Here is a 60,451-nt window from a genome sequence, read left to right as displayed (position 1 = left end):
AAGGATACAACTTACTAATATTTATGTATAAGAAAAGGAATAAATAATTAATAATTCAAATTAGTTATTTTATGTATGTTTATTTTACATTTTATTTGTATATTTATTGAATTATATGTTTTATAATAGGAGAATTAATTTAACTTTATTTACTTTTTTTTTAATTTTATATTTGATAAATGCAGGTAAATGCATATCTTATATGAATAAGTTCAATATGTTTTTAAGATAGTAGATTGATTGATAAAAAATTAATATTAAAAAAGTACTATAGTAAAATAGGGAAAATGTTATTGTAAAAAAAAATTAGATGAATATAGAAATGTCACTTATTTTTCTTATTGATTAAAGTATATATTTTTGTGATTCTACTACTATTAATAGAATAGTTGAGAAGAATTAAAAATTATTTTGTAAATATCAATATTTAATGGTTAGTGAAACAAAAGGAAAAAAAAATTTTGCATGATAATACATGTAGTACATTATCATTTATTTTTAAACAAAATACTTCAATAAAAAATGTTATATACACTATAATTATATAACATTAATGATATTATTGATTGGAAGAATCATAACCAACTATTAAAGAATACATATTCAAGATAAATGAGTATTATAAGTGATAATATATCTAGAAGAAAGAAAAATGTTAATATATATAGATACCTTCAGTAATGCTATATACTTATGTTTTATGTATTTAATCAAGACCAAATAAAGCATTTCAAGGTTTACAGATAAGGTTAATTCTATGAAATATAGAGTACATATTTGTGTTATATAATTTTTAGTAGTATTTTTGTTGGACGATTTTTAATTTTGCACATTGCTACCTTCTTCAAATGAAAAACAAAATTCTTATATTAGTCCTTTTATTTTTATACATATTTAATGTTTATTTAATTCTATTTTATAAAAATATATTTAAATATTTATGATAAAATATAATTATGACGAAAAAGGATTTCTATTTTTATTCTTGACAAAATTATACGAATATATCAATAAATATTTCTATTGAATATATAAGGAAATAAAGAAAATTTTAATAAAAATATGTATTCTGAAGTATTCTTGAGAGTTTTAATTAATTCAAATAGTATTATTAAATAGGTTTTTTAGGGTTATGTAATTTATTTCATAATAGAACTAATGAACATATTTTTTACGAATTTTCATGTGTTAACGCCGTTTTTATGAGGTAATAATTTAAATCATTAAAATATGTGTATTGAGTCTTACTATGAATAGTATAAAAATAAGCATAAGGATGGATATAACATGATGTATAGGAAACGAAAAGTTTGTAATACTTTTTATTGCAATATTTTTTTCAAAATTTTAGATAAATATATACGGGTACCCTAAAACATTAGACGACTTCAAATTAAAGAGTTAATACCATATATATCTTGTTTTTACAAATGATTTTTTTTTTTTGTTATAATTTTAAATGTTCAAAATAAAAATATATATATATATATTATAACAATAGGATCACATTATACATCTATGCACACGAAAATTGCTTACAAGTAAACATATATTTTAAGAAATTATAGTAATATATAATATAAACAAAAAGAAATATTAGAAAATAAAATAATGAATATAATAATTATCTTATTAAAATTCCAATTTGAACATTTTTAATTTCCCATGCAGTATTGCCCACATATGTTCGTCTCATTTTCTGTAGATCCCATGTATACATTTACAAGGAAAAATATACGAATTCTTTATAAAATTGTTTAAGCAGTACTTTTTGAAATATATGAAATTATTAGAAATAAAAAATATATTAATAATGCACTACAATTTCCATCAGAATCTATGAAAAATCAAATTTATTGAGTAAAAATTAGGTGTAAAATGTTTGAATGTAGAATGTCTTATATTTATTTAGTTAAATATTGTAAAAAAAAAAAAAAGTAGATTAACTTTTTAAATATATATTATTAAAGCATGCTTAAAAAATAAAATTAATGTTGCGCATTTATAAATTATCCATAAAAAATAATTCATTTTTTCATTTTTATTATGTTTTAAAAATAAGATTTATTTTTTAAGAAATTATTAATTGTCAGTATAAACTATACATATATTTATACATCTTCAAAGAGGTATTAATACTCTGTATAATATATATATAGACCTTAGGAAAAATTATAACATATATATAAATATTTGTATACACATATTTATATAATTTTATGAAAAGTTATATGTAATTTCGTTACCTTAAAAAAAAAATTTTATATTTATATATATATAACATGTTACTAGAAGATAACTATTTTGAAAAAACTAAGATAAAAAAGGAAGCATTTTAAATATATTATTTCTTCATATATGATAATATTTAATTCGTTATTTTATACATTTAATGAACTAAAAAAAAAAAAAAATAATATATATATAGTACATTTTTAAAATTTCAGTAGGAAATTAACCGCGTAATTATGAGCACTAATAAAGCATTAAATGGCTTTAATTATTCATTTAGTTCTAAAGACTTTGTAGCCTGTATTTATTAAAAAATTATAAATAATACAAATTTTATAGGGACATTATGTTTTAATATATTTATAAAATATGATATATGATTTTCACAAAAGAGAAATAAGAATATATTATAATGTATGTTACAACATATATAGATTATAATATATTTCTCATAATTATTATTTTATAAAATAAATATTAACAGTTATTTTTTAAGGTAAATAAAATTTGTTTTTATATGTCAAAGAAAAAATATACGTTTACTTTGTTTAATTAAAATCTAAAAAAGTCATATTTATTATCATTTTAAAGATAATTATGAATTTTTACCATAAGTTGAACCAAGAAAATCCTTGCATTCTACAAAAATATAAAAACATGAAGTACCATTTTTAGTTCGAATATAGCTAAGGCATTATTCGTATACATTGATTTGTATTGTCTTTTTATATGTTAATTTTAGTTCACAAAACTATATTTTTTATAAGATCCTATTGAAATAGGAATATTATATATATTAAACCATAATAAGCAATTAAAGTGAAAAAATAATATAAAATAAAATTTTAAAAATATCATAACATTCATATTAACGAAAAAATGATTAATTTAACTTTTTTTTTCTTCTGTGTTAAAAAGAAAAATTATACCTACATATATTTATAAAATTATAATAGTTATAAGTATGTTTTATAAGAATATATTCCGTAAAAATATTATATATATTAGTTAACGTTGGAAACGTCCTTACAGAAAAATGTATATTCTTTATTGTTCATTTTACTCTGCCATCAACTTAAATTTTTTATATTTTTCATTATTTATTAAGAGCTTATATAACGCTATTAGAAGTAAGACAGACAATATAAACATTAATATTCCAAATGATATTAAGAAAAAATATTCTTTCGCTCCATTCAAGACACCTTCTACCGCAGTCCATACTGTTCCCAATGTTAATGCAGTTTTAATTTTATCCCCTGCAGCTTTCAAGTACTTAAAATGTTGTAATATTGGCAATCCAATTGCGAACAAGAAAAAAAGGAAAGTCATAAAAGCTCCATACCTGTATTTTCTGAATTTTATTTTTTTTAAAGCTATATCACAAATTCTTCTTTTTTTTTCAAGTAAATCATCATAGTCTTTTTTCTTAATTAATTTTTTTTCAAAATGGAAGTATTTACCATCAAACATCCCATTATCATAATCTATAACTTCTGTATAGTATTGCGCCTTATTTAATGGACTTCTATTAGACTGTCTGTTTTTTCCTTTGTTCCTATCTCCATTGAATGGTTTATCCTCTTTAAGATCTAAAGTATTTGAATCTTTATTCTTTTTATATTTTGCTAGTAAACGATAACTTCTTGTATTTAATCTTCTACATGGTGTCCATTTCTCAATTAACAATTTGTTATTAGTTCTCTAAAAAAATTATGTTAATATACGTTATTTCATACAATAAATAATATAATAATAATAAAAATTATTAAAAAAAATGAAACACAAAAAATATAAAATTTACAGAAATCCATATATAACATTATCATACTGTATCACAACAAAAATGACATATCCAACTTAAAATCATAAACGCAGAAATTTTGAAAAATAAGGTGGAATTAATTTTTTGTTCCATTGTATAGATTATTAATATACATATATATTCAGCAAGGGAAAAATTAATAACTATTTATTTTACTGCTTATTATGGGGGATGCTATATTTATTTTTAAAACAATTTGTTTTTATTACTTCATAAATATTTAATAAAATATATATAATGATCATGTATTTCACAGGGTATACAAAGAAAAAAACTTTAAAAATATTTTCAAAAATTTTGAATGTTATTGATATAAAAAAAAAAAATAACATTTTTTAAAATAAAACAAAATAATGTGTTTATTTGTAAATATTAAAAAAATATAATATAGTTATTTACTGTAAATTAATGATTAAATCATTTAAGTATTAATTTTTTTCAGAAAAAGAAAAAGAAAAATGATTTATTATTATACAAATATAATTAGTTTATATAGTATGCAGAATGTAGAGAATATATATATTATATAATCCTCTTCATATTAAAAATATAATTGCTCATTTTAAAAAAGTTATCCTTTAAATAATTTTAATTTTATAAAGACATATTTCAATAAGTTATTATTCCTAAAATATATTATTTATTGAAATATAGTAATAGAAAAAGAAAATTTATTTTGTGAAGCCTATTGTGTTACATATAGAAATTGCATTACTTATTGAGTAAACACGGGTATTTTTTTATAAGCTATAATATAATTTTTAAAAATCAAGTTTTTAATATAATATTATATAATCTATGAAAAAATACGTATAATGTAATGATGTATAAAATGTGATTTTTTATTTTATTTCCATAATTTTTAAAAATTTTAATTCTAAATTAAGATTAATTTATAATGTTATATCTATAAAAAAAATATTCATATTCAACTAATTTATTTTTTTTAATTAATAATATATATTTAGAAGATATATGAATAGTAAACATAATTTTAAATGTACTATTAATATTCTAATTAGAAATATTTTTAATTTTTCTATGCTGATATGACCATATGTACCTGCCTCATTTTCTGTATATCATATGTGGAAAGTTGCAAAAGAAAAAAAATGGATACGTTATTTCACCTATTAAATGATTATATTTAGAGAGTATGTAAATGTAATAAATAGAACTTATATTCAAATTATAATTTTTATTTGAATCTATGAAGAATAATATTTAATATTTGAAAACTACTTAATAAAATACTGTGGACAAAAACTTACAAATTATATTTATTTAATTAAGCATTTTAAAAAATATTTACTTTTTAAAAATAGCTTATACTTATCCAAAAGAAAAGAAATGATATGTATTTATGTATTATCTACAAAAAGATCATTCTTTTTCTCACATATTTTATTTTTTTTTTAAATTATTATTAGAATAGAGATAATAATGCTGAATATAAATAACATATATTTTTGTACATCTTTAAAGTGTTAACATATTACACAATATATTTATGAACAAACTAAAATTAGAATATATAAAGAGATAACTATCTGTTTATCATTGTATCATTTCAGAAAAAAATACATTTTTATTAATATGTTAAATAAAAATTTTTATATTTATAGTTACATAATACAACTTCAGAAATATATCATTATGAAAAAAACTAAAACAAAAACAGAAAACAATTTAAACAAATTATTTTTTAATATATAACCGTATTTAATTTGTTAATTTAATCTTTTTATAGAATAAAATGTATATATTTCTTGTATTTATTTATTTATTTACGTTATTATATATATTTAATACGTTTATTCAAAATTTAATTTACACCACAATTAATATGAATAATTAAGTAGTAATTTATTTGAGATTTTAAATGACTGTATTGATATATAGTTCATAATTTATATAAGAATTATAAATAATTAATATTTATTGAGAATAACTTTTTATTATACATTTATATATACTTATATCATGTACAAAAAAAGGAATGACCGTAAAAAAGACGTTTAAATTAATACACTTTATAACATGTTTCACATAGAGTCAACTTATAGTATATTAAATTTCATATATAATTAAAAATTATATATATATATCAATATAACAAAGTATATTCACGTCTTTTTTTGAATACAAAATAAGATGAGTTTATTTTTGATTTAAAACTAGCAATATATTTTTTTAATAGACTAAACAAATTAACATTTTAGACAGTAATAAGACAAAAAAGAAAAGAAACTATTTTTTAGTAGAATATAAATATTTTACTTCAGTAATTATATATGTTGTATGATGTTATATGCTAATTTAGCGCATATATATATATATATATATATATATATATATTAAATTAAAGTATGCTAAAATATATGCGCTTACGTATTATTAGTATTTAGTCCAGTTGAATCAATTCTTTATATTACAAATTAAAGGACATTAAAACGTTCAAATTCACAATAAAACTAAGAATATATTTTTTCACTGCTGTCTGTAAAAAATGCCATATATATATTGGGACATATACAAAATTAAAGATATTATGATTGTGTGTAATAAGATTAAAAATATTATATCAATTAATAGATATTAGGAAATTCTTTATGAATATATAAATATTTTTTACTATGAATTTTATCTTTTGCTGAACTTGATTTTTTTATGTTTTTTAACTTTATTATGGTAATAAAGAACGTTGAATATAAGAGCAATTCCTAACATAATGAATGTTATGAAAAATATTAGTGTTCCAATTTAATGTCTTAGAGCAGAAATTTTTCCTTTAGTGGGATATTCATCTAAAAATCCCAATAAGCATGACAAACTATCTTTTAACTTTTCTGATGGAGTTGACCATATTCATTTATTTTACTTTGCTAATTGAGTATTAATCCTTCATAATTCAGGAACCACATTTTCTTATATACGAAATGCTATGTTAAATGTATTGTGGGTATTATTAATAATAAAAGTAAAATAATTCTTAATCCGTATTTTTCAAGTGTTATTTTTTTGTAAGTCTTATTACTAACAGTCCTTTTTTTCTTTAGAAAATCTATATAATCGAGTTCTTTGAATATTTCTTCCTTCTTGTAGGAATATTTTTATTGTTTCAAAAATATAAGAATTATTTTACTTATCTTGTTTATTATGTTGCGCATCATTTAATGAATCTTCATCTGATACTTTTATTTTTACATTTTTTCTCATTATTAGTTGTATTTTTTTTTTTTTTTTGTTCGGTGTATCTTACTTTTTGTTTTTCACATGAACTGTTGTTGCATAAACATATTAATATAATCATATATAAGCATTGTTTAATATGGAGTAGAAATCGTAATTAATTGTGGGTAATTGTCCTGGAGTATCTTCACACATTCTATATTGTTTTCTTCTCATTCCTTTTTGTATTCCGAAGATGAAGATTCTATTATTGGTATATACTAAATTTTGTGTATTCCCGTTTTTTTTTCCATTCATTGTGTTCCGTATATAATTCTTTATAATTTTTCTTTTAGATTTTGTTTTCATATATATATATTTTTTTTATCAGGAACAATATTTAGTTAACTTAAGTCATTATTTCTATCTATTATTTACTTTTACATAATTTCTTCTAGTAATATCTTTGATATACTTTTATCTTCTTCCTATATCGTATTTTCTTTTAAAATTTTTTATATTAGTAAAATACTTATCCTTAAATTAAATCAGTTCTTCATCAACATCAAAACTATTCGAAAGTCTGCTTATGTATTCAGTGGGTTCTTCAACTTTATATTCCTAAAATTTCTTGTTTTCATTAATTTTAATATGACTCTTTTATTTTCTCCATATTATATGAAGTATAAGAATTTTTATCGGAATAATTTATTCTCTTTATATTTCTTATAGACAAACCAAAAAAGCTTCTTTAACGCGTGCTTTATTATTCATATATTTATTACTATAAAACCTTCATACATATCAATGGCTATGATTTTTCTATAAGTTTTATTCTTTATTGCTTATAATATTCTTAGAAAGATTTTATATCTACTTAGTGCTCCATAGTTGTTTTTACCATAATGCTGTATCTTCATTAATATGCGTATATATATCACGTTTTTTATTTAGTTCTTTGAAGTATTCTTTTTAAATATATTGTTGTATCTTGAACATGTACTTCACTGGTCAATGTTTTAAAGTACTTTTCTCCATTCCTATTATATGATTTATTACAGTATAAATTACTGTATAAAATTTTGTTTTATCTTTTATCATATCTATATAATGTATTATTTCATTTATCCACTTATATTTTAATCTATGAAAAGATGCCTATTTTTCCTCTTATCTAATATTCGAGTATAATTTTTTAAATAGTTTGCTCCATAAATAATTTTGTCTACTTAATATATTATTATCATATGTTTAATTTTCCATATATTTTCTGAATCAATTACCCCCTATTATTAATTGTTTTTTATTTCCTTTTTTATAAATATTATTTTGAATAATAAGAAATATGCCTTATACAGTTCCCATTTTTCATTGTTGCATTGATCTAATACATATGGGTATATATTAATAGTACTATTGTTAACCCTTTTTTTAATAGTTTTCTATAATTCATTCCTATATATGTGTTTGTATCAACTTTTTTTGATTTCATTTCTTTTCTAGGGAACCTATTTATAGCGTGCATTTTCATAAATTTTAGTTATTTCAAAATGGTAATATGCAACTATTATTAATAGTTAACCAATTTTTTTTTTTTTTTTTTTATTTCTACCTCAACATCCTAAACCTATTTCAAATTGTGCATAGTACAATGACATAGTAATACTAGTAATATATATATTATAGTTTTATTTTAAATTTTAAATATAATAAATATAAAATTTCAAGACACATGTAGAAATATTATATTTTTAAAATGGCCCTTCTGTGTTACATTGTGAAAAAATATTGACAGTGTAATAACAACTACAAATATTAGGATGAACATATCATTTGTATCATTTTATTTTATTTTACGTTAACAATGTTTTGTAAAGTATATAAAATAATAGTTCATCTTAATATATTATATCAATACAGAAAGTTATTATAATATATATATATATATATAATTATTGTGGGGGATAATTTTTTGTAGGCTTTTATTGATAAATAGAACAATCAAATTAAAATGTACAAAAACGCAGAATAATGAAAAAGGAAACTTGTCTTTTTATATATTTTTTCAAAGAACCATTGAAAATTGTATTTATTAGTAAATTATATCTATGAATAAAATTTCTGTGTCCACATATATTTATACAATAAAATAGGAGAAAAACAAAAAATGCATGGCAGGAATATTTTTAATATTTATATATTACATTTTAGAGACACCTCTATATATTATTTGTACTAAGTAATAATCCTCAGGATTTAAGAATGTATTTTAAAGATTTATCTATTTTCCACATATAAATTCGTATTCTTATTTTAACGGAATATAAAATTCAGTTTATATTTTCTAAATAAAATATAATACCACAGATATAAAAATATAGCTTCTTACGTATTATCATTTTCGTACGCCATTCTTTTTTTTACATATAATTTATTAGAACAAATGTATATTATTTTATGTATACTGAAGAATAAGAGAGTATATATACCAAAATGTGAATAGTTATCATTTTCTGGCTTATTATTTTTATTTTTAAATTAACATTTAATACCATTCTAAAAAAATAAAAAAAAAATTTTAGAAATTCTATTTCTTATGATATATTCATAAATAAAAAACACTTTTCCCATGTGTTCTTAAAATAACTAAATATATAAAATAATGTTTGTTTTATATAAAAAAATATAATAATAAAAATGAATACAGGCATATTTTAATGTGTTCTTTTTTATTTTAAATTTGTTAGTATTCACAAAAAACAAAAAGAATATTTAACATTTTATTGCACATTATTTCATTATTTTTATTAATACTTTTTAATAACAAAATTATTTAATCAAAAAAATTAAAATACTAAAAGAACATAAATAATGTTTCTTTTAGATAAACCGAATCATGTTGAAATAAGAACGTTTATATGAATTTATTATAGTAATCTTAAAAAATTTGTTTTTTCAAATAAAATAAAGATTAGAGAGAAAATGACAGAGAACACTGTGCTATGAAAATTAAAAGAATATAAAATTTTTTAAATAAAAATGAATAAGATTTAAAGGGGAACAAATATTATCCATTTTAAATATTAAATTTTTTTTTTTTAACGTTTTATAATTCTAGTAAATAATTATAATCATTTAAGTTTATGATTAAGAAGAGTTTAGGTTTTATATGCGAATTATTAGTTATAAATATTATTTCCTTATTCAATTTTTATGTTACTATATTTAAAATGTGTACATATAGAAATCATAATATTAAAAAAAAAAATAAATAACAGCAATATAAGAACGAGTAGTTCTAAATGTATTACTAATAGAATTTAACTTACATTAAAATATTTAGATGCTAAAAATGGAATGATATTATATATTGTAAAGCTTCGTGTTTTGTATATATGTGTAGTTTTACATTACTCTCATAAAATTATTTTTTAAAATTAACAGTTCTTAAAGAAAAAAGGGGTTAGATAAATATTAATAGTATTGTAAGGGGAAAATACATAATAAAATATATAATTAAACCTAACTATATATGAGTTTTTGTAAAGAGATCATTTAATATTTTTATAAATTCAGGTCTTAAAAAGTAAATTATAATTTCTAAATTTATTGACCTTTTTTTTTTTAATTTTTAACTTTTTATTTTCATATTTTTATCTAAATAACTATTTGAATATTTTTTAACTATTTAAATTTATCCCGTTATTGTTTTATAGTACATTATTTTATAGTATATACTTTTATAATATAATATATTTTTTTGAAATTTAAAAAATATAAAACTATATATTATTAAAGATGAAAAAAAAATTACTGTTCGCATTGGCATCTTTTATTATACTTAATTTTTCTACTTAGAATTTAATTAATGAGAGATCTAAAGGTATAGGATAAAATATATCTTATAAATTTATTTAAAATTTTTAATACTAAGTGAAAGTTAAATTAACTTAAAATATAAATTTCCCATTTAATATTTTATTTAGTTTACTATTATGGATATAAATATAACGAATTGTACGTTTTATGACATTTGAGGGTATATAACAAAGAAGCATTTAAGGAAAAAAATTTATGAAAAAAATAAATCAAAAAATTCTCATAATTTGGATTCAAAAAAGCGTTTTTTGGAAGCGAACGGTGAAATGTTAATATATTATGGAAAGAAAAAAAATGTTCATCTTGAAAGAGATTTTTCGAGACGGACTAATCATTTGAGAAACTTAAAAAGAGGTATTGCATGTAAATCTAATATGATCTTAAATTATAAAAATCCTTTTCTCGATGTACTATCTAACCTCATTTGTTTCATAATTTTGTATTTATTTGAATTCTTAAATGTAATTTGATGTTATGACACATGGTTTTATGTAAAATTTTGAGCTTATTTACATGTAAAATATATGTATATTCTACAAAATACTTATAAAAGTGTATACATGATATTTTTTTGTTAAATTAGTATAAAATAGATGTATTTAACTGTAACAAGTGAAGTAATTTTGTATACTTTTATTTTACCTTTTTTGAATTCTAAAGTATTATCGCGTGACCTAAATAAAAAAATGTATTATTAGTTTTGACGTATAAGTAAATGTCTATTAATCTATATAATATGACGAAAAGAGTGTTTTGTTTTTGTTTATTATTATTGAAAGTAAATTTAATTAATATTTATTATAACTGGATTATAATATTTATATAATGCAAAAGTCATTTTATTATATTTTTAAAAATTTGAATAGTTTTTATATGAAATTATAAATATGTAGTATAATAATATATTTTATAAATGAATTTACATAAATAATTATTAATTTTGGGGATTATAAATTGCTGTAACTAAAAAATAGATGAATAGACTTAATAATTTTTTTATTTAAAATATGCTGTCAATTCAATATGTAATATTTAATTTAATATTTATTATAAAAAAATGTTATACATACAAAATCTACTTCTATTTTTACTTTTTTATTTTTAGAGCAAGTGAGCGTTCTAACATATTAATATTAATAGATTATTTATGTTTACACTGCACAGAAATTTCTTATTATTTTGTAGTAATAGTAATTGTCTAAATACAAAATATATAAATGTAAATGTTTAGTTACTATAATAGAAACAAAAATAAATTCATATGTTTAATCTAGTGGAACAAATTTTAATAAATAATTATTTTTATGTTTGTGTTGTTATGTATATTTGTATATATATGTTATAAAATTATAGTTAATATGGTCTTAGTGTTATTTTAAATTATTCATAATTAAGGTTAAGTAATGTCAATATTTTGATGCTAATGATATATATTTTTATAAAATTATTATGAGTAATAGTATAAGTTGACATAAATGGTACTTCATTTGCAAACATATCATCTTTTATTTTATTAATTAGATAGCTATAAAAAGATTGAACAAATGTCTAATTGTGCATCTATATAATATTTAATTGAAAAAAAAGGAAATATACCATTTTGTATTCAGCATTTATATAAATAATTAATATTGTTACATTTAATATAAAAAATTTGAATTTACTTAAATTGAAATAGAGATTAAATTTTTATTTGACGTGTGCTTTACTTACTGGAGTTATATGAAGTGACGATATTGTTTTTTTGCATTTATATGTACAAATTTTTTTTAATCATTTACGTACATGTTTATGGGCTACACTAAGTGACGCCAACAAATGGAAAATTCTTCATTGAAAAATTTATAATCATGATAATGAATATTTAAATAAAATACATAAATTATTCATATATACTTTTTTGTTAAACGTATATATTACAACATGTTATTACAAATATTAATTTTACGTATATAATATATATGTATTTTATACTACAGAAATTTTTTAAATGAAAATTATATTTCGTAACAGAAACAATATTTTATATAGCACATTTTTAACAAGAAATAACATAGATGTTTAGTGTCTCTATATATAATCATTTTTAATAGGACACAATGTACATCATAATAGAAAATATATTATATGTTTTTCTTTATATAAGTTTTACTTTATTTCTTATATTTACTTATATGTTGAAATTTATAAAATAATATGTGTATTTGCAAAAGATATATGTCTTTTAAATTTCATTTAAACTATAAATTTTTGTAAAGTTTTTTTTAACGTATCTTAGAACATTTTAAAAGTCCATCTTAAAAAATATTTACACTTGGTAACAACTTATTTGCTGAATGTTAGCTTTATATCAGTTTTTTCAGTAACATATCTATGTATAAGTGAACATTATATTATAAAGAAGTGGCATTTAAGGAACATTTTTAGTTATTTTGTAGAATTATTAACAATAAATAGAGATTACATTTAGGATGAAAATTCTGCAACTGCAAATTTATATATAATGCAAACTTATTTTCTTTTTTTTTTAAAGTGTATTAGCAGAAAAAAATAATGAATAAATGATTTATCAAGTTCATTAAAACATTTCATAAATCTTAATAATATAGTAAGTAATATAATGTTACTTATGATGATAATCATTAGGCATGAATTATTATGTAATACTATAGGAAATAAAATTTTTTCTTTTTATTCTATTAAGAAATTAATGAATATAATTAATGCACAAAATGAACTTTCTTTTTGTAGTCTGTGGTGCATTAAAATTATGCATAAATATTATATAATAATGTGAAACGTTTTTCATTTTAGAATAGTATTATATTTTATATTTTAAAAAAAATGTATTTATTCGAATATTAATAAATAAAAAAAATAAAAAAGTATTTCGACTTGAAAATAAATATATCATTAAAATTTACTTGTAAAATTAATGAAGAGAAATATAGTAGAATATATAGTATAATGAAATATAAATATATCACCTTTTAGATAATTTTTTATAATTTTGTATATTTTAAAAATATGGTTAATTTAAATATTTTTCTTGTTAAAAATATCTTGTAACTTTTAATATGTAGAAGCTCATTAATTATAATGAGAATAGGTAAATATATTAATGTATTAGATGAAGTATAAAAAGCATATATAGATATTTAGGAAAAGTGTACAAAATAAAATAATATAGTTATTCATGGCTATGTTTTACGTGTAAAAATATCGTTTACTCGGAAAATATTATTATTAATTATATAAGAATTTTTACAAAGTAACACATTTTAAGAATTATAAAATTTTATGCTATAAATATAATAGTGCGTACGCTATTAGATACAATAGTAATTTTATAAAATATTAAAATAGACGGAAATAGACGGAAATAGACAGAAATAGACAAAAATAGACAAAAATATACGGAAGTAAACGAAAATAATATAAACGTATTAAATTTAAAGTTGTATTAAAATTAATATATAAATTGTACATATAAACAAAGTATCAATATATTTATCATTATGAATGTGTAACAAAAATCTATTATTATTCTTGTGTTATAAAATTAATTAAAATTCTATATTTGATAGAATATATATAATAAAATTTCATAATAGTTTTGGACTTGTATTTTTTCAATCAATATACTGATAAATAGAACGATAAGCATGTGATTTACTTCATTTAATGTTATAATGAATATTTATAAATAGAAAATGTTAACGAAATGAAAGATAAAAATTTTAAGTTATTTAAAACTGTGCAAAAATAGAAGACGCATTCAGTAAGTAAAATGAAAAGCTAAAAAATATGAATTTATCTTAACGATCTTTTAATACAATATTTTATATCATCTTATAATGTATAATAATAAAATTTGTGAATAGGGGAATCTAAGTCCACATAAGTAAGATATGATAATATATTGTTTATCCGGTAAGACAAATAACATAATAAAAGAAAAGAAGAAGAAAAAAAAATTCTACAATTTGTAGAGTAAGTAAGAACCGTTAGTTAATAATTATATTATGTTTATCAAATTTACGCATGAATATATATAGTAAAAATATATTCTTGATAATTAAAAATCAAAGTAACCATGCATATTTTCAAATAATAATAAATGAGTTAATGTAATTTTATGTTACCTTTTTATATTTTTTAAATTCATAATGTTAAAGTTTATTATACAAATTTACTTAAATATATATATATTATTCGCTAGAAAATAAAATTTTTTATAAATTTTGAAACTTCAATAATTTAAAATAAAAATACCAATACAAATAATTTCTTATATAACAATACATATAAAATTATACAAAGACAATTCTTTAAGGTAATATATGAATAAATAAATAACTCAAATATTATATAATTCTATTTGTAATATAGTTTTATCTATAAATGAATATATAACGTTTTATGAATTTCCAAATTAATATAACAAATTTATAAAATTAACTTTTTACAGTGAATACTTTTTTCTTATTTTTTACTACGCCTAGATTAATTTAGACTCTAGTTTTATGTATATTAATGTAAAATAAATTGTGTTATCCAAAGAATTAGAATATAATATTAAAAAAATTTTACTAGGAACGACAATAAATAGTGGATTACAATATAAAATAGTAATAGACATAATTGCTACGGTAATCATTAAACAAGTTTTGTAGCTACTAATGTAATTAAGGCACAGAATATCAGAATTATTAAATGAATTAGGAAGAACAAAATTATAGAATTTATTAATTGTTTTTTATTGTAATTTATATTAGCTTCACGTACACCTTCTGAATTCATAGAATTATATGTATTATTTGGTCTAAAATGGTGTAAATTTGAGTCATATTTTGAGTGTAATTTTTTTAAAGATTTGGGTTGGTAATTGTACTGAATATTATCAAAATGTTCTAATGTGGGTGATTTTTGTTTTAAATTAGGTTCAAAGTCGAATTCTCCAAGTTCATCAAATTCTGAGTTTTTCATTAAATAATTAAATTCATCGTAAGAAGAAGAATCACTATATGGTGATTTCTTATCTTCATGAAAATGTTTATTATTCTGTAATACATATGTTTTTTTTTTAAATACTTCAGCGCTTTCTCCTTCTAAATTAATTATTTTTTTTTTTAAAAGTTTAAATTTATCTCTCACCGATTCTACTGTTTCACTACTTAATAATCTTCTAAATTTAACATTTAATACGTTATTTCTGTTCAATTCCTTGTTCCATGATTTATCGCAGATAGTTTTCTAGAAGTGAAGATTCATATTAAACATTTAAAAATGTATTTTTATATTATATAAATAAAATTCTTTTATCATATAAGAACATAAAATTAAAAATAAAAATAAAATAATTCAAGTATAATTACTATGATACCTCATAAAAATATTTTAACGTCCATATTAAACAAGAAAAAATAAAAACTTTAGTAAAAAGGTGCACATTTGTGTATTTCACTTTCATATTAAATTTTTTTTAAAGTTAAAATTTATGTAATAAATAAGGCATTAGATATATATGGCATTTTCGACAATAATAAGTTAATAGTTAATTTAGAATGTGTCTTGATTAATTTCTATTATAACAATATAAAAAGTCTTCAAATTTTTTTTTATTTTTAGATAAATATATCCGTAGTACGCATTACGTTACAAGAAAAAAACAGATTTAAAAAAAAGTTATAATTAAAAAAAATACATTCCAGTAATAGTTATATTTAGAAATATTATTATTTCACATTTTTAAAATAAAACTAAAAAAGAATTTAATAAATATTTAAAGGAAAAATTTAAAGAAATATAATTGTTCAAAATACATATATTTTGCTTCAAATATATAAATATATATTGGTACAATATAAATTGATAAAATATTGATTTAATAATCATATATTATTGCATTAGATTCTAATAATAAAATATGCATTAGGACACATTCTAAAACTATTTTTAGAGCTTTTATGATAAAATATATTAGAAAATATATAATAAGAATTTTTTAGAATCAATCTACTAATTATTCATATATACTGTTTTTGAGAATTATTTTTAATAAAAATTATTAAATAAAATGTAGAGAGAATAAATATATAGTAACAAAATTATAATATACTACATACATTTATAATATATATAGAGTGAGTTTTAAATATAATTTGATCTAAAATAATTATTAAATTATTTGTTGAAAAAAAATAAGTATTTAACATATATATATCTTTATTTTTATGTTATAATATATAAAATATTTATTTTGTATAATAATTTAACCTTTAGCTCTGTTGATTCTTTTCATACCATATATATTTTTATATGAAGCCAATGATACCATTAATATTGCAATAAAATGAATACTAAAACCATAAAATTTGAACTGTTGTTGTACTCTATTTTATAAATGTTTAAGAAATACAAACAGGATATGATATAACGTGAGAAAAATTAATTAAATTAAACGTTATAATTTAAAGATAAAAAAAAAATTTCTTTAATATTTCACTTTTATTATTTGTGTACACTATTTTTTTAATTTCAAGTTTTTTTTTTTTTTTTTTTTATTTAAAAAGATTATTTGTTACTTATTAAAAATTTTATGTTTATTTTATAAATTTTTAGATCGTTAGAAAAAAAATTTATAAAAGTGAAATATATTTTATATATGTTCAACAAAGATTTCAGAGAATGGTTTTTTATTTTATAAGATAAAAATTATAAGAAAAAAAAAATAAATAATTTTAGAATGACGAAAATTTATCATGAATTTATATGAAATATTTTATTCATTTATTTATTTATATGTTATTATTTTTCTTTTCTTGTACAGTTATTTTTATTACAGAAAATAAAAAATTTTATTAATAATTTACAGAAGTTTTATATTTAAAAAACCATTTTACAAAATTAGAGCTAAAGGGTATTAAATATAAAAAGGAATGAAAAATTTTAGCGTGTATTACTATTATTTTTAATAAGATGATGCAAACATGTAAATGAAAAAAGAAGAAAAGAAAAAAAATAAGCAGTTTCCCCTTTTATTTTATATGCGTAATTATATATGGACTTATAAGTAAAACAATGAAGAGAATAAAAAAGAAATATTTGTTATTATTAATAACAAATAATCGTTTATTCATTTTAAAAAGAAAAATTTATCATGTAAATACTCATACGTGAATATAAGTAAATAAAAGGAAAAAATATAATAAGCTTTATGGTTAATCTTTTAATTTAATTTGTATTTTAGTTCATAAGTTGCATGGATTTGTTAATTATATAATAATAAATTGTGTATTAAAAAATTAAAATTACAGAGTTTTGTGAATATATATACATTTTTTATTTACTAGTACAAAAATTATAATAAAATAAAAAAGTACATATTTAATTGGTTTAAAACATTATTGATTTCTAAAGTCAGTATCTAAAATGAAAACAGTAATTCTGGCCATATATTTAAAATGTATATAATAAAAAATATAGATATCTCTTAAAAAATTAAATTTAATTTAGAATTTCTATATTTTATAAAAATTTGAGTAATCCATGTAAATTTTAAATTAGAAATAAGCAGAAAATTTTGATTTAATATATTATTTTGATACATTAGTTATTTTATGTACAGCGGAATCATTGAGTTATACCATAGTTATATAAAGTAGCAGTAAAAATAGTGATATTTTTGTATTTTTATAAATCATAGTTTCTATCAAGAAACAAAATAAGAAGTTAAAAAAGTATCGAAAAGAAGTATATACAAATATTTTTTTTTTAATTTTAATAAAATATTTTTTTTTTTTTTGTTGTTGTCGTTTATTTCATTTTTGTAAATAAAATTTTCTTATTAAGTGGTAAACCACTTTCTAAAATAGTAAAAAATATTTTTAAGTCTTATTTTTAGTTCCTGATTAGTAAAACTATAAACTACAGGAAAAAAAGGGATTCTCGTTTGCATTACAAATGTGTTATATTATTAGAACAATACATAAAATAAATTTTTAAAAAAAAAATATAATTTTGAAAAAAAAGACGTTATCAAATGGTGAATAAGAAGATAATGCTAAGGAAAGAAAAAAAAATATAAACATCACTTAGAATATATTAGAGAAAATAATAATTTACTGAAAATACAAGGACTAATTATATTAAAAGATATAAGAAATAACTCCAAACAAAATAATAACAATTAAAACATAGATTAATGGATATAAATGAGAATAAGCTTATTACCAAAAAGATAAGTCCTACATTAAAATGCATCAAATAATACAGAATATGTATTTTGAAAAATGAGTATTGTATATAGTGTGCTATACAGATGGAAATAAAAAAGACAGAAACTTAATTAAAATATTTAAAATGAAATACATTTACGTAATTTAAATATATTACTTGTCTCCTCACATTTGAAATTATTAGTCTTAATTCTCTATTTCAAAAAATTACTGTATAAAGTTTTAACTTTTGCTAGTATATGTAAAGTAATATTAATCTAACATTTCTAGATACTCTAAAATATAATTTATCATCAAAAAGAATAGTTAGCACCATTATTAAGCATAACTTTTTTCTGCAAAAGAGTATTTATTTCAGAGTTTAAAAAAATATATTGTATTCTTAATGATATTACGTACTGGAATAATATTATTGAAATATGTAATATATATGAAATCACTAACATATACTTAAATATTTTGATATGAAATATGAAAATTAATATATATTCTTAAATTTTAATAAAATTAGGATATATTTCTTCCAATTTTTATTATATAATGATTTTTTAATATGTCTAACTATGTTTATTTAATATGTATATATGCATTTAATAATACTAATTATTTATGATATATATATTTACATAGAAACAAGTTAAATATTACGAGAATAAATGTAAATTATTTATATATAATACTTTTATTTGGATGAATATGTATAATTAATTTAAAATACCACGAACATTTTTATTAAATATAAAATTATGTAACCCCATATTAGGATTTCCCTTTTTAAAATATACAAATTTTATTGGTATTTTCAACTAAATACAAAATTTAGTATAATATTAAATAAATTTTTCTAATAAATTAAATATATTTTATGTCTAGATTATAATGTGTGGAACAAAATTTTTTTTTATCTTATTTTTTTTTATTTTTTCATATCCTATAATTAGTATTAAATTTCATATAATAGTTTAAGTTATACAATTAAAAAATAATGCTTAAAAATTATAATAAGTACACAGAGGTTTTTTTTCTGATAGGAAAATAGGAAAAAACTTAATAGTTATATAAATAATGTATATGTCAATGTGAATATCCACGGTATATATATATTTTTTATTTTAAATATAAAACCAAATAATTAAATATTAAAAGATAAATTTTATTTTATTGATAAAGGGTATAAATAACAAAACTTTTAATTGTTTTTTAAGGATATATATATACATACCTTTAAAACATTTATTAATAATATTTAATACGCTGAAACTAATTGTATAAAATGTTACTTTTTCTACAACTATTATTAATGCAAATATTTATTAAAATGTTTTTAAAATTATTTTTTCTTTTTTAAAGTTTACATCTGTACTTTATTTATGAAGATTAATACATTTTTAAAAAGGATAATAAATTTATAATTTAAATGACAATATAGTATTATTAGTGTCCTATGAAAATTGAATGATTTTTTTACCAGCATAAATACAACGTAAAATTAAAAAATTGCTACATTAAGGGAAAAAAGAATATTCTCATTTTAGTTAAAACTACTATATTTCTTCGATTTAATTGGTCATTTTCTAATTATTATAATGTGGTATAATAATGTTATCCAATAAAATTTATTTAATATACTTTGGTACGTCATATTATGTATATATTAATAATATTAACTTAATGCGTAAATAAGTATATTGCATCGTAAATAACTAAAATATTTTATTTAAATTTTAATGCGCTTTGATAAATATTTAGATAATTTGGACAGTTCCCATAGAACATTTTATTCGTAAACGAATATTCTGTTTTCAGAATATGAAAAGTAGAGCGAAATTGTAGTATTAAAAAGAACGTTATTTAGAAATGTATATTATGATGCAAAAAATGAGGACGATAAAGGTAAGTTAAAATTTTGTGGGAAATAATAATTTGTAAATGAAGTTATTATGGGAGCTTAATCCAAAAGTTTAAGTAATAAATTCATATCAATTATTTGTAAACCATTTTAAGAGATATATAATTTCTTTGAAAAACTATTTTATACAGTGTTTATTCATATATATAAATATAGTTGATATACGAATTACGCTCAGAAAAAAGATTTAAAGCGTTCATCGCATATTAGTATAGCCTTGATATTTGTCCTACTTGTAATAATTTTTTTAATAGGATTTCCATTATTTGTATTATTAAATTATTCTGGAAAAATTATTTAATGAAGTGACAATACTAGACTTATAGTTGAAAGTAAATTATTGTTATCTGTATATAATAATAGAGATATAGTTCGATTATCGTTATCTATTATAACTATTTCTATGGTTATTTATATGCTAGTAATATAACTCATATATCTAATTGATATTCGAGAAAATGAATAGAGATTATAAATGTAATGTATACCTCGGTTACAATAAAAAGATTTTGCATATAACAAATAAAGACCTACTTTATACTGAATCATATTATCTTCGCAAAATAGTTTCTTATTTTTTATGAATATAAATTTTATTATACTTCATAGATAATCTACACATATATATTTATGCACAAATTTAAAAAAGTACAGATTAAATATTTATTACTATTCTTATGGTTTTATTCTTGTTTTACTAATATACTGAATTATAATGAGGTAATTTATTATGCTCACTTGTTATACTTATATATATGTGTATAGATATTTTGCTTAATTGTGATATTAAATACATATATCTAAATATTCATAACAAAAGTAAGAGCTTTTTATGAGAAAATTTTTATCATAAAATATATGATCTTATTTAATTTGATATACAAAATCGCAATTAATACAAATGCCCATAATCAATGAGGTAATGTAGATTTTTAACAGTCTTATCTTTTTTTGGCTTTTTTACGGTTATAATTGATTATTTGTATAGTTTCCTAAACAATGTAATTATATGATTATTTAAACATATATTGTTGTTCCTTATTTAAAATAAACTAAAAATATATGATTTATTTTTTGTTAAAATGTATATTTTATAGAAATGATAACTAATATTCTTGAGATGTAAATTCTTATGAGGTATGTATATTTCATAGCTAATTTTATATAAAAATAATTTTAACGGATTTTTCAATTTTATAAACGCTATAGTATGAAATTTTAAATATAAGGTAATATCATTTTGCTTTTAAGAATTAATTCGTACTAGCGGATTGCCAATTTTAGAATCCCTTAAACCTTATAAATATATCATTGTCCTGATATACATCTATTATTGTATGATTTACATAATGCTTAGATATAAAACTATTTAATAAGAGAAATCTAGTTATCCATAATAAAAGTATATTTATTAATTAAAATTTATTATATATTTTTTTTTGCTAGCATTAAGGGAAATTTTTTCTGAACTAATATTAATCTGTTACTATTGCATTTCATAGAACATTTACGCATTATGTTCCATTTTAAACATTAAGTACTTTATAAAATTAAATAATATAGTTATGATAAAAATTAATTAAATAATACGAATATAAATTTTAAGATGAGTAATTTTTTTTTTAACATCATGATAGATACATAATCATTTATACAATTGTGGTTCTTTGCATTTTGTTTCTGTACATTTGTTTACAGAAAAAACATAGGTTCTTATTTATGCACTAAGAGACAAGAATTTTACACTAATGACTATGAATTTTATGCTATGTGTTTAATGTTTTTTTAGTAATATACTCTTAAGTAAAAGAATACCCAAGTTATACATATATTCGTGCTAAGAAATATGTTATTATGTATTTATTAAAACTATGAGCTCCAATATATTATAATCATAATATTAAGCTGTATTTTGAGAAAAAGACATATATATATAAGGACAATATATATTGTTTTTGATTAAATTAATATACGAGTTTATTGTATCATATTACCCTTATCTTCTTAAAAATTCTATATTGTATATTTATATTTGAGAAAAACAATTAAAATGAGTGTATGTATAAATTTAAGTAAAAAAGTTCACTACCTTGAAAAAGAAAATTTAAATATATTTCTCAATACTTTTTTGTTTTTCGTTAGTATTGAATGTTGTAATACGGTACATGATTATATTATTTTCCTTAAAAAGTACACATATGTCTATAAAAGAATTTTAGTTTTTGTTTCCGAATACTCGTAAGAAATATAATATATATTAGCATAATCATAATTTTTGGTAATAATTTATGTAAGAGATCATTAATTTTGAATAATAAATATATGAGAAATAAATTAAATTATTTCTGTATTAATGATAATATACGTGAAATAACGTAATTTTTGGTTTTATTTTGTTTTATAAAAATTATTTGAATATATATGAATAAATAAATTGGGAAAAAAAAGATATTTATGTTTATTCATGAGAGAGTTGAAAAAATGTATTAATAAACCAATATTTTTCTGATTTTAACATATTTTATAGAAGAATTACTAATTTTTTTTTAAATACAATTCTTCTTAATATATGTGTTTAATTAAAAAACATAATAATTAGATAATTTTAAAGTATGTCATTTACAAATAATAATAAAAAAAATTAACTTAATTAAAAATAATAATCTTCAAAAAATTAATTTGCACTAATAAAAAAAAAGTTATTATTTTCCTTTACAAAATATATATTTTCATAAATTTGATAACATATAATATATTTGATTTTTTAAATATACTTTAGTCCATAAAAAAAAGCAAGTGTTACAATTATTAAAATACTAATATTTTCACAAAACATATTTTTTTAACGTATTAATAATTTTTTTGCATTGTTGTAATAACTAATATTTATAATCAATTATAACTAGATTTTCCGAAATATAATATATATAAAATTAGAATAATCAGGAAGAAAACTTAAAAATAGTAATTAATCTAGAAATACCTAGAATAACAACATATATCTATATTTTATACATTATATATTGTAAATAAATTCAAAATTTCCAATTAAAAAAATATTTGTTTAATTACTCAAATATGTAATTAAATTATATGTTGTGGATATATATGAATGAAAATAAATTGTGTAATTTTATCCGAAGCTAATTTTTTATAAATAATATTAATTATAAAATTTTGTAGGGTCATTTTTTTAGGTTTTTTTTTTTTTTTTTTTTTGATTATGAAGTAAAATATGCTATATATGTTAACTTTTTAAGAAAATATATTAAAAAAAATAAAAGGGTTATTTTTTTATTGCTGGAAATATACAACTTAGTGTTAATTTTTTTATATTATATATATTAAAATATTAAAGACTGTAACATGGAAAAAAGTATTAAGGTTATCTTTTTTACAAAACTTTTTATGTTTATCCTTTCAAATTATATATGTTATTTTTACAATGACATGGTATGATAAAATTTATCGAGCGCATTTGTGTTATTCATAATTTAATCGTTTATTTTAATTAATTTTTTTTTATAATGGGAATATTTATCTATTTATATAAGATAATTTTACATTTTATTTTATTTAGGGCAGTTTTAACAAAATTTTGTATGAGAAGCATGGTTTTGGTAGAGAGTTAGATATACGAATTTATAGATTATTAGGAATTTATATAGGCGATATTTATCCATATGTTGCAGATTTAGAATTAAAGATACCATATTATAAAAAAAAAGAGCACGAAAAATTAATTACAACTGATAATAAAAAATGGGACAAAGAAAAAAAAGAAAAATTATATAGAAGTAAATTAATTAAGGAAAAACTGATTAAGCAACTTATGAAAAATAAATGTACTATATTTCATAGTTCATATAACCACTATGAAAAAAAAATAATGAAAGGACTTGATGACAAAGAATTTTTTAAGAAAATGATGCTGATTAATGATAAGGATTATAAAAAATTAAAACGTAAAAATTACAGATTAAGACTTAGCTTTCTTTTATTATTGTTCTTACTGGTATTAATATTACCTATATTAGATTTGTCATTAGGGAAATTTGAATCTACGGGTAAATTATTACATGTATTATGTGGTATATTTGGATATAATGAACAAACAACCTCAGGTGGTCAAGCTCCCACGGGTATTTTGGATACATTCTTATCATCTACATGTAAAGCAAACAATTATGTAGGATTTAAAATATTTAGTATTTTAATATATTGCTTACCTATTATAATATTGGGAATTATGATTATACGAGGAATTTTTTATTATTATAAAAATGTTATAAAACAAAAAAAAATTAAGTTCTTGGAAGCGTTTAATGAATGGTAAGGAATATATTTATTTTCTTAAACTTATAAATGTTTTGTACTACCTATAATATCTTTATTGACATATTAAAAATAATAATAATTTCTTAGATTTTATGCATGAACCTAAATATACATAATCATACTTATATGTAAATGTAAGAAATATATGTTTTTATTTTTTTTGTGAATTTGAATGTTTGAAAGTTGGTTAATTTGTAATTTAATATATTCTTTCTTGTGAAATAACGATTATGGCTTAATATATATATTTCTGCTTATAAAGAAATTCAAATTAAAAATGTGTTGTACGTTAAAATTAATATATAGTAGAACATTTAATAATATTTTAATGAAATCTTTTGTTAATATACATTTAATTATAATATTGCTGCTTTATATTTTCTATAATTCTCTAGTATAAAATTATTATTTTTTCTGGTTATTATTAAAACGAATTATTACTTGTAGATTAACATTTAACTTTCCTTGCTTTGTATATATTGAAAGAATATGTTTATGTTTATCCTATATAAATCTTTTTTTTTTTTCTTAACTACAATATAGCATTTTAAATTTTATTTTTTTTTCATTGTTGTTAATTTCTTAACTTATTCGCCGGAAAAATAATATATTTTTAAAAATAAATTAAAATAAAATTTAGGATTTTTACAGTAAATTTTTGACAATTTTATAATTGTTATTATTTGATTTACACCACATATGTAACTGAAATAATTGAACATACTATATTTTTTGCTATAAGTATTATTTAAAACTTTTTTTTTCATTTATTTGCATTTATTGTTTAATCTAAATCCGTAAAATTATTTATCTGACAGAATATTTTTGTAAAAGTATGAAAAGAAACTAATATATTATCTCTAAAATTTTCAGTGAAATAGTTATTACATAATATATTTTGGTAAATCATATTGTTACACTTCCATATTGTTAACTTAAATATAATGACCTATATATTAACCTCATGAGTAAATTTATATTCGGAATATTTTTAAATTAAGGTAATTGCATCAAACATTCAATTAGTAATTTTATTGTGTGTATTTTTTATATTTTTGCATTATATTAATATTGGTTCAAATATATATATGTAGGTAAAATATAAAAACTATAAGAGCACTGATTTTTAAAATTTTTATTTAGAAATAATGGCATTAATTAAATTTAATTAAAAATTATGTATTTTAAAAATGAGAAATTAAAACAAAAAGTAAGTCCTCATTTACTTTTTAAATGTATATTTTTATTTACAATTTGTATCATACATTATAAATTGAACTTTTTAAATACATTATAACCATAACCTAATATATCTGTGCATGTTGAAACTAAAAAATGTGTTATATTTCACAAAACAAAGAAATTTGTACAATTTATTGACTACTTCATTATTTATTACAATTGTTTTATAGTTATTATAAATAATATTTTATAAAATAAATAACACGTTTTTTCAAAGTGTAATATCTTAGAAATTAGAATTAATAATGAGAAAACATCATTAAAATTAGAAATTACTATCCTAATCTATGAAATATAGCAATAGATCTATATTCTATACTTGTTATTCTGTAAATTAAATGATTATTTCTTAATATATCATATATTTTTATGTTACTTTGAATATTTTCTATAAAGGAAAATTGTGATTAATTGACCACATTAAATAATTATCATATATATATTGAATATTTATGAATGAATTAAAATTATAGTATTTTATTTAACGTTATTTTTTTATTCATAGATTAAATATTAAAAATTTGTTATGCATTTTTAAAGGTGTTTTATTTAGTTTTGCGACGTAAAGTGCACTTTATGTATATATATATTATTATATATCTATGAAATAATAATAAACAAAAATTAAAAAAATACATGTAGTACGATTTGTCATTGAATGTATAATATATTTTAATAAAAATCATTCTTTTTGATTATACTGCAGTTTTAGAAAGCTATATGATGGAACAAAAAATAATGTTCTTATTTATTAAAACCTCACTGTTTATACTTTTACCTTGGGTACGTTATATTTACAAGGATTTGTTATGATAGTATTATTGAAAGGCATTTTCATTATTTATATTTTATGTGTTCATTTTTATTAATGCTTTTCTTTATGATGAGATTATTTTACCATTTAATTAAGAAATATTTACATTTTTAATTTTTTTTTAGAGTTCTTTAAATAAAAACTTGGTTGAAAAATGCAATCATTGTAGAAAAATAAATTCTAGAAATTATCGACTTTTAGAAAAATATAAACAGTATAAGGATTCAAGTGTAATTGATTTTAGAGCAGAAATGCCAAATAATATAGTGAAAAAAAAAAAGTATATATATAATAATAATAGTAATAAAGGAACAAAAAGAAAGCACAAACACTCATGTAAAAGTTCAATAAGTACTGAGGAATACGGTAAAAATGTTAAGAAAAATAAATGTGGTAAACCTAAAACAAAAGAATATTTCGATTTTGAAGAAAAAATATTTAAAAAACTTGATTATGAAGATTACCTTAAAAATATCAAGACTATCGAATATAAGGAATATAAAAAACTATCATGTAAAAAGCGAAGAGTACGAATTTCCCTACTTTTGTTAGTTATCCTGGTATTAATACTACCCATATTAGATCTTTCATTAGAAAAATTTATAGATGGTGGTTTGTTGGGTTTATTAGAGTTGTTATCGCCAGTTGAAGCTAAAGGAGGTGGTGTTGCGTCTGGGGTAGAGGGAGCTTTGAACACTTTGTTAAGTAAAAGCAGTTGGGGTATGTTAGAGAAAATATCTGCGTCAACTATTTTCTTTTACTGTGTACCTTTCCTTATATTTGTTGTCATATTTATATTTGGAATGATTTATTACTATAGAAAAGTTCTAAAATATGAAAATATTAAGTTCAGAAAAAGATCAAATAAGAAGTAATATGTGGTTCCCTGTAAGTATTAATTTAACATTTATAGTTATATCTTTAGTGTTATACATTCCAACGATAATTATTTTTATATTATAAACACTATACATATTTATTGGTGTTTTTATTGGGAGACAGTAAAAAAGTATGTTCTTAGTTCTTTTGTTAATCTGTATTTTTGACTGTTTATATAATATTCAATTTGTATTGTATGGAATGACCTTATCTTAATTAAATATATAGTCTCCTTATATATATCGGTATATTAAAATAAATTTCATGAATAATATATATATGTAAACTCAAATTAATACGTAATGGAATAAATCATATAATTATATTATGGTGTGTTATTTTCTGCTTAACTACAGTTTTTTACCTGGACTTTGTAAAAAATGATTATTCGTTTAGGTTATTTAAGAAAATTTATTATTATTCTTATGTTAATGGAAAATACGTCTTTTTTTGCATTTGATGTATGGATATGAAAAATTTTTGATGTATTGATACGTATATATTTTTTTTTTCCACAAAAAAAAAATCTTAATATTTATTTTATAAAATTGTGTTATGTGAAATATTTTATAAAAGGTACTAATGGTAAATATCTTTTTCACAGATTTAATTTTTTGCGTAGTTTAAATGTGAAATTATGAATATATCATAAAATAATATACTTTTTAATTATTGATAATTTATAACTGATTACAAAGATGGAGATTCTAAATCATTATAAATAAGTGAATTTTTTAAGCTAATCATTATATGATATTTCCATATAATTATAGTGTTTACTTAATGTATAATAAATTATTTGAATATTCATTATAATGAAAGTTTATATTTAAATAAACTATATATTTTATTTAATCTTTATATCATTAAAATATTAAATTATTGGACAAAAATTAAGAAAATATTAATACATAATTTGTTTGATTTCTATCTAATTTGTTTGGGATTAAATAATGGAAAGGTCATATTTTATTTCTTAATATATTATGTGCTATTATTTAGGCGTAGTACTAATAATTATATTACATTTAACGAATTAGCTTAATATTATATAAAATATTAGGGATATATAATAATGTAAGATATTTTAGGTTACTTAAACAAATTAATATTAAATTCTCAGTAGATTATTATCATTTATATTGTATACCATAATTATATTATAATTTTTATTTATATTCAAAGTAGATTAAAAAAGCACAAATATACATATATAATATATATATATTATAGCAAGAAGGTATATAAATTCATTTTAATAATCAATGTTAAAAATTAAGTTGAATCAATATTTAGAATTAACGGGAAAATATTTATGTATTACGAAAATTTTCATTATAATTGTACGAATTTTAAAGTAAATATATAAAAATTATGTGATGTATATCAATGGAATTATAAAAGATATACATATTAATGTTAATTTTATAATAAATTCCGTTTTTTAATATAGTAAAACCTTCTTAATAATATGATTTTACAATAAATAAAAAATAAAACAATATACCGGTTATATTAATTGTTACGTAACACTATAAAAATATATATATTAATATAAAAAAGTATTTAATAAAGAATATTTTTAAAGAAATGCTAATATATACATAAAGAAAATTTGATATTAAATTAATATGTATATATTAATTAATATGCTTCATATATTAAATACATTTTTACTCTTATAATTAACGAAAATATTATATATGGAACATTTTAATGTTCTTAGAATAAACACATCTGTAAATTAATTTTTGTTTTTTTTTAAAAAATTACATATAATGAAAAATATGATCAAAAAAATTGAATTTTTTAAAAAAGATAATGTAATTATATTTGGGGATTAACAGATTATTTCAGTCATATTCTAATAATGCACTGTTATGTATATACATAATTAAAATGGTATATAAATATGAATTACTTATATCCTTATTTTACTATTTAAACAAAATTATTATAACAACATAGAAAGTAAATGATAGAAAAAAGATTATCATCGTTATAAAATGTAAATGAAAATAAACATATATTTATTTTAAATATATGTAATTTCAATATAAAAAATATGAATATTTATAGATACATATCTTTAAAATATATTATATTTTTCTTAATTTAGTTGTAATAATTCTAAATTTTATTTTAGAAGATAAATTGATCACGTTCATAAAAAGGTAATTAAGTAAAAAAAAAAAAAAAAAAAATGTAACTGATAAAATTTTTTAAAAAAATATGCTTTTTAAATATAATTTGTAAAAATTACGTTTTATATATTAGTTTATTTACTACTAAAATAGGAAGTCACTATAATTTCTTTGTTTTTAATATTTTTTGTTATTCATTATATATATGCAATTAAGTAAAAATATATGTAATATTATAGTAGTATATATAATAATACTTTATATAAGTAAATGTTGTCAAGATATTTAATTTTATTTTTGATAGAAACAATATATACATATAAATTAAATTGAGAGTTCATTGGAGACATAAAGAAATCATATGAAAATAATATTTTATATATTAATTAACGTTGTATATTAATATATCATATATATCCTATTTTGAAAAAGGAAAAAAATATCCTTTTATACATATAATGCTTTTTTGTTTACTAATATTTTACGAAATATAACATGAGATTGCGTTATATTCATTAACTTTTTAATATAAAGTGGAAAATCTAGATATTCAATATGTGTAACCTTTCGTTGGTTAAATACATATAATGTTATTAATTTTATCTTAATGTATTTTATGTTTGATTTATTATAAAAATCTGTAACGATAATAAGAAGAGGGAGAAAATTTTCACTTATTTCTGATTTTTATGGAATATAATAAACTTTATTTTTTTTTCTGTTTTTTACAACTTTAAAGTTATTTTTATTCTAAGATTATATAATTAATCCGAAACAATATTTTCATTTGTTTTTCTGAAATTTTTACTAAAAAATCTTTTATATTATTATATTAATCTCTAAATATATGAGCGAATGTTATATGCATATATAATAAACTAAATAAATTTAAATGGTAAAATAATCCGGTAATAGCTTTTATAGCTAAAATATACGCACAATAGATATGTAGAAAAGTTTGGACAAATATTCTTTTTGAGTTATACATAATTATGGATAAAAATATATATAGAATTATTCAATCATTATTTTATATTAAATATTTTTCACTATATGTAGATTTATGTAATATATATGTAATTGCTTTTTGTTACTTCCTAGTTATGCCATAATGAATGATAAATAAATGTACTTAGGTCTACTATTAATATATATTTTTCGTTATCTATGAATTTTTATTAAATAAAAAAAAGTATTCTTTTTATTATTATAATAAATAAATGATATTTAATAAATGAACATTAAATTAGTTTATTTGAAAAATACTATATTAGACTGTAAACAATATTCTACTTAAATTTTTACATAAATATTAATTTATTCTTTAAGTAATATATTTTGAGTAGTTAATTAAAGAACAATATAAAAATATCAACTTTCCTAAAATTTTTTTAGTAAAAATGGTTTTGATTCGTTTAACTTATTATAAAAAGTATTATTATAAAATTGATGTCTATTTATTTCGTTTTTAATAGTTAGTAAAAAATTATATACTAGTAAAAACTTTATATTTTAATTTCTTAAATATTATAAGAAATAATATAAATTTTGATTTGGTTTTACATGAAATATAAAACACTGTATATGGGAATATTAAAATTTATTATTGTTAATATAGTTACATTTATTAGAATTCTTTAAAGATGGTTGTAAGTGTATAATTATGCATTTAATTTACCTAATAATTTTTATGAACTATATTGAATATTATAATATACATATTATTTAGTATTAATTTCTTAAAATTTTCAATATATTTATATTTTGTTAATTTAATTTTATTTTTTCACTTTTATTTTTGAGAAATTAGAAAAAGGTAAGAAATATATAATTTTTGCAGTTTTTGAAGAAGATAATAGGCTTAGGGTTTCTGCATCATCTTAATTATTAAATCCTATAATGGACCATAAAGATTTATATAATATTGGTTATATGATTCATAAAAATTTAAAAATGAGAAGTATATTAAACACATTAGCTAGTGTTAGTGAAGATATTATTACACAGGTATTCTGTGGTTTATTGAATGAATTTTTAAACACCAAAAAAATTGAGTACATATCTGGAAAACCTAGTTATGAAAGTAACACATAATTAAGGAAAGGAAAGTTTGAGTAATTGTGGCAAAATTTAAAGGAAGATGTAAATGAAAGTAATTGGTGCAATAGAAATAAAACCACCTAAAATTGTTCTGTTTCATCTGAATTAAAAAATGCTTTGTCTGTGGGTTTTAAACTTCTAGGAACATTTCTTATTACTTTTTTTTTATTGTATAATATATTATGAGTATTACCGTTATAAAATGTAAAAGTTCAGCATAAGATTGAATTTGTTTTTTGTTAAAATATTATTTTTGTTATATATATATAATATATTTAATTCTTTTTCATTTTATATAATAGTTTAGTTCCTTTGTACCCCGGATCTACAATTGTCTAAATAAAAAAAAAAAAGGAATAATACATAACATAGTTCCAGAAAAACCATTTGAATTATTAGAAATTTCTGTATATGGGATTTTATAATCTGAAATCGGAGGAATTAGTATGGGTTATCATTCTGTATAAAATTAGTAATTTACATATAATAATAGATAAGCGGCTATTTACATCTGTATATAAAGTATGAAAATTTTAATACTTGGAAGATTCTATTATACAGTAAAAAGAACTATAAATAGTGTAATAATAATTTAAGTAATACATAGAAGTACTGTGAACATTATTTTACTCTTATAACTATAAGTCAATGTTAATTCTATTTAGAATATAATATATTAGAAACATTTCTAATATATTACAGATTATTAAAAAATATATATGATCAATATATGATATTTTATTGAAGAACATATATAATTCCTTAATAAAATATGATTAGATATAATTCTATGGATTATATTATTCTCTATAATATATATCTAAAATTTTTATGTACGTATTATACACAGTTTAACTTGAGAAAAACACAATATTTTATATTAGCATATGCATTAGTTGTTATTGTGATTTTTATGACTTCAGTATTATTTTATTAAAAATAAAAACATAATACCATTGGATATATTAATTAATTTCAATAGAAATATTTATAATAAAGTTTCTAAAATAATTTTTATGTAAAAAGTAAAAAATATATGATGAAACATCATAATTATTATTATGCTGGTATAAAAATAATATACTTACAAAAATAATTACAATACATAATTATATAATCTATGGTAGATAACTTATGTTATGAAGATATATAATTAACTTATAATTTATTCTTTATTAGTTCAGTAATCATCATTATATGTTTTATAATTATATTTTTAAATTATGTCATTCTATATTATATATATATTTTTTCTGCATATAATGGGAATAATAGTAAATAATAATATTTCTATCAAAAAAGTAAGAAAAAGATAATGACTATATCTAATATATATTTAAAAATATATTAATGTAACAATAATTGCATTACTTTTTCTGATGTTATAGTTTATATATACAGAATAAATGAATTAACATGATGTAATTATCCTTATATTTTTTAAAGTATAACTATATACTTTTATTTAAATTTAAACCAAGTTAATATATTTACTGATTCATTTGTATGGAATATATTTTTTCTTATTTTCCATGTATGCATATGAAATAGGTTTATATATATATTTATTTGTTCTACTTATATATTTCTGTGAATGATATGTATGAAACATGAAACGAATATAGGAAATATATATATATATATATATATAATGAAAAAGTATTATGTCATCTATTTGTTTTAATAAACCTTCATTAATTATATATGTGGTATTAGTTTAAATTTTATGCATGAACTCGGTATAATGAGTCTATATATATATAAGAAATGAATTTTTTTATAAATTATATTATTAATGTTCATCTTTCATTATGAATAATTTAGTTGTTACTTATATTGCTTATTTTTTATATGTAGTATGTGCTCAGAGAAAAGAACAAAATATATATTCCATATAACTCAATGAATTTTACCATAATAATAAAAATATAGAGTCCAAAATTAGTATTTAATATGGTATATTTACATAACTAATATTAATTAAGTTTATTAACTACAAATAATATTGTCTAAAAATTAAATATATACATTTTATTATATAAAAATTCAGATGAGATAAATTGTTAAATATGTAACCATAAACAAATATATATGAAAATAAGGCATGAAGCAGTTCATAAATCTTTTTAATAGATTTAAAGAAATAAAGAACTATATGCAGATAAAAGGGTAGATACACATAAATAATTTGGAATTCGTTGTATTTCATAGAATTTTCAACGAGAATCTAATATAAAAAACCAATCTTATTACATATTGGAAATTAAAAATTACGTAAGAAAGGATATCTAATAAGAAGAAAAACGAATTAGTTGGTATAAAGGAAATAATACATCAAATTAAGAATATGTCATGGTTTATAGATAATTAGAACACATGGAAAAATGAATAAAGAACATATAAAAATTTTCTTCCTTCCTTTTTTCCTAATATATATTAAAGTTTTTTATGACTTTAAGAATGTTAAATTAGTTTAAGTTATGTTTATGTTATCATAAATGAATATATATATATAAATTATATTCTTACGAAGAATTACAGTAAACCTATATTATTATGAGAAAATATAAATTTCCGTATTAATGTATAATTCTTTAACTTGAAAAAATTTAAGAACATTTAATATTTATTTTTTGAAATATAAAGTAGTTGGTATCATGAATGTTAAATAATCTAAAAAATTAATAATTTTAAAAATACAGAATAATTATATAGAGTTTTTAAATATAAATAAAAAGAATTCTATATATTATTCATAATATGCAGAATTATGTTACGCATTATAATTAGAATACATATAGAGTGTTGATTATAAAAATATATTTAAAAAATTTATATTTTAAGGAATGTATAGTATAATTTAATTATTATTATTATAATATATCACTATAAATTCATATTGTATATGTATTAAATTATTTTTATTACTTCAAAATATGAGATAAAATCTTTTTAAAACCACAAATACGAAAAACATCGATATAAGTAAATATACTGTACTAACGTTTATACATATTTTTTGTTTTTATTACCATAATATTTTATAATATTTTATCATAATATATTCTTTTTTAAAAATAATATTTATATATATATAAAAGATTTTTGTCCTAGGCTGAATAATATTGCTAAAAAATAATCAAAATCTCTCAATGCAGTATGGTCTTATAGAAGTAATTTTATGTAAAGTATTAATATTATTAAGTATTTCAACTATTTATTTATATAAAAAAGATTATATACATTTATTTTCATATTCCTGTATTTTGGACATTGTTAATTCTATATATTTTATAATAATGTATTGAACTCAGATGTAATAAAATAATAAGTAAAGATAATATACATTTTCATTATTGAGTAAATGGACAGTTAAATTGTTGATATAGGTTTATTCTGATAAGTATATTCTTAATACCAAAATTTTTTCTTTTCTTTTTTTTATTTATTTTATTATATTATTTTAATTTTTCTTCTAAATATATATTTTTAATTAAAAACTAAAGAAAAAAATATAGTTCAATACATAAAAATATTTAATATACAATTAATAAGCATAAAGCTTAGTTAAATATAATAATTTTCAAATATTATCATACAAACATAAAATAATTATATTTTATTACGTTTAAAATATATATTGTTTTATAGTTTTGTACGTATAATATAAATTATACTTTTTAAATATATTAAATATAATTAATGAATTAATATATTATAATTAATATATCATATAATATTGTACGAAATATATTTTTTCTTTATTATCATTATATTTATTATTTTTTTATTATAACTAATATATTTTGCATGAATGACAACTTTATGCAAATTAATTTAATAAAATTAGAATTAATTATAAAGAACTTATATAATATTATTTATTATCCCTTTAATATAGAGAATAATAGATTATCTAAATTCTACATCATATACATTCTATATTCTATATGAACTTAAAATTTAGAAATATTAATAAATCTTATATTTTATTATTATTTTTAAAAGGATTAATACAAAAAATTATTTAATTACAATATTAAATAGTTGAAATGCATATATTTTCAATATTTATGAATAAATTTAAATTATTTCATTTTAATAAAGTTAATTTTTTAAATATACAATTATGGTGGAAATTCCTTAACATATTTTTATAGTTATTTTTCTTTTTACATTTTGTAAAATGAAACATTGTTATATACATTTTACTATGTTCTTATAGGAAAATAAAAAATAGTAAAAAAGAATAATAATAAAATAAATATATTATCATTTATCTTTAGAAGTATATTATATTATTCTTAATTTATTCCTTACTGTATATGTGGCAAAAATGAGTATATATATTATGGAAAAAAACATTAAGTTACTTTTATTTATTAAAATTGTTACGTTTATTCTTTTAGGTTGGATATGTTATTTTTACAATGTTGCGGTATTATAATGTTATTTATCGATAATTGTATTTTTTATATTTTTTATTTGTAATTTTTATTAATATTTTTTTTTATCATAATATTTTTTTTTTATATGCGTAGTACATATTTATTTTGTGTTTTTAGTGTGAGTTTAATAAACATTTGGATGAAAGTTACAAACTTCTAGGAAAAAAAGACATAAGAAGTTATCGATTACTAGCGAAATTTAAACAGAATCATGTTTCAAGTATTACAGGATTAAAACATGTTATTCCAAATAATGAACTCAAGGACAAGAAAATTAGATGTAATAATGAAAAAGGGAACAAAGCAATATATGAACATTTACATGGAAATTCATTAGATAATATAGGATACAATAAACTAGCTAAAAATAATAAATCTTATATATTTGAAACAAAGAAATATTCTCATCTTGAAAAAAAAATATTCAAAGAGCTAGATTACTTTGATTTTCTTACAAATAACAGGATTATTACTAATAGGACTTACAAAAAAATAACATGTAAAAAATACGCACTACGATTAGCGTTACCTTTATTAGGTTTTCTATTTTTAGTAACAGCACTCGTATTAGATTATTGTTTTAATTGTGGCCTCAGAAGGGGGTTGTTTAAATTATTGTTATTTTCATTAGGAACAACACGGTTGGGTGATTTTTACAACTACTTGAAGGGCTCACCTGTATTTTCATTTATCAAGAATACAGTTGGTGAAACTGGGAAAACTAAAGATTTATATATAAGACCTTTTTTAAATACTGTAATATATTTTACATCCTTCGTTATATTGGGTATAACAATAATATTAGGAATTGTTTATTACCATAGAAAAGTTAAAAAATATGAACAAATTAAATACAAGAAAAGATAATATGAATATTAGTAAATACGTTTATTTATATAATGAAGTCTTTAATATAAAATTATGTCTGTACTATCTTTCTTCATACACTTATTAAGCATACATTTAATTGCTTTAGTAGTACAATTGAACATATATATGTGGTATTTTAGGTATATAATAGAATAAATATATTTCCTGAAGTTTTTTTTGAATTTTAACTTTTTAATATTTAGTAATTTTTATTTTAATTTATTGTTTTGGCATAATTAAATATATTGATTTTTTATATATATTTTTGTATTTAAATCGATATCCATGAAAAATATTTGTCTTTGTGTGTTAAAGTAAATATACAGTAGCACAATTCATGTAAATATTTTTAATTGTGATAATATATATTTGATATAAAAGGTTTTTTTTGTGTTCTTTATATCGTTCTAGTTTAAAATTATTATTTTTTCTTGTTATTAAGAAAATGTATAATTAATTTTAAATTAGGGATAAATAAGTAGTCTTTAGAATTTAATAATAGGAGGACAGTATATTTTCTTGTAATGATATATATATATATATTTACTTAAAAAAAATATTCATTTTTTAAAATATGTTTTCTCAGAAATGTATTGTGTAACATAATTTTAGTACAATTATTTTTACTATTTATTTTTAATTTTTTATGGTATTCATTTTAGGTCATTAACATATAATAAAAAAACATAATTATTAAATAAATATAACTTTACAAACTTTAAGAGTTTATGTGTTTCATATCATTACATTTAAATCAATAGATAAATTTATTATTTATTATTTTGATTAATTATTGTATTAATTCCATTTTGGAAACTTAAATTAAATATATATTATATAGAAAATTTGTAGGTAAATTAAATATTTATTTTTTCTAATATTCACATGATTAAAAGATTAATATAATGGATTAAAGTTAAGCAAATACTAACAGATAATACATATAAATTTCTTTTTCCATTGTTTTTTCATAATATTAGCATTTTTAATATTTTCCTCTTTGTATAAAAAGTTCAATTATCATAAAGGGTATTGAACAAATAATTATTTTTTCTACAACAGTGTAATAATTTGTATCTATTCTTTATATATATTTTCATTTTTTTATATCTGTATTTATATTAAGAGTTAATAAAATTTCAAAGATGCATAAATATATATAGTATTTATAGACAATTAATAGTTCATTTACATTTATATAGTCATTATTAATGTAAAATAAAATAAAAGAAAATTTTGTTCATTATAAATAATATATAAATAATATTATTTGTTTTATCAAATAAATTTTAATAAAGGTTGTTTTGTATGTTACACTATTTTTCTTACATTATGTAAATTAATATAATATCTAAGTATTAGCATGCAAATGTCTTTCTCTTATTTTTGTTTATTAAATTTTATTTTTCATAAATTCAAATTAATATATTAGTATAATATTAACATATGCTTAATTCTCACAATTACATACACTTAAAAATGTTTTTCTTATTTACTAAAATTGTCCATGTATATTAATTTTTTTTTTTTTTTAATATAAAGTATTATTATAATTCGTTAAAATATGTTATTACATGAAAAAAACACATATACGCATATATGTAAGGAATAATTCGCTCGTAATTTTACGATTTTCTTTTTTTCTAATTGAATTACCATATTCAAAATATAAATTAATAAGGAAAAAAAAATGTGGATAAATTTAAAAATATTTTATTTACAATTAAACAGTGACTTAATTATAAAAAAAATAATTTATAAAAATAAATGCATAATCATAAAAAGTTATTTCTTGGATTTCTTTATGAATATATTTCCTCATAAATTAGATATTACATTATAAATTATATTTTTTTAATTATATTTAGAATAATAAAAAAACTGCTTATGAATAAGAGGAAACTAAAGTATGGATTATAATTAACACAACACAAATTATTTTCTTTATTTTTTATTTTACGCTTTAATAATTAATATTTATTAAGAATAAAATATAGTTGTTCTAAAAAATGATGCTTGTAAAATTAGTATTATAAACAGGATAAATTCTTTAGTATCCTTAATAAGAATTTTAATATATAGAGGAGTGTATTATATATATATATTCTATACATTCTCTATTGCTTATGAACTGAATTTTTCCATATAATAAAAAATATTTAATACTGCATTAAATAAAAAGTTAAATTATATATATTGTATATTTATGAATAAATTCAAATTCTTTTATTTTAATGATACAATTTATTTTTATATAACATTTAGGTAAAAAATAAATAATACATTATTATATATATTTATATATGTAGTTGTTTAATTGTACATTATAGTTGTATATATTTTATTAATATCTTACTAAAAAGCAAAATATATTAATAAAAAAAAGTATTATGTTATTATTAATTTATTCATTAGTTTGTATTTTATAATATTATAGATATATAATATGGAACTAAAAATTAATCAAATCTTATTTATTATAATAACTACTTTTACTTTTTTAAAGAGGATTTTCTCTTTTAACCATGATGGGGTATGATAATATTAGTTATGTTATTGTATTATACATAATTTTTGTGTTTTTTTTTATTAATACAGTTTTTTACAATTAAAATATTTGTTCATTTGAATAATAATGTTTTTTTTTAGTTAACTTTTAACAAATTTGTAGGTGAGAATTTTATGCAGTGTAGAATATTAGACAAAAGAAATTATCGATTACTAGCAAAAAGTATAAAGGATAAAGATTCAAATAACATATATTTGAACGAATTTTTTCAAAATAATGATAAAAAAGAAAATAAATTTATAACTAATAATAAGAAATGGAATAAAGAAAAAAACACGAAATCCAACAAAAGTTCATTAAATAAAGCTCAGTACTATACAGAAATTATAGATTACAATAATGGAATATTTGATGGAAAACATTTTCATTTTGAAAAAAAATTAATAAGAAAAAAAGATTATGATGCTTTTCTAGAAAAAAAGAGAAGAATTAGAGATATATCTTTAAAAAAAATAAAATTTAAAAATTACAGATTTGGAAGTACCATATTTTTACTTTTTTTATTGTTGGGAATAGGTTTACCCATATTACAAGGATTAAATCTATTACAAAAAGCTGGAGATTGGATTAAAAGTTTAGGATCTATGAGTAGTGTGTGGACAACTATAGAAGGATGTTTAGGTACGGCAAAAAATCATTTTTTTTTAATAGCATTTAGCACAATTATCATTATATTAGTTGTTATACTTGTAATAGTAATTCCTAAAATTTTAAGAAATAACGAAAAATATAACAGAATTAAAGCGATGTACGAGTAGGGTGAATAACAAGAAACATGTTTTTTTATATACGTTATTAATATGAAACGTTATATGTAATATCTTTAATTTATATACTTAATAAACATATACATTGTTTCTACAATTTTATTAATATACATGTGTTTAGGACGTAATCCTTATAATTAATACTCATAAATTATGTTCTTTGTCTATTGGTAAATTTGAACGCATTATTCATTGTCATTTTTTATTATAAATTATTGTTGAAACAAAATAAAATAACATCATGTAATATATGCATTTCTGTATATAATTAGATTCTTATAAGAAACATATATATGTGAGTTAAAATTAATATATAATATTAATAAAGTAGTGTTAGAATTTCCGTTTTAAACGAAAAGTAATTTTATTGTATTTTTTATCTTGAAGAATAATATGATTATCTGGATACGTACTTAAGAAATTATGTGATTAACATTGCATTTAAAATGAATATTTTTTTTTGTAATTAATGTAAAGTAATGTATATATTATGTTACAATGATTTATATATATTTTACTCCAATATAAACATAATATTTGCAATATAAATAATTTTTATTAGAAATATGGCATAACATATAAATTGTTATTAATAATTGTTGTAAGAGTTTGATTTTGTTTAACGGTGTACTTAGGGAACTAAAAATGTATAATAAAATAATATTCTTATAAAATATTATTTCTTTGGTAATTAGCATCAATATTTTAATTTTATCCATGTTACTATTTTATTTTATTTAATAAGATTATGTATCCTATAAATATATAATTAATTTATAAATAGAAAAAAATAAACTTTATTATCTTAAGAAAATGAAATATATTTTTATTCATATATTAAAAAAGAATATATGTTTTAAGAAAAAAAATTTTAATCTTTGACAAAATTTTTATTTTTTTAAATCCTATATTTTTATTATTTAAATGAAAGCAATTCTTTTGTTATTGAAATTATATTTTTATAAAAAATAAATTATTAAAAGTACGTTTCATTTGTAAGTGAGCTGAATAAATAGTTTATATAGATTAATTATGTTAAAAAAATTGCAAGATGACATTACATAAATTAATTAGGAACAAAATGTTACCATAATATTTTTATAATTTTATTAGTTATGTACATAACGATGTGCAAAATGTGTATATATATATAATATATGTAGTAAAATTAAAATCTATGATTAAATAAATATTATAAACTATATAGTGCTTTTATATTTATTATAATCTGGAAGCGTATGCTGAACTCTTTTTTCAGAATTAAATTTGTGATTACTATAAAAAAATTGTTATGAAAAATAAAATTGTGTATCTCCTTATTGTAAAAATATTTTTATGTATTTTTTTAATATGAAAACTTTAATGTTTTTATAACGTGAAATAATTTCAACGATAAATATTGATTGTTTAATTATTTTGAATGTGACATTACGCATAATCTGATAAATTCTATATTTAAGTTAATAGCAAAAATGCAGATTTATGGATAAATTGAAGATAATACACGGCTATGTAGAATCATTAAAATTAATACTTATTCTGAAATTACTAATATGATTATTAGAACTGAATCTGAAATTTTTACATGTAATAAAAAAAGTCTGATTTTTTAAAATGTAATATGTATAATAATGTATATATAATGAATTCCATGGAGTTCAAAATAATGGAATTCCATTAGAAACTTGAATAAAAGTAGATTTCTGTTCAATTTCTTTTTATTCTTAACGTACTATAATGTTACATGATATTACATTTAAGGAAGTAATTGTTCTATTTTTTCCTTACTATAAAGTAAATAAAAATGAATTATATTAATATATATGCGATTTGTTACTTTTATAATTTACTTAAATGTAAATTTTATAATTATATAATAAATTTATATATGTTTATTATTTATCATATACAGTTTTGCTTACTACTTCGGATGTTATATGTATAAAATATATTAGAGGAGAAAAGGAAAATTAATTATAATGCTTCGGAACAACATATATATGAATTATAAACTAAATATTAAGAGTTTTGCTATATGAATTAGAGATTGAGTGGAATAAATATCTATTAACTACATATATAAATAATTTTTTTACAATGTTACATAGAATATATACCATACAAAAAAAATACTAAACTATTTGCATATCATTTAAAATTTATAATTCAGTTTATTGGCAACTAGATAAATGATAATGAAACTTTAAAGATATAAATAATATATATATATTCTTTTAAATTTTTGAATAATGATTTTATTTTATGAATTTTGTTTTTTTATTTGCACAATAATATTGCTTGTGTTTTTTTTAAAGCTTCTTTTTCTTTTCTTTTCACATTAATACTACTTTAATAAACGCTTCTATATATTAATGTGTAATAAAATCATTATTTATTTCACAATCTTGTGCTATATATTTAAACTTTAAAATTATGTGGTTTTTATTCTAAAAGAAATTTCATATATATGTAGACCTTTTACTACTGACTCATACAGTAGTACTGTATTTATGTTAATCCTTTGTTTGAATAATTACTGTGTAGTTATTTTTTTAATTTTTATGCGCATGTATACATTTCTAATTTTTTTTGTCCTATTTATTAAGAAATATCCTCTTATATGTAACTTTTGCACTACTGAGTATTAGATTTTGTATTGCAAATAATATAAACGATAGTTTTTATATCAAGGATCTCATTGTGGTTGATATACTATACTATGAGAACTTCCTTTAAATTTTTTATCTAATACTTTATATATATTTTGTAAGGATTCTCTTTTTTCTTTAAGTTCAACTATTTTTTTCATAACTAAGCTATTATATAAGCATGATTTCAATAAAGTAAACTATATGAAACAAAACATGTATATATACCTAAATATATTAATGTTTTGTGACTGTAAATTTTTGTGAAAATGAGCATACTCATTGTATTAAAATATTCACGTTATTAAGTATAATTTTTTTTTAACTTTATATAAAAAAAATAAAGAGAATGCTCTAGTAATACTATCGCTATGGATAAACTGACAGCAAATATATATTTTACGTGCGTAGGTGATAAATATGTGGTAAACCAGTATAAGGAGTTACCATGTGAATTTTATTATCAAATGCTTCTTTACAATTGATTAACTTCTCGCAAAAATCATTTTAACTACTTTTTTGGTGTTTTTCACAATTATTCTTGTAAAGGTTATAACATTTCTTAATATTACCACAAATTATATCACCAGAACCCTGTTTTTCACCATTAAATTTGCTAAAATCATTATAATAACCGTATATTTATTTAAGCTTTGTTAATGATTCAGTATTAATTTCTTTTATTACTTGTATGAATATACTATCTAATTTAGACGAAACATCTCTAAAGGGGTTAAACAAAATGTAACTATTATTCTTTTTATTTTTTTTTCTGAATTTATCAGGTAATTCAAGTATTTACGATGTTTGAGATTATCAGAATAATATTTATCCTTAATTTCAATTAAATATCTACCAATCTGTTGACATAATGTAATAAAATTAGTATTAGGAATATTTAAAGAATTATATTTAGTATTAGAGCAATATTGTCCAGGACTTATACTACCACTCTTAATATTTTAACAACCCCCTTCATATTCAATTTTATACTGAAGATATAATTGCACGGAATTATTCTAATAATAAAAAAAATAAAATAAAATATACTACTACTAATAATAATAATATATATTCGTAAAATTTTATTATAACGAATAAATATATTTATTTCATTTATGTAACAACAAATTAATGAAATATTATGATAAATATAAATACTATAACAAAAAAATAAATCTTACACTTCGCCCTAAAATGTTCGCGCCATTATATATAATTATACGTAAATGAAACGGAAAAAGTTAAATTAATATTATATTGATATTTATCTAAGTGAAAAAATTTTACACATTAAGTATATATGTGATACATTCCGTTTTGTCATATATAGAATTTAAAAAAACAATTCTTAATAAAATCACAACTTTAATTTTTGGTTAAAATTAATATAAGGTTGTATAGTTTGTACAGTACAATATAAAAGCTTTTAATTTAGACAAAATAATTTGAAAAACATAATTTCTTTATTGTATCTAGAATACAACTATAGTAATGAATATTCTTCCCTTTTATTTATATTCGTGTGAAAATTATATAAATGTACTTATATTCTATAGAAAAAAATAAATTAACATTAGTGCCTTCTCATATACATATTTCGAATTATATATGAGTATCTATATACAAATACTTTTTTACGTTTTAAAATACTATAAATAGATAAATATTATTTATTTTATAGGTATAGAATTTTCCCTTTTATTTTTATTTTAGTGTTAAAATGGTACCTTTCAAATTATTACATTTAATATTTAAAATATGTTATTGTAATATATGGGCTTTTTAGGAATCTCAATTTCATGATTTTTATTGAAATTATATTTTAAATAAATGAAAAATAAATTTAAATTAAATACGATTATAATACATGAAAATAAGTACTATTCCGTTAAATTAAAAATATCTCGCTTAAAACTAATATTTTATGTATAAATGTATTATTCTAGAAATAGACATTATCATATAATTTAAATCTATCTTTTATTTTTTTTCATCCTATTACATAGGAAGCTAAAGTTTCAGTTTAATCTTTATAACATTTTATTTAGTATAATATGTATGATTATATTTCAAATATAACAATTATATAAACAAAAATTAGATATTATTACAGGGTAGATTAATTAAAATTATAAATTAAAAAAAAAAAATAATTTAAATTCCTAAAGCTTTTGGTAAAATATATTAGTGAATTTAACTTATACATGTGACTTATTAAAAATATAAATTAATATATCAACTAAAATTTATATTTAAAGACAAAATATAACAAGCCCCATTAAAAAATAAATTTATGGCTTTTGTTCTACATTACAAAAATAGTAAAATAATTGTTAAAAAAATATCATAATATTTATAAATTTCAATTATTTCACTGCTATTTTATTTATGACTATTCCACGTCTTATATGTTCTACTATACAAAAACGTATATTTCAAGGATCTCAGAGAATAATAATAAATTATTATTTTGTTTTTTTATATATCATATTATTGTAAAATATTTTAAGATTTTATATTTAGTAAAATATATAAATCGTATATTATTATATTTTAATTGTAATAATATATTTAACATATAATTAAATATATTTAAAAAAATATGTAAAATTACATAAAAACAAAAATTGTTTTTATTATTAGTACTTACGTAGAATGATTTTTCTTTTTCTTTATGAACAAAGTAAAAATTAATATAGAAAAGTTATTATTATAATTGTTAAAATAAATATTTCTTAAATTTATATTACGTAAGATATCCTCTGTTATTTTATTTTAGTATTTATAACAATAATATATCTTTTTTAAATTTTCATATATGCGTTTCGTTTAATAAAGTAGTTCTGTTGTCAAAATTCCGAATAGATTCCAATGAATTACAGTTGTGTTGTTATGAGATTAATATTAATTAATAACTATATTTTTAGGTTTATGTATGCCAATATTCTATTATTATTTTTAATATTCAATATATTTTTAGTATAATCACTATAGATTTAAAGGACTAAAGTTATATTAACAAATTTATTAAGTACCATATCATATATAAAAAATAAAATATAAAAGCAAACATAAATATTTATTATTCTGGTAATGTATAATTTGTATGAATAAATTATGCATGTAATATTTATATTTTATGATAAAGTATAAAAATATCTAATGGAATGAATCTTATATAAATTAAAAGAATATACTTTAAAAGAACTATATATTTACTTCTCGTAAAACAAAAAGAAAAAATATAAATTCTATTGAATTTATTTAAAATTGTTGGAACGAAGTCAATGCTAATATAATTATCTAAAAATAATTATTTTCCTAATAACATGTTATTAATATGTAATAATATATTTGTTTTATGTATTATAGGGATATTACATCACAATGACGCATATATCTATTTCATTTAGCATTGTATTAACCTATGGTAATTATTATAATTAATTTAGATTAATATATTTTTAGCAATTTTATTTATTAATATTATGTATGAATTAATGATATTGTAAAATTCATAAATATAGTGATATTATTATGGGATTTACATAATATAAAACAGTAAATAATAATTTGTAATCTGCCTATTTTTTTGGTATATGATAGCAGTTAAAAATTGTTACATATATAAAATAAATTTTATATTTTTACAGATAAATCTAGTATTAGTTATTTTTATAAATATTAATATATAGAGAGATGATTTAAAAAATAATAACCAATAATCTTATTAGCTAAGTAGAAAAAAGAAATATACTATTTCGTAATCACAAAAAATCAAAAAAAAATATAAAGATAAAAGTCAAAATTAACAAATTCTTTTTAAAATGTAAAAATATATCATATTTTTTAAATTTACTATAAAATACTTATATTTTCTTTCATATCTTTCTGGTTTTAGAAAAGCGCTGAAATTCATTTAGTACTGTTTAATTTATACATTTTTTTTATATTTAACTTTTATATCTTTTATTTTATAAAAATATCAATAAATAATAATGTAGATATTAAAGTAAAAAAAAATATAGGAATATTTTTTATTTAATTGTTTACATTTTTTTTAAAAGCGAATATAAATTACAAGTTTATATAAAAAACTATGTATTCAGAATAATTTCATTATTAACATGTTTTAGGCATTTTAATTAGTTCAAAGATTTTTTAAATTTTTAATTATAAAAGTTATACAATCAAAAAAGGTACTTGAATATCATAAATATCTATAAATATGTATAAAGTTTTTTCATTTAAGTTACACTATTTGTTGTATAAAAAAATTGAATTCTTTATGAAGGGACAGTACATTTAAATACGGTTTTTTATTTGTGAGAATATATATATAATTAGAAAAAAATATATTGATATATAACAAATAAAGGGTTACAAACTTACTATAAATGAAAACGTTTATAATGCGATTATCTATTAAATTATAATGACCTAGTAGTATTTCATTATGTATATAACATATGGTTTTTTTATAATATATTAAATTATGTAAATTATATATATGTTTTTACTACGCTTTCGTGTTTTTAACGTATTTCTGTTTTTTTTTATTAAATGTTTTTTTATATTAATTAAATCCTTAAACGATTAATTGATAAAAATTTTTTAAAGAATACAAATAAGCATCTTTATAAATATGCAAATAACCATATATATAGAAATAATGAAATAACATAGAATTCTAAAATTATAAGTAATTCTGATATATAAATTAAAAAAAAGTATTACAATATTAATGTTTTTGCCTTTTTTTATTTTTTGATATATTAATTTTTTCCTACAAGTTTAGTATTTTTTGAATACATCACAATAATTTTTTTGTTTTTTATATATGTATATATATCTTGCTACTTATATTGAATCAAGTATTAATATAAAGTTCTGTTTAATACTCTTAAAGAAATAAAAAATAGTATATATAATTGAAATATATTTTATACATATTCAATTCAATTTTCCTATTTTATTTTTCTTTTCTTACTGTTATTATATATTTTTTCAAATTATTCTTTTCATTGCTTCCGTAGTGCTTCATAAAATTTATGAAATAAGATTCATATAGGCTACATGCTTACGTAGAATTATTATCCTTATATATTAAGAATGTATATTATAAATTTTTAAAATGTATTTTTACATAATTCAGTAGTATTTATCTGCAGTATTCTCCTTTTCCATAGAATTTGCATTTGTATTATCTTCTATTATCCAATTTTCTATTTCTTTCCTAAAGCTATCGTTTGTTGTATAATCAGGATTTTCCATATTTCCCAAAAAATTTCGGTTAAAGTCACTTAAGTTTTCTATAAATTCTTTTTTACTATCTGAATTTTCTTTTTCCTTAGATTTAATTATGTAATTATCCAAATGTGATTCATTATTTTCAATGTCCTGCTCTTTTTTGCATTCTTCTAATACTGACATAAGAACGAGGATACACAGTTTTGTTAATAATTTTTTTTTTATATATTTATATAATTCTTGGCAGTCTTCTTTGTTCGATAATTCTCCTATATTAATTAATAGCAAAGAATCTTTAATTTTTTCATTATCAAGTTCATCTGGTATAATCTGGAGTTCATCAGTCAAATAGTTAAATAAGTCCTGTTTAATATATTGCTTAATAATTATACACTTCTCCGATATCCACTGTCTCCATATATCTTTTTCTCTTTGTGAAAATGGAATATTTTGAATTTCATCAGGATCATTTTTTAATTCTTCTCTTTTTTTTAAGTTATCTAGTTCTCTTTTCCAATCATTTTTTAAATTATTAAACCAATGTTCCTTTTTCAATTTGTCAGCAAGATTTTGATGTTTTTCTATCCATTTATTCCATAGAATTTTTTGTTTTTCAATGTCATTAATACTTTTAGTATCTTCCTTTATTAATTCGTCATTAGTTATATTAGGATATGTTGTATATTCCTCTTCTGTGAACAATTCTAGAAATATTTTTAAAAATTCTTCTTTTTTGTGTTCCCATTCTTCATTTCTGTATTTTTCGAGTACTTCCATATGTACTTCTATAATAGTTTTGTATGTATCCTTTCTTGGAGTCGTTGCATTTACATTATAATTCATGTTATGATCTTTTATTTTTATTCTTTTTATAGTTTCTTCGTTATCATATAATGTGTTTTCTAAATGATCATGTGCTAAGAACTCACTTTTTTTCCAAGAAAGTAAAGGATATAATATTCTCAGAAATTTCACAGGTCTTCTTTTTATCTTATTTTTTTTTTTAAACAACCCTATTAAAGCATACTACAGTAGAAAGAAATGGATTTTTAAAACACGTTATTACGATAATAAAATGATTATCATAATTTTATTACATAAGTGTTATTTTACTTTAATAAAAAAAGAAAATAGAAAAATAACTATAAAGCTGATTAAAATAGATGATGTGTATGCGTTAGACGAACTCCATAATGGACCTGAAATAATTATAAACATATATTTAATTCTGTCATTTCAAGAATAGATAAATAAGCAGAATTGATGGTACCTGAAAATTTAGGGGTTTCAGCAGAATTAGCTAAACCTGCTGAAGGAATTGAGAATTCAGCTTTTAATGCATGACTTTTAGGAGACTGAGTTTCTCGTGATATAGAAGAATCTGAAATTGTTGGTGAATTAGGGCCTGTTAATACTGCGTCATCATCAGTATCATTTATTTGTGAATCTGATATTTTATCTTGAGTAGTTTGTATAGCTTCAGATTCTTTACTTTTAACTTGAGGATTTGGAGCTTCAGTTTCCGACTGATCTTGAGTTTGAGGTCGATGCTGATGAGATAACGTCTCTGGGGATAGAGATATCTGTGAATTATTAGTTTCTCCACTTTGTAATGTTTGAAGGGTTTGTTCCGTTGGAGCTTCAGTTTTAGATGGCTTTTCAGCTGTTTTTTGATCTTCTTCTTGTAAAACTTCCTTTTTTTTTTCTTGTAAGTTTTTGCAAGTTGGATTTTGATCAATGAGTAAGCAATCTAATGATGTTCTAAAGGTTTCTTCTTCGAGTATGTTGCATAATGATTCTTGTTTTTTTCCTTTTTTGCCCATAATTCGTTCTTTTCTGTAACAACCTTTAATGAGGCTTACTTTTTCCTGAAAATAAATATTTCTCCCATTAATCCAATTGTTATATTCGTTACATTTCTTTAAATACTCCTCATTACACGTCTTTATGGTTCCAGGTTTTAACTGTCTTATTTCATTAAGATATATATTTCTTTTTTCACAAAAATCTTCTTCATCATATTTTAATTCTAAAATTTTCATATCATTTTCTTCCAGAACAACAGGACATTCTTTATGTATATTAATCTTTTCATAGTAAGATTGTACCCACTTTTTTAATGCTCCTTCCCATTTATCCTTAAAACTAATATAATGTGGTGGGGGAGACTTATTATTCATTAGATATTTACTCAAATCTCGACATACATTTCTAAATGCTTCTTTGTTACTCTTATTTACGTTAGCAGTTTTCCTTTTTATATTTTGTATAATTCTTTTGAAATATAGATCATTATAGTATGTCAAAAATCCAGAACCTAGAACATTCAATTTCTAGATTCAAAACAATTATTCAAGAATTAATTTTTATGTTATTTATGTTAACAGTTGTTTTAGTATAAATAAATAATTCATTAATATTAAAAAATAAAAAATTATTACCGAAGAAAAACAATTATCCATGATGGATTTACATTAATACTCTAGCGTATGATAAATAATACTCTGAAGGAAAAATATGAATTTATATATTTTATTTATCAACATCGTTATTTTAAATTTATATTTCTCAATAAAAATAAATTATAAAATTATAATTTACATAAGAATTTATATATGAACTATAAAATAATAGAATACATTAGTATTTATTTTAGGTGCTTCATAACTTCATTTACCTTAAGTAAATATATTACTAATGGAGATGCATCCTAAACATATTTTAATATTAATTCAGAATTATGTATATATGATTATGTAAAAATAATATTCCTTATATAAGGAAAAAGTTACAATATTAACCACAAAACAACATATATAAGTTACATCAACATGTAATATAAAATTTATTCCGTAAAAATAACATTAATTACCGTTTCCTTATTTCTGTTATTAGAAACACATATATACATATATATATAGCTATTATTACTTATAATAATATAAATAATTCCTTTTGCTCTAAGGTTTTAATTAAAATAAATAATATATAAACCAGAACATTATTAATAATGATAGTATGTCCTTATTTTTTTTTTATTTATTGTTGATATAGGCCATTATATTGCTATTATTATTTTGTTAATTTTTTTTATATTTACTTTATTGTATGTACCTATTAGAACTTTTATATTAGCTGATTCATTTTGACGAGCGCTTAATTAATTAGAGGTATATTTATAGTATTAAATAATTATAAAAAGATTTGCATACTTATTTAAAATATAAAAATATATTAAAAAACAATTATAGTAAAATCATTTATGCAATATAGTTTAAAAAAATATAAAATAAATTATTGTTCCTAAATAAGGAATAATAAGATAGTAACTGAACCTAAAAAGAATAATATTTTATATTAGACAAAACAAAGAATATTAAATCTTTGTAATTGTTTTTCTGTAATAATTGATAGATATATTATAATAAGTAAATTAAAAATATATTACATCTTTTTTTGTTTGTTTATATATATAACTAAAGTAAAATAACTTTTTTATAATGATAAATATTTATTTAGCGTACAAAATAAAAAAGATCTTGGGTTATTTAAAATACTGCTTAAGACGTAAAATATGAAATGTAATTAAAGAACAAGTTAAACTCATAAACAAGGAAAAAGGTTATTATAGTGTAAATTATATATATTATTTCTTATTTTAATATTACTTTTGAAATATATACATACGAAGTAGTGAATGGTTAGAAAATTAAAAAAATATATATATTAATAATAAATATTTGTAATTAATTATTTCACGTATAAAATTACGTTGTTATGGTTATATTTAATAAATATGTTATTTTAAAGAGTTTTATCATAATGTATCTTTATTCTTTAATTTATTCATGTAAAATATATTTGTTCGTTCTGATTTTTTTATTTTAGTCTCTTATATAATATTTATTTATTTTTTTTTAAATATACTACTTAATAACAATGTACAATAGATTACAAATAAAATTAATTTATCATGTTTTAAAGTATATTGTATTTATATTTATGTTTTTGAATATATCGTATAAATATATGTAAATATAATATATATCATGAATATATTTTTGTCCATTAATATGTGGTAACGAGTAAAAAACATATGATTATCTGAAATATTTGATATCATTTGAATAAAAACTAAATAAATTTAGTTTTAGGATTATTATTAAAAATATTTCTTTTCTTTTTTTATTATTTTATAAATTTACTGATATATTTTTTTTTTCTTTGTTAATGTATTTTTTATTATTATTTTTTTTTAATATATCATCAGAATTTTTTTATAATACTACAATTTATACATTAAATTTATTTAAATATAATACAAGCTTAATATAAATTCATATGAATTAATAAGTTTTATTTCATTTTATTATGAATATTATATTTAGACTTTTATTTAAAAGATAATGCTTAACTTAAAAATAGATATGTTTTTATGTAAATCATTAACATAATATAAGCTAGTAATAATGCTATATGCATAAAAATTATTTCAGCATGAAGTTAGAAAAATGTGTAGAAGTAAATACATTTACATCGATGCATTTGTTTAAATAACATATTATAATTTTTTATTAATTAATATGTACAACAACAGAACAAAAAAACTGTGGTATATAAAATAATAAAGAGACACTTAAGTATTTAAATTTGTATTTCATCTTATCGAACTAGAATTCTTAATTATTAACATAATTTTATAGTGTAAAAAGTTTTAAATAATAATGTATCTAAAATACAAAATAAAAAATTTCACTTTGATGATAATAATGTCTTAATTTTACTAATATTCTTTTATTTACACAGATATGTACATAGTCGTATCATATTATTAAGAGAATATATTTTAATATATATTTTCACGATTAAAGTGATAAAATTATATTTATGAATATTATGATAATATATAATACGTACTATTATTTTTATTATTTAACCGGTACCATTTCATCTTATAAGAATAAATAAGATCGTTCTACGTATTAGTTATTCTTTATAAAATTCTATTGTTATAGTATTCATCATACAATAATTGAGGTCACTAATATATAACATTATTTATAATTTAATAATCATACTATAAAAATTATTATTTGTGTATTAATCCAAAATTAATATTTAACATACTGTTAATATTAAGAATTTTTATTTAATTTTAATTAATATTCTCTTTATATATTGCGTTTATTAATTATGTTATGTTTAATGAATTATCGATTTGTACTTTTTGCTACATTTCCTTTACATATATTGTATGGATGGATTTCATATTAGAAATATCATGTATCCTAAGTATGTTAATATTAAAGAGTAATTTGCATTTTTGTTATCTAATCAAAATTATTTCTTTTTTATATTTATGTGTCTTTATTACTTCTAATTTTTCTTATATATTTGTCTTTTAATTTCATACACTTTTTTTTTTGTTTTTACCTTGTTAAACTTTTCACATATATCTTTATATATGAATCTTTTATAGTTGTATGAGATTCATACTTATTTACTATTGCATATGTAGTATTATTATTAAAATAAATTGTTATAACCCATTTTTTATTTTCAGTATGCATTTCAGTTAAGTTGTTCAAAATTTTATATTATATGTACAAATATACATATTGCTGAACATATATAAATTAAATTTTGTAGAATGTATTTTTTATGATACGAACTACCGGCCAAATATGTTTGATCTATTTCAGATCCATTTATCATTATGGGAACATATTGTCCATATACATATTTTTATTTTTTCTTATTGAAGACATTAACAGAATCCAAATAAACTAGTATTAATATAAATTATATGTATATATAATTAAAACACTATTTCTCCAAAAATTTCCTGTCTTCATAGATTACAGGGGTAGTGGAATGGTATTCTCTTTTATAGCTAGAATAACTTATAGTGCTATAAAAAAGAAAATATATGAAAAGTAATGAATTAAATGATAATATAACCATTGGACATTATAAGATAAATTATTAAAATGTAGTAGTAGAAGATGATTATGCTTGCGTGTTTAACTGTTCTAGTGAATAATTTATAATAATCGAGATTCATTATAGTTGAATAGATTCACTTAATATAATAAGAAATTTTAAGAATGATCCAATTATGCACTTAATAATATAATTCTTATGAATTCTTCACTAATTTATAAAATTTTGTACTTAAATAAAAATATTAGATATTTTCTGTATCACACATCCATTTATATAATTACTATATAAACGTTCATATTTTTAGGTTGTATGTTAAGAGTGTATTTATTATTTTTAGTATAAAATTTTTTTAGACCCAGTAGAACATATAATTATTATGTAAAATTATAAAATAGTAAACATTTCAAATATTTTTATTTTGTATAAAAGAAAAAATATAAGCTACTCTTTGTGAATTATGATGAAATCTTATAAACCGTGGATTAACTTCTATAATTATTGAACATTCAAAAAAGATATCATGTTTTTTGTAGACATTGTATTATATATCTTGCACAGGAATGTAAATAATATAATTAAATTTCATGTTATTATATATTTAACTTATTTAATTTGTATGCATTAAATATTAATTATATTATTTATTAAATGTAAAAAATACATAATACGAAAATTACACTAACTTTATTGAGTAATATATATATATAACCGAGCAATTTATCCATGATATATAAACTAAATAAGGAGGAAAATTAATATTTTACAAGGAAATTAAACTATTAATTCATTATTTTCTAACTTAAGAGAGGTATAAATAATTGTGAAAAATAATGATATATTTTCCAAGAAGACCCAAAAAAAAGTTTAAAAATCACCAGTATTTCTAGAAAAGAAAATCGTATTTTTAAATAATTGCTTGGAAGGATATAATTATGTGGTATCCTTATTTTTCGAAAATTATTTTATAATATATAGACATGGATTATTACATATTTTTAAAATCGGTAAAATTATATTATATAAAGAAACATTAAATAAAATTAAAAAAATGGGACAATAAAATTTGAGAAAAACCTAAAAGAGACTAAATAAAAGAATTATTAAGTGTTGTTACTATAATAATATATACATTAAAGGAATAAATATATAATAACTTTAATTTTTATAATTTAAAAATGGCGTTTTAAATTTAGGAAATTTTTTTTCTATTTCAATTTTCAACTTATTAACTTGCAGGCTAAGACTTTTTAATAAGAACAATATAAAATTATATATAAGATTATTACAATAAATTTTTACGATTATGATATTTTTATAAATATAATCCTCACTTTATCTTTTAAAAAAATAAATTATTTGGAAAAAATATGTTTCTTCCGTTAAAAGTATTTTTAATAAAATGTTATTTTTTATATATTTATAAAGATTTATTATGATTTACCGTTAAAATACATTACAAGCATTGAGTATTTTTAAATGAATAAAAACAAAATAATAAATTTATTTGAAAATCATACATAGAAAAATTATTATACCATACTTTTTAGTAAATTATACTGTTGTACTTAATGATTCGTTACAAATCATTTTTATTCTGTATATTATTTGTAAATTTATTTCATATATATTTCCAAATTAATCAAATTATTTGTACTATGTCAATGCTTATTATATCTTTAATCTCCTTTCTTTCTTCTTTTTTTTTTTTTTTCGATTATATTAATATTCCTTCTAAATGTTTACAATTAATTAAAAATAATTAAGTAGTTAGATATAAATACTTTTCACTTAGAAATAATGATTTATATTTATTTTAATTAAATCTATAACTTTCAAAACTTTTCGAAAAAACAGGAAAATTAGAACTTATTTAACTTTATATATTTTTTCAGAAATTAGGTATTTCCATATATTCTCGATTCTATAAGCAAGGACTATAATATAAAAGATCGTACTTCCTTTATGCATAAATTTATTATGCTGATATATTAACATTTTACAAAATATTATGTAAAATATAGTTATCCTTATTTATTATTACTGTTTTTGTGTTGTTATAATTAATATTTTTTTACAAATAATTTCTTTAAAAACATCATGTTAATAAAATTATAATTTTTAATGACAAGATATTCATAACATTACTTATTGGTTTTAGGGTATGAAATAATGTATTTTATATGTATACTATACGATCTATATGGTATATAAATTCCGTATTTCCTTATAATATGGAAATATTATTTTTTTCATAATATATTCTGAATGAAATTAATAATAAAAATCATTTAGTTAAACTACTCTGCTAAATCATTAAAATATATATTTTGAATATTTTTATATAAATTAAAATTATTTTATTTAGATGAAAGTTATTTTTTTTTAATAAGCACTATAAAGTTAAAATATTTATAATACCTTTTTAATATTATTTTTGTATATCGATGTTATAAAATACTCTATATTTATATAAATTTTATTAAGTAGATACAAAAAAGAAAAAAAAATTGGAATTAAATAACTAATATAATGTCCTTTGCCTTTAAGAGGTTATAGTATAACTATTTATATATTTTTACTAAATATTTTAAAATATTTAAAGAACAGAACATGAAAAAAAGCATTATGATTTTCTCATTTATTAAAATTGTTGTACTTATCTTCTTAACGTGGATACCGCATCTAAGTAATCATGTGGTATGATAAAATTATTTAAGAATATTTTTGTTATTTATATTTTTCATTTTATATTTTTATGAATACTGTTTTCATCATTATATTATTTATTCATTAAATAACTATTATTTATTTTGGATTTTTAGATTACGTCTAACAAATACCTAGGCAAAAAGTACACGCTTGCTATAAAATTAGACGACAGAATATATCGATTACTAGCAAAATATAAAAAGGATAAGGATTCAAAAGTTGTAATGTTAAGAGATGATATATCAAATAATGGAATGGACAAAAAAAAGGATATATCTAATACTGAAAAGGAGTGCACAGAAAAAAAAAAAGAATTATATAGAGGTTCATTAAATAATTATGATGGACACAAACAAGATATGAACAATAAATATTCTAAATTTGTGACAAAAAAATACAGTCATCTTGAAAAAAAAATATTCAAAGAACTGGATTTTGTAGATTTTCTTAAAAGGAACAAGAATATTAGTGATAAGACTTACAAAAAAATAATGCGTAAAAAATTCTCATTACGATTAGGATCACCTTTATTATTGTTTTTTTTATTATTTAGTCTACTCATAGTAGATATATCTCTGCGTTTATCTAATGTAAATGGATTTTTGGAATTATCAGGATTGAAATCGATTTTAAGTCCCTACGAGGAAACTTTGAAGCCATATTTTAGTTGGTTATTGACTGCTGCAGATACATCTAAAAGTGTATTAGGACCATTATTTAATATTGTATTATATGTTATACCTTTTTTAATATTAGGTGTTACACTTATATCGTACGTTTTTTATTACCATAAAAAAGCTAAAAAATATGAAAAAATTAAGTTCAGTAAAAAGTGAAATGAATAATAAGGAATTTATTTTTTTAAGGTAACATATATTTTAATATGATGTAATATTTACAATGTCATTAGTTATGTGTATAATAAACATATAGTTAATTGCTGAAAATTTATGGAAGCAATTACATATTAGTGCATTTTATAACTCCAAAAAAATAGAAATTTATGTTCTTAGTTTTTTTATGAATTTAAAAGTTTTGAGTTTTTATAACTTGTGTTTTAAATTATTATATTGTGTAATTATATATTACTGTATAATACATATATTTGTGTTTTAAAATAGAATTCTATGAAAAGTATATATTTGTGCTTTAGAAAGCATACATAACAGTAGAATTAACATAATTTTAATAGAGTATTTTTGTTTATTTTTATTTAAACTAATATAAACTACGCTTACTATTTTTTTTTTTCTTAGAAGAAAATTACTATTTGTTTAAGTAATTAGAAAAATAACCTATTAGTTCTAATTTAATAATAAATGTTCCTTGTTGTGCATATAATGAAAGGGAGTAATCTATTCTGTCACAAGAACAATAAAATATATATTTTTTTTAGCTTAGTAAAGAACATAAACTTTATTTTTTAAAGCAACTTTTATTTGAAATTTCTTATAAAAGATATTTATTGTAAATTTTTTGTTTTTATCAGATATGTAGTCTTCTTTGCATGATGTAAATATCAAGGTATAAATATATAATATAGTATTTTTTTTAAATATGGATTAATTAAAATGATATAATAAGATGATCATACAAGATATTTCAATTTGAATGAAATAACAAACTTTCATAATACTTTTATTGTAATTAATTGTGAAATTATTTCAATTTTTTAAAAATTACTTAAATACATATTATATTGAAAATTTATAAAAAAAAATTCTCTCATTGCCTATGTATATGTAAAAATTACATTATAATAAGTTAATATAATGTATGAAATGTAAAAATATATCCGCTTATAATATATTGAAATTTTTTGTTTTTCTTTTTCATAATAGTAACTTTCTAGAAATATGTTATATATATCTGTAAAAAGTTAAATAATCATTAAAGGAAATAAAAATAAATATATATTTATTATTACAATATAATAATGTGTACGAATTTGTTTATATATATTTTCTATTCTTTATGTCTATAAGTATATTTATGAGAGAACTAATATTATTTTAAGAACACACAATTATTATATAGTTTTTATTGATCATTAATAACCTTTTCATATTTATAACGCTCATAATTAAAATAAAAAAAAAGTAAAAAAAGATGAATTCTTTTTATATGTAGATAATTAATAATAGTTAACATTGTTCTTATTTGTTGGAAAATTTTTTTATAATATCTATTTAAAAAATCATTCTATGTTTTTTTTACAATATTTAATTGAATAAGTGTAGTGTATAATATTTACAACGTAAAAGTTTTTAGAAAAATTTGTAATGATTTAATTAAATTTAATAAATTTGATTCCCTGATGGTTAAGGGTTTAGGTTTAGGGTTCAGGGTTCAGGGTTCAGGGTTCAGGGTTTAGGGTTCAGGGTTCAGGGTTTAGGGTTTCAGGGTTCAGGGTTTAGGGTTTAGGGTTCAGGGTTTAGGGTTTAGGGTTCAGGGTTTAGGGTTTAGGG

The 60,451-nt window shown here is 18.6% G+C and overlaps 8 protein-coding genes across 8 annotated transcripts; 5 read left to right on the top strand and 3 right to left on the bottom strand.

Moving 5' to 3' along the window:
• Positions 1–3,291: 3,291 nt before the first annotated feature.
• Positions 3,292–4,150, bottom strand: MKS88_000273 (fam-m protein; the record flags this gene model as incomplete). Its single annotated transcript, XM_067219395.1, has 2 exons — positions 3,292–3,936; positions 4,064–4,150. The coding sequence occupies 2 exons, from the start codon at positions 4,148–4,150 to the stop codon at positions 3,292–3,294; spliced, it is 732 nt and encodes a 243-aa protein (XP_067070285.1).
• An 11,616-nt stretch (positions 4,151–15,766) lies between these two features.
• On the bottom strand, positions 15,767–16,580 carry MKS88_000272 (uncharacterized protein; the record flags this gene model as incomplete). Its single annotated transcript, XM_067219394.1, has 2 exons — positions 15,767–16,363; positions 16,494–16,580. The coding sequence occupies 2 exons, from the start codon at positions 16,578–16,580 to the stop codon at positions 15,767–15,769; spliced, it is 684 nt and encodes a 227-aa protein (XP_067070284.1).
• Positions 16,581–24,622: 8,042 nt separating this feature from the next.
• On the top strand, positions 24,623–25,592 carry MKS88_000271 (uncharacterized protein; the record flags this gene model as incomplete). The annotated part of the gene is made up of 2 exons (XM_067219393.1): positions 24,623–24,709; positions 24,837–25,592. 2 exons carry the CDS (start codon positions 24,623–24,625, stop codon positions 25,590–25,592), a joined length of 843 nt encoding a protein of 280 aa, XP_067070283.1.
• Positions 25,593–27,559: 1,967 nt separating this feature from the next.
• On the top strand, positions 27,560–28,525 carry MKS88_000270 (fam-l protein; the record flags this gene model as incomplete). The annotated part of the gene is made up of 2 exons (XM_067219392.1): positions 27,560–27,619; positions 27,776–28,525. The coding sequence occupies 2 exons, from the start codon at positions 27,560–27,562 to the stop codon at positions 28,523–28,525; spliced, it is 810 nt and encodes a 269-aa protein (XP_067070282.1).
• Positions 28,526–37,124: 8,599 nt separating this feature from the next.
• On the top strand, positions 37,125–38,088 carry MKS88_000269 (fam-l protein; the record flags this gene model as incomplete). The annotated part of the gene is made up of 2 exons (XM_067219391.1): positions 37,125–37,211; positions 37,339–38,088. 2 exons carry the CDS (start codon positions 37,125–37,127, stop codon positions 38,086–38,088), a joined length of 837 nt encoding a protein of 278 aa, XP_067070281.1.
• Positions 38,089–40,537: 2,449 nt separating this feature from the next.
• On the top strand, positions 40,538–41,418 carry MKS88_000268 (uncharacterized protein; the record flags this gene model as incomplete). Its single annotated transcript, XM_067219389.1, has 2 exons — positions 40,538–40,624; positions 40,741–41,418. The coding sequence occupies 2 exons, from the start codon at positions 40,538–40,540 to the stop codon at positions 41,416–41,418; spliced, it is 765 nt and encodes a 254-aa protein (XP_067070280.1).
• A 7,811-nt stretch (positions 41,419–49,229) lies between these two features.
• On the bottom strand, positions 49,230–51,790 carry MKS88_000267 (uncharacterized protein; the record flags this gene model as incomplete). The annotated part of the gene is made up of 3 exons (XM_067219388.1): positions 49,230–50,341; positions 50,599–51,661; positions 51,770–51,790. The coding sequence occupies 3 exons, from the start codon at positions 51,788–51,790 to the stop codon at positions 49,230–49,232; spliced, it is 2,196 nt and encodes a 731-aa protein (XP_067070279.1).
• A 6,094-nt stretch (positions 51,791–57,884) lies between these two features.
• MKS88_000266 (fam-l protein) lies at positions 57,885–58,819 on the top strand (the record flags this gene model as incomplete). The annotated part of the gene is made up of 2 exons (XM_067219387.1): positions 57,885–57,971; positions 58,097–58,819. 2 exons carry the CDS (start codon positions 57,885–57,887, stop codon positions 58,817–58,819), a joined length of 810 nt encoding a protein of 269 aa, XP_067070278.1.
• Positions 58,820–60,451: the final 1,632 nt, after the last annotated feature.

Source organism: Plasmodium brasilianum (assembly GCF_023973825.1).
Source record: "Plasmodium brasilianum strain Bolivian I chromosome Unknown PB_00_12, whole genome shotgun sequence".
Lineage (NCBI taxonomy): Eukaryota > Apicomplexa > Aconoidasida > Haemosporida > Plasmodiidae > Plasmodium > Plasmodium brasilianum.
This window is presented reverse-complemented; position numbering and strand designations above follow the sequence as displayed.